The following is a 72,089-nucleotide window of genomic DNA, read 5'->3' as shown; positions in this document are numbered from 1 at the left end:
AGGATGGAATTCACGTATCGTACAGCCGTTACGGCGCCTTCCATGACCACCAGCGGCGTACGTCGGCCCCACATAATACCACCCCAAAACAGCAAGGAAACTCCACCTTCCTGCACTCGCTGTGTTTAAGACGTTCAGTTTGACCGGGTTGCCTCCAAACACGTCTCTAACGATTGTCTGGTTGAAGGCATATGCGACGCTCTTCGGTGGAGAGAACGTTATGCCAATCCTGCGTGCCCCACTCGCCATGTTGTTGGGCACATCTGTACGACGCTGCACGGTGTCGTGTTTGCAAAGATGGATCTCGTCATGGACGTCGGGTGTGAAGTTGCGCATCATGCAGCCTACTGCACACAGTTTGAGTCGTAACACGACGTCCTGTGGCTGCACGAAAAGCATTATTCAACATGGTGGCGTTGCTGTCAGGGTTCCTCTGAGCCATAATGCGTAGGTAGCGGTCATCCACTGCAGTAGTAGCCCTTGGGCGGCCTGAGCGAGGCATATCATCGACAGTTTCTGTCTCTCTGTATCTCCTCCATGTCCGAACAACATCGCTTTGGTTCACTCCGAGACGCCTGGACACTTCCCTTGTTGAGAGCCCTTCCTGGCACAAAGTAACAATGCGGTTGCGATCGAATCGCAGTATTGACTGTCTAGGCATGGTTGAACTACAGACAACACGAGCCGTGTACCACCTTCCTGGTGGAATGAGTGGAACTGTTCGGCTGGTTGTTTACATCTTTGGGTGCGTTTAGTGACATCTCCGAACAGTCAAAGGGACTGTGTCTGTGACAAAATACACACAGTCAACGTCTATCTTCAGGAGTTGTGGGAACCAGGATGATTCAACTTTTTCGATGTGTGTATAAATAAATAAAGTAGCGTCGCGGATTTTATAGATCACACCGTGTCGATTGTCTCATATACCTTACCAACCATTGCGGCAGATCACTCATATGTATAATATTGCTATAATTATGAGTAAATGTGCACGGCAGCAGTAGTAGAGAAGGAATTGAGGCACTGCTGCAGCGTCTCCCAGATGTTATTTAATCCGTAAAACAAGCAAATAGTGAAGAAAAGAGAGGAGAAATTTGGAAAGAGATTTAAAGTTTAGAGGGAAAAAATAAAATTTGCGTTTTCTGTTATAAACGGCAATGGATTTGCAAGAGCAGCTATACGAAATGGGTACTGTCTCGAAAAAAGGCTATAAGATGGAGAACATCAGAACAATGGTAATGGAATGTAGTCGAATTGAATGAGGCGATTTTGGTGGAATTAGATCAGGAAATGAGACCCATTGAGTAATAGATGAGTTTTACTATTGTAGCAGCAAAATAACTGATGACGGCCAAAGTAGTGAGGATGTAAAGTACAAAATGGCAATAGCAAGACGAACATTTATGGAAAAGCGGAACTTCTCAACATCTAAATTAAATTTCAGTTTTAGGAAGTTTCTGTATCTGCACAGACGTGACGACGCCTCGGAAACTGACCTGCCAGCAGAAGTGTCACAGCTCCAGACGATGGTGAGTGTTCGACCCAGAAGACGGGGAGATGGACCCAAGAAGAGGGAAAACTCGGTGTGCGGGTCAGTGTACAGGGGAGGACAGACTGGCATAGAAAAAGTACGTGAGGCGACCAGCTCGAACGACCAAAACAACAAGCGTACGGATCCAAGATTATGTTAGAGGAATTACAATTCTATGGTATAAATGGAACACCATATGAGTGGTTTAAGTCATATCTACAGAACATGAAGCAAAAAGTCTTTTTATATGCTTCAAGTGATTCAAAGGAGTATGCCACTTCATCTGACTGGGGTGAAATTAGATTAGGTGTTCCACAAGGTTCGATCATGGGTCCCCTCCTGTTCTTGATATATGTGTCAATAACCCCCCCCCCCCCCCCTTTATGTGAAACAAGATGCTGAACTGACATTTTTTTGCTAATGATACAAGCATAATTAATAATCCAGTAAAAGAATTTCCCATAGAAAATGATACAAATAAGGTCTTTGGTAAAGTTATTAATTGGTTTTCTGCAAATGGGCTTATTCTGAACTTTGAAAAAACACAGTTCATCCAATTTTCTGCTGCAAAAAGTATAATTCCTTCAATAAACGTAACACATCAATAGAAGTCGGTAGCCAGGGTAGAACACACTAAGTTTTTGGGTGTATACATAGATGAGAATCTTAATTGGAAAATTCATATTTTGGATCTCCTGAACCGACTAGGTTGAGCAACTTTTGCAATCAGAATAATTGCCAATTTTGAGGATGTAGAAATTAGTAAGCTAACACACTTTGCATACTTCCACTCTCAGATGTCATGCGGAATAATATTCTGGGGCAAGTCAACACTTAGGCAAAAGGTATTCACTGCTCAAAATAAAGTAGTTAGAATAATGTGTGGGGTTCATAGTCGCACATCTTGTAGACATTGTTGAAAAGGTTAGGAATTCTTACAACTGCTTCACAGTACATTTACTCAGTAATGAAATTTTTTCTCAACAACATGAACCAGTTTAAAATCAACAGCGACATTCATGATTACAATACCAGAAAAAAGAAAGACCTACGCTATCCTTTACTTAACCTATCTTTGGCACAGAGCGGGGTAAAATATGCTGCTATAAAACTTTTTGATAAATTACCAGATAAAATAAAATGTCTGACAGACAGCAGTAATAGTTTCAAAAACAAATTGAAATCATATCTCCTTGACAACTCCTTCTATACCATAGATATCAGTAAATAAATCTGGAGATATAACATATGCATTTTGTGCCATTTAGGAGAATGGGATAGATAATAGAAACATTTAGGTATAACACTATAAAGTAAAAGAAACTTGTTTCCTGTGCGCATTTCTTGTGCATTTGACACGTTCCACGCCATAACGGTTTTTCCGTGCTATTGATCAATGGAACACGTAACTAACTAACTAGCTCCCACTGTGAAAGCCAGGTCTATGTTAGTCGATCTCAGCTTAAGAACTGACTAGGCCAGGCCATTGCTGTTGGCAAGTAAATACCTGCGTCAGCGGTTCTGCCCATATGATGCTTTGCGCGCACCGTCGCTGACTGCTTTACACATTACTCCGCCATGAGTCCCACGCCAGCTAATCTGCGTCCATATATACCTCCGCTGGCAGTGATACGAAAGAAGTCTCTTCTGAACATATCTGAGTGGAGCGTAGCCTTGTGCGGAAGTGAAAAGTAGACGATAAGCAGTTCAGACAAGTACAGAATAGAAGCTATTGAAATGTCGTGCTACAGAAGCATGCTAAAGATTACAAGGCTATATGAAATAACTGTTGGGGAGGTACTGAATCGAACTGAAGGGAAAAAAAATTATGGCACAACTTTACAAAAGGAATGGCTGGGTTGGTAGTAAAATCCTGAAGCATCGTCAATTTGATAATGAAGGCAAGTGTCGGAGGATAAGAATTCTGGAGGGAGACCAAGGCTCGAATACAGTAAGCAGGTTCAGATGGATGAAGGTCGCAGTAGTTGCACAGAAATTAAGAAGTTTGCACAGGGTAGGCCATCGTGGAGAGCTGCATCAAAGCGGACTAAAGAACACAACAACAACAATATCAACGTGTAGGCATTTGGAGTGGTATTGTCACATCAGCTCAGTCATGGGTAAAGCTGGTGGCAGACTTTGGTTCGCTAATATGGTGGAAAATGCAATGAGTCTAGAAAGGAAAGTATTTGCAGAACACCGTGTGGCATATCCTACAACAGTGCTCGACTAGGAATAATAGTGGTTATTGAGCGTATAGACGGAAGGGCAGCACCGATGAGCACAGGTTTCTTTGGAACATGGGAGAGCATTAGGGAGATGCTGAAAACCCTGACGCGCAATATCCAGCGAAAGCCTACTTCCAAAGTTTCAAGCGTGGAATCTAGAAGTAGACTACAATCTCTCAAGCATCGCTCCAGCAGGGACCGTGAAGAGAAGATTAGTCTCATTGCAACACTCAGAGGCAATAATTTCTTCATGTATGCGTCCATAGCCTCCTTGTATAGTCTAAATCACAGGGGTCCAACCCGCGGCCCGAAGGCCGCATGCGATTCAAAGTAAGTATCAGTTACGCCCATTAAGTCAGCATGTCATCGCACGATCAATAAAAAAAAAAAGCCGAATATTTTTAATTTGAAACTTCCGCCTCACGATGCTATTCTCTCATTGGTCCGCCACTTTTTTTTGTTTATATTATGCGATCCAAACATATTCGTTTTCTTCCAGTGTGGCCCAGATAAACTAAAAGGGTGGACACCGCTGGTCTAAATGATGGAACCATTTTAACCACTGTAGGCTGCTAGTTTTATTCCTTTAATGCACCACACACATAAATTGCGTCACTGACCAGTTTCGGCTTTAGGCCATTAGCAAATGTATGATATTAGTGATGTGTATGTCACATTTCAAAATGTTTGTTTCGTGTTATGTGGGGACAGACACGTTCCCACACATACAAATGTCGAATGTTGCAGTTATGGTCTTGCGCATACCAATCAGCTTACAAGAACAACTTGGACATGTGATGTAGGCAGAAACCTTGTTAACAGGTAGCTTATTATCCCTTGAAAATTCGTTTAGCAGCATCTGCGTACTTTTCCGCATACAGGTACTTTTACGCACTGATGAACACGCATATGTGTGTTTATGAGTGCGGAGATGCACGCTTTATGCTGCTAAACGAACGTCCAAGGGCTAATAACCTACTCGATAGGAAGGTTTTTTCCTGCATCGCGTATTGTGAAAGTTATTCTTGTAAGCTAATTGGTATGTGCAAGATCATAACTGTAATATTCAGCACATGAATTTGATTGAATTTTCTCGTCTTGAAAGTACTGTAGGCGCGGTCTCTTTTACTTGCGTGATCTAGGCTGTTGAATGTTTTTCGACAAGTGTATTTGTGGCAATGTGTCTGACCAGACGTAACACGAAAGAAACATTTTTAAATGTAACATACACATCGCCAATATCATACATTTGCTAATGGCCTAAGGCAGAAACTGGTCAGTAATGTAATTTATTAGCACGATGCGTTAAAGGGATGAAAGTGACAGCGTACGGTGGTTAAAATGGTTCCATCGTTCAAACACACAGAGCCATTTCAGCTATCATTCTTCCCACGCGCCATAAATGAATGGAATCGTAAGAAGCCTTCAGCAGAATGTATGATGAGAAGTATCCGCTACAGCGCTCTTCTCCGTGGTTTTCAGAGTACAGATATGCAGGCGTGGCTGCAGAAGTACTTGTACGTGTGGACCGCCGCGCTGCTGCTTAGCCCGCATGCGTGGGTGGACGCAGAGGCAGCACAAATACGCAGCCGGGCCGCCCGTGGCGGTTTGCGGCCGCCCCCCGCAAGTTATCCCCCGTAATGGAAAGATAACAGGGCCGGCCGCAGCTGACTTTGGCCCGCCTCCTGCCGGGCACCGCCCCCTCCCGGGCGATCGGCGCCGGCGTGTAATCCGTTCATTACACATTCTCTCGCCGGCCGGCTTAGCGCGCCATTGGCGGCGCCGAACACGAGATAGCGGCGGCACGGCGGCGCTTGAGCACGGGCCGGGCCGGGGCGTCTGCCGCTGTATAACAGCGCCTCCGTGTTCCACACCAGACCTCGCACCGCTGCCTCTTCACTCCCGAGTTCCACCGGCTGCAGCGTAAGAAATACCGCAGCGTTAATCCTTTCCGGCTTTGCCGTGGAAACGGGAACGTTCAGAACGCTGTCGAAAATCTGGTAGCTCGATGCGAACCGAACGGCATACAGTCAAAATCTGCTCAAAGGAGATATCAGCACATTATCAGGCTAAAGACATCGTGGCAGAAAGATGAATTCCTCCTTCCAAAACCCAGGCGATCATTGTAGGCAAAACCGCCCCTTCCTTCCGCCTCCTCGATTTCTACATCACCATCTATGGCCGTCCTCTCGCCCTCACCCCCACCCCAAAGTACCTTGGCGTCACCCTCGACCGTCGCCCCTCCTGGACCCCCCATCTCTGGACAATCCAAGCCAAGGCACACTCCCAACTCCGTCTCCTCCAGCTCCTTTCGGCCCTACTTGGGGTCTGGACCCCTTCACCATCCTCCATGCCTATAAATCCCTCATTCGGCCTATCCTCTGCTACGCCCACCCTGCCTGGATCTCCGCTCCCCCTACCTTTTACAAATCCCTTCACATCCTAGAACGCCATGCTCTTCGCCTCGCCTATCTGATCCGTCACCCCTCCCCCACGCCAATCCTGTACGACCTTATTCCGTTCCCTCACCTCCTCCTTTTCCTCGAATGGATACAAATCCTCTACACCTCCCGTAAACTCGATCCTCCTCACCCGCTGGTCTCTCCCATCCTCTCCCGCCCCCGTCTGCTGCCGCGCCTGTACTTCCACGTCCCACCTTCTCTCCATCTCTCCACTCTCCACACCCTCTCCCAAGGTGGCTTCCGCCAGCTCCCCCTCCCTGATGATGCCCTCATGCCCTCCATCTACCCCTCCTACAAACTTTGATCCTCCCTCCCTCTTCCCGTGTTTGTTCCTATGGGCACACTCCCTCCCTTCTCTCCCCCTTCCCCTCCCCCACTCCTCCGCCGGGCTTCCCCCTACCCCTCCTCCTACCATCTCCTCTGCCATTGGCATCTTTACTCCCCCCTCTCCCTCCCCCTCCCCCCCTTTTCACCTCTTGGCAGGTCCCCAGACTCGCACACCCTACATGGACATTCACGTGCCAGAGATCATCGCCATCGGTTTCTCATGTGTGTGCCATCGTATTTGAGTTTAGTGTTCGCCGTCACTCTCCTATGTTCACCGTGCCGTCGAAGTCGTCAGTGTTTGCACGCCGTGCCAACGTGTTTCAGTGTATTTTTCGTAGAGTGTGAACGGCTCAGTGTTTTTTGTGTTCTGTGTCTACTGTTTTTTGCCCGTCAATACCTCTATTATGTGTCTTCTTTATGTTTTCTCATTGCCCACTCTAAGGCTGAAGAACAGCGTAGGATGCTGCTGCCAGCCTACCTGATGTACAGGTAATAAAATTACAATAAAGGGAAAAAAAAGATGAATTCCCCCACGCGGATCCTCTGCGACCTCATTGCTTTCCCCCATCTCCTCCTAACCCCAAACATATCAGCATACTCTACACCTCCCACCGCCTCGATCCCCCTCACCCCCTGGCTGCTCCTCTCCTCTCCAATCCTCACCCCCTGCCACACCTTCACTGTTGTGACCCCCTGCCCTCCATCTCTACACCCTTCATCTCCTTTCCCAAGGTGGCTTCCGTCAACTCCCCCTCCTGGATGGTGCCCTCTCTCCCTTCATTTATCCCTCCTATCAACTCTGATCCTCATCTCCCCCTCCTTTCCTCTGTCCTTTCCCCGGGCTCCCTCTTCCTCCCCCTTCCATCCTGTTTTTCCCTTCCTAGTCTCTCTCTGCCTCCCTTCTGCCCCCCCCCCCCCCGGCCTTTTGCATTCCCCTCCTCTGACTTTCCCCAATCCCTCTCGCGTCTGCCCAGTTCCCCCTCCTCTCTTATGAGTCCTCGTCCTCTGCTGGTTCCTTGCCCCCTTCCCATCCACTTTATTTTTCCTCTCCTTCCCCCCTTTACCTTCCCATCACCGGTCCAGGTTCCCCCCTGTATGCCATCAGCTCCCCCTATGAACCATGGACCTTGCCGTTGGTGGGGAGGCTTGCGTGCCTCAACGATACAGATAGCCGTACCGTAGATGCAACCACAACGGAGGGGTATCTGTTGAGAGGCCAGACAAACGTGTGGTTCCTGAAGAGGGGCAGCAGCCTTTTCAGTAGTTGCACAGTCAACAGTCTGGATGATTGACTGATCTGGCCTTGCAACACTAACCAAAACAGCCTTGCTGTGCTGGTACTGCGAATGGCTGAAAGCAAGGAGAAACTACAGCCGTAATTTTTCCCGAGGGCATGCAGCTTCACTGTAAGGAAAGCGTTTCTGAAGAAGAAAAATTCGTTAACATCGAGAATAGATTTAAATGTCAGGAAGTCTTTTCTGAACGTGTTTTGTATGGAGTGTAGCCATGTATGGATGTGAAACGTGGACGATAAATAGTTTAGACAAGAAGAGAATAGAAGCTTTGGAAATGTGGTGCTACAGAAGAATACTGATGATTAGATGGGTAGATCACATAACTAATGAGGAGGTATTGAATAGAATTGGGGAGAAGAGGAATTTGTGGCACAACCTTACAAGGAGAGGGCATCGGTTGCTAGGACATGTTCTGAGCCATCAAGGGATCACCAATTTAGTATTGGAGGGCAGCGTGGAGGGTAACAATCGTAGAGGGAGACCACGAGATGAATACACTAAGCAGATTCAGAAGGATGTAGGTTGCAGTAGGTACTGGGAGATGAAGAAGCTTGCACAGGATAGAGTAGCATGGAGAGCTGCATCAAACCAGTCTCAGGACTGAAGACCACAACAACAACAACATTTAGTGCAGTTTGGTTCAAATGGCTCTGAGCACTATGGGACATAACATCTATGGTCATCAGTCCCCTAGAACTTAGAACTACTTAAACCTAACTAACCTAAGGACATCACACAACACCCAGTCATCACCAGGCAGAGAAAATCCCTGACCCCGCCGGGAATCGAACCCGGGAACCCAGGCGTGGGAGTGCAGTGTTCAAGTGAGTGTTCAGTGTTGCGCGTCTTTCCAAAGTGTTGCGAGCAGAACTCATGCTGCCGCTGGGTGTGATTTTTATTTCTCGTGCGAACGGAAACCAGACTGTCGTCGTGTTATTTAATTGTCTGTCTATTACTTTACCTGTCTGCTTCCTGTGTATTTTATTAGCATCACCAACCCTTTGGTTTATGTTTCAAGTTCCACAATTTTCCGCCAATTTACCATTTAAGTCACTGATGTTATCGTCTGCTTTTATTATTTATTATATTTATTTAAAAAAAAAAATTCTGTAGGCTGAAGAGCGGCGCGCTAAGTTGCTGCCAGCCCGCCCCCTTCGGGGGGAATTGAAAATCAATAAAGGGAAAAAAAAATGAATACACTGACGATACAAATAATTATGAAAGCTACCCTCCGCCAGACTCAGTGTCTCCAAGTGACGCCACGGACACTTTATGCGGTAAGGATAGTATACACTGGTGTGCAAAACTTAATGACGGAAGTAACTTTCGCATTCTGTGTCATTGCAAGTAACACAGCTACATGGAGTTTAGACTGAGAGACGAACTTATACAGTAAAGTATAGAATTAACTGAAAGAAACACCCGGTTAGACGAACAGAAATGACAGTTTTGTTCAAAGACAATAGTTAACAATGGAGTCACCGCGATTCATGTCCGCTCCGAGACCACTGTCATGTTCAGAACAGAGCGAAGGCCCTGTTCGTCAGCTGTCACCTGCAACTGTGACGACGAAGTCCGACGTGCCTCTCAAGTCTCTTACTGGAAGCCTTACGACCAACCTCACTCGCACCGCCTGTGATGGTATCGGACATCCCAGCACCTTTCTTCTACATTAGCCAATTCTTCCTTGAGTTAAGCTACATCCGCAACGCACTACTACCCACACGTTTGATGGTGACGAGGGCGACATATGCTGCCATGCAAATGAACAGGACGCCGAATGTGACTGAAAGCAAACACCCCGCAACAAAGTAGCGTGCTGTGTGGCAGGCGTGCAATCTGCATGGTGCGTAGCTGTGCCAGTCCCGCCTACATCACATCCACCTCGCTGATCCACCCTTGTGTGCCACATGCCAACTGACTGACACTAATGAACATCGTTTCGAATGCGGGTCGGCAAAGGACGTTTGGTATTTGTTGCGTCAGATATTGGCTTTTCTCACACGCAATACTCCCGACACGATAACTACCCGATCACTTCTTTTCCCCGATCAGATTTATTTCCCAAGAGCAAAAACGAACTCTGTGATGTGGATTAGCGGCCACGCTGTTCACTACCTATTCGGTAATGGCGAAAAGACAGTACCCGATTTTTGGTACTACCTCAACGAACGACATTGTGCGATCGTCAAGAACCCTAAATATAGGCAATATTTTTCTAATTTTCTTTGGAGCGCATTCCATAATCCGCTTCGCAGCTGGGTTATCGATGACATGAGAAGATAACCATAGCACCTCTTCCCAGTTCCTTTTTTTATGAGATTGAACAAACAACGGAAACAGCAACGAGACGACAGTCATCGAAAAATTCGCAGTGGGCTATAGTATGCAGCATCCTTTGTCGTAACGGGACGATTTTCTATTATTCTGTTTATGTAGCCGAAGAGGAACGGCTTTCCTTTTATCCATTTGCATAAAAATAAAATAAAATAAAAAATTTAAAAAATAAATAAAATAAAAAAGCAGAAAAACAAACCTTCCAAAATCCTTTTCCCTTTTTTTTCATTTTTGGTTTTAAAAAAAGCGGTCTAAAAAAAACGCACAGCGGCCATATTCTTATCGCGCCGCAAATGTTTGGTGCTTTATTTACTTTTTGTTATTAAAAAAATAAAAAATAGCTGAATGGTCAGCGCGTTGGAATGCCACGCACGTGGGACCCGGTTCGATTCCCGGCTGGGGCGGGAGATTTCCCCCCCTCAGGGACTGGGTGTGGTGCTCTCCTAATCATCATTTCATCCACATTCTCGGCGCGCAACGTGGCGTCTTACTGACTTGCACTTGGCGGCCGAACTTCCCACCTGGGAACTGCCCGCCAACTTTTCCATTATTACCGCGATTCATAATGCCCCCTGAACATTACAAAAGGTGCGACTTGGTTCTTAATAGCGTGTGCCCACGGACGTCAGTGCATGCCCTGCACTGTGCTCCCACACTGGCTACACGGCCGGTACGGAGTTCTCGTGGCAGGACGTTCCATTGCTCTGCCTGCACGGCTGACAACAGGTGAATGGTCTTTGGTGCATGTGGACGTGCTGCGATGAATTTTCCCCAAAGGATCCCACAAGTGTTCGATCCGATTCAAGTGGGAGGAAGTGGCAGGCCAATCCATTCGGCGAACATCAGCTAGTTTCCTGACCTCCGCTTCCTGCGCTGTTAAATGCGGCAGCACACTGTCTTCCATAAAAACGAAATCAGAGCCAAACGCACCCTTTAAGGCACGCCCATGGAGTACTATGTTACACTAATGTTGCCCAGTGACCGTACCGTGTTCATAGATTTGGAGGTCTGTACGCTCTTCATCTCCCCACTCCACAAAACTTGCAACAGCAAAACGATTATGTTCGACAGTGCTAGACGATAGCGGGAAGATTTAATTCATCCAATAACATTATCGAAACATAGTTTTGGTGATCCACGTGTGATGGTGAGGGGAGGCATTATATTGCGTGGGTTTACTGACCTCCAAATCTTTGCACGCGGTAACCTCTCCGTTGAATGTTATTCATCCATTGTGTCCTTCACCATGTGAATCTTTTCAGGGGTGTATTCGGCCTTGGCTTTATTTATTTCTTTATTTATGTTGGATAATAATGCGCGACCGCATCAAACAGCGCACATGGAGTAGACCTTGGAACGAGAGCATGTTCGGCGAATGGACTGGCCTGCCCATTCCCTCGACTTAAATCCCAAGGACCACGTCTGCGATGAGTTGAGAAGACGAATTGTGGCATGTCTACATACATCCAAGATCCTACAGCAGTAGCCATCCGCGCTGGAGGAGGAATGTAACCCACAATAATTCCTCATCAAACTTGTGGCCAACATGCAAGCACGTTGCAGAGCTTGTATTGCCGTCCGTAGTCATCACGCACCCTTGGAGACCATCATGAACGGCGGTGACTTCGGTACAATTACTGTCTTTGAATAAAAGTGTCGTTTCTGTTCGTCTCATTGCTTCTGAACTACACTGCAGCAGTTCTTTCTGTGTATGGTCCAACTTTCATCTAGCAATGTTACGCGGCAGAGCCACATCATGCGAGAGGTACTTTCGTCCTAAGTTTTGCACGCTGGTGTTCACGTGCAGCAGAGACGATTGAGGAATCATTCTAAGGACGGCAGGTGCGGAATTGCTGACATAGCGTTTGACAAAGGGTCTGATGCCTGGAATCGAGCACCTCGCAAACGGCGAAGCTAGTCCACTTTCACGTACTAATGTCGTGTATAGCTATGAAGAACTGGGTGAATGACGGTGAAATCACGAGTAGGCGACAAGGTGGTGGACGTCCGCATCTCAGCACGGAGCTTGGAGATCGGAAGCTTGCCAGCTCTGTAAGATAGATCAAGCGGCGATACGTCGCAGAGCTGATGAAGAGTAAGGCTACAAGACCGGCGCAGGCAAGAGTGTTTCAGAGGACAACCTTCAGCGCACATTATTGATCGGGGGGCCCCAAAACAACCGTTCGTAATTTAGCAGAAATGCGAAACCTGTGCTTAAAAATCTTGTGCCACACATATACAGAAACCTACGACAGATGTGTTCAATCCCACGCATTATCATTTCTGTATTGCCTTCGATCTGTGGAACAACACACCATTAGGCAGCTGGTCTTAATATGTCATCAGTGTACGCTGGTCTTCATAAAGCCACGAAGTATTATGTTAGCTCATAACAATCTGTTTCAGAAAATTTTGAAAGGTGTGGATGATTACCGTGTACGTGTCATTAGCTGGTGATGACAGTACGCCGAAACGTGTATTTACCAGTTGTAAGTGGGCTGCTTCTGTGTTGGCAGCGCTGTGTAGCGCTTTGCATTGGATCTCTGACTGCGCTCTCTTTGTAAGAGACTCTGTGGCTGGTCGGACTCGTTGTTGGAAGTTAGTCGCCAGTATTGTTGGGCAGTTGGAAGTTAGTCGCCAGCAGTGATGTAAGTACTGTTGGGCAGTTGGAGGTAAACAGCCAGCAGTGATGGATGTTGGATGTGAAAGGTGGCATTGAGGGAGGTTACAGATCTGAAGTGTTAGCGTAGGCTAAGGATCTGGAAGTATCCGACTTGGAGATTGAAAATTATTCATGATTATATACCTTTGTACTGGATGTCAATGACGATTTATATTCGTGTTTGAACTGGATGTCACATTATTAAGGTAAAAAAATACATTATTTGGTTTGCAACAAAATCTTTCCTTTGCTAACCACATGCCTATTAGTAGTTAGTGGCTTTAGTAGAATCTTTTATTTAGCTGGCAGTATTGACGCTCGCTTTATTGCAGTAGTTCGCGTAATGAAGATTTTTGTGAGGTAAGTGCTCAGTGAAATGTATACGTTATTGTCAGGATAGCTCCTTATTCAGGGCCATTCTTTTGTATTAATTATTTGAAGTCAGGTTGCAATTTTTTTTCGAGCAGTCAGATTGCGTTGCGCTAGATTACTGCGGGTCAGTGTTGACATGACAAGAAAAAGTAAAGAGAAAACAGGCTCAGTAAGTTCAGTTTTACTCAGCTGTTTCAGAATCATATAACGCAGGAGTTTCATCTTCTCAGTCATTCAGCAATTTAAGTACAGACACACACACATTTAAAAAAAGAAGTTTCATAGTTTTCGTGGATAGACTGTGGTCAACACATAGTTCTTTCTTGAAATTATGCTTACTGTATAATACTGTCACTGTATGTTAACCGAATATATATAAAGACAACTGGGACTGGACAATAATGAAATATATGTTTTTGTCCGTGAAGTATTTTTCTAGACTTTTCAGGTTCATCTTATGGTGGAAGAAGTTGCATATCTGTGTTTGTAAAGCTGGATGTTGGTATGCGGCAGTCTGGGCGTATTGGCGCTAAAGTCCACGTGGCAGCCTTCATTTTCAAGGCTCATTGCCCACGGGATTAATCACTATTTATTATAAACAATGTGTGTCTCGAGAAATCCATCACCATCCATAATAAGCTCCACGAATCAGTAACAGCACGTGCTAGATGATGGCCGATTTTGTTATTCAGAGTCGTTTGATGCACTGGAAGGATCTCCACCGCCTAACCACTGTTTCATACGATAGTGCATTATTGCCGTACGCTTCCAGAAACTCACCGTGGACTGTTGCGGCGTTGTTGGCCCCTCCGAAAGGCAGAAGACTAATTACCGCATGATACTCCACTTCATCAATGGAACGCGGTATTTTGTTTTGAGTGCTCTAGTGGCATGCTACGGTACTTGTTCCAGGACTCCAGAGATGTGACCACCAACGGAGAAAAAAATTATTTCCTAAATACATTTTTTCGAAGCGTTAATAAAAACTTCATGGAAACTTCGTGACTCCCTCTCGTAACGTCGGAGTGCTTACGTGTAACTCAATGACACAGACTCACCAACATAAATTTTCCATCACCCCTTTATTTCGAAATTCATAGCACATAAAACGAAAACTGACCCTGAGGCATGCATACACATTCATCTGAAATATGTCCAGACCACAAATTAAAAAAAAAAAAACAACAATTGTGTAACGGGAAAACACAAGAAGGGTTTCAGCCACAAAGGATGCAGGCCGAACATAGGAAGAACGTAGATACAGGAACCATCGGTATAACAGTTGTAAATTGTCGTAGCTGTGTTGGGAAAGTACCAGAGCTCCAAGCGCTAATAGAAAGCACTGATGCTCAAATCGTTATAGGCACTGAAAGCTGGCTGAAGCCGGATATAAGCTCAGCCGAAATTTTTGCGAAGAACCTAACGGTATTACGAAAGGATAGGCTGAACACGGTTCGCGGTGGCGTGTTTGTCGTTGTTGGAAGTAGTTTATCTTGTAGCGAAATTGAAGTTGAGTTAGACTGGGCAGAGGTCATTCTTGGCAACCAGAATAAAATAATACTTGGCTCCTTTTACCCACCTCCCAGTTCAGATGGTACAGTTGCTGAAAGGTTCAAAGAAAACTTAAATTTGATTTCATACACGTACCCGACTCACACGATTATAGTTGGTGGTGACTTTAATTCACCATCGGTATGTTGACGAAAATACATGTTTAATTCCGGAGGTACGTGTAAAACATCATCCGAAATTGTGCTAAACGCATTCTCTGAAAATCATTCCGAGCAGTTAGTTCATAAGGCCACGCGAATAATGAACAGTTGTGAAAACACACTTGACCCCTTAGCAACAAATAATTCTGAGTCAATAACGAGCATCAAAACGGATACAGGGATTAGTGAACACAGGGTTGTCATAACGAGATTGAATATTAAAACTCCCAAATCCTCCAAAAATAAACGAAAAACAGACCTATTCAAAAAAGCAGATAAAAAATCACTTGACGCCTTCATGAGAGACATTCGCCACTCCTTCCAAATTAATGATATAAGTATACACCAGATGTGGCTTGAATTCAGAGAAATAGTATCGGTAGCAATTGAGAGATTTATACCAAATAAATTAACAAATGACGGAGCTGATCCTCCTTGGTACACAAAACGGGTCAGAACACTGTTGCAGAAACAACGAAACAAACATGCCAAATTTAAACAGACGCAAAATCCCCAAGATTGGCGATCTTTTACAGAAGCTCCAAATTTATCGCCGAGTTCAATGCGAGATGATTATAACAGTTTCCACAACGAAACTTTGTCTCGAAACCTGGCAAAAAATCCAAAGAGATTCTGGTCGTATGTGAAGTATGTTAGCGGCAAGAAACAATCAATGCCTTCTCTGCGAGATAGCAATGGAGATACTATCGAAGACAATGCTGCCAAAGCAGAGTTACTAAACACAGCCTTCCGAAATGCCTTCACAAAAGAAAACGAAGTAAATATTCCAGAATTCGAATTAAGAACAGCTGCCAACATGATTAACGTAGAAGTAAATATCCTCGTAGTAGTGAAGCAACTCAAATCACTTCTGATCCAGACTGTATACCAATTAGGTTCCTTTCAGAGTATGCTGATGCATTAGCTCCATACTTGACGATCATATACAACCGTTCGCTCGACGAAAGATCCGTACCCAAAGACTGGAAAGTTGCACAGGTCACATCAATATTCAAGAAAGGTAGTAGGGGTGATCCACTTAATTACAGGCCCATATCGTTAACGTCGATATGCGGCAGGATTCTGGAACATATATTGTGTTCGAACATCGTGAGTTACCTCGACGAAAACGGCCTTCAACATGGGTTTAGAAAACATCGTTCTTGTGAAAGGCAACTAGCTCTTTGTTCGCATGAGGTGCTGATTGCTATTGTCAAGGGATATCAGATCGATTCCGTATTTCTGGATTTCCGGAAAGCTTTTGACACTGTACCACACAAGCGGCTTGTAGTGAAATTGCGTGATTATGGAATATTGTCTCAGTTATGTGACTGGATTTATGATTTCCTGTCAGAGAGGTCACAGTTCGTAGTAATTGACGGAAAGTCGTCGAGTAACACAGAAGTGATTTCTGGCGTTCCGCAAGGTAGTGTCATAGGCCCTTTGCTGTTCCTTATCTATATAAACGATTTAGGAGACAATCTGAGGAGCCGTCTTAGGTTGTATGCAGATGACTCTGTCGTTTATCGACTAATAAAGTCATCAGAAGGTAAAGACAAACTGAAGAACGATACAGAAAAAGATATCTGAATGGTGCGGAAACTGGCAGTTGACCCAAAATAACGAAAAGTGTGAGGTCATCCACATAAGTGCTAAAAGGAATTCGTTAAACTTCAGTTACACGATAAACCAGTGAAATATAAAGGCCGCAAGTTCAACTAAATGCCTAGGAATTACAATTATGCACAACTTAAATTGGCAGGAACACATAGAAAGTGTTGTGGGGAAGGCTAACCAAAGACTGCGTTTTATTGGCAGGACACTTAGAAATTGTAACAGATCTACCAAGGAGACTGCCTACACTACGCTTGTCCGTCCTCTTTTAGAATACTGCTGCGCGGTGTGGGATCCTTACCAGACAGGACTGACGGAGTACATCGAAAAAGTTCAAAGAAGGGCAGCACGTTTTGTATTATCGCGAAATGTGGGAGGGAGTGTCACTTAAATGATACAGGATTTGGGCTGGAAATCATTAAAAGAAAGGCGTTTTTCGTTGCGGAGGAATCTTCTCACGAAATTCCAACCACCAACTTTCTCTTCCGAATGCGAAATTATTTCGTTGACACCAACCTACAAAGGGGGAAATGATCGCCACGATAAAATAAGGGAAATCAGACCTCGTACAGAAAGATGTAGGTGTTCGTTCTTTCCGCGTGCAATACGAGATTGGAATAATAGAGAATTGTGAAGATGTTAGATGAACCCTCTGCCAAGTACTTAAATGTGATTTGCAAATGGTTCAAATGGCTCCGAGCAGTATGGGACTTAACATCTGAGGTCATCAGTCCCCTAGAACATAGAACTACTTAAACCCAACTAACCTAAGGACAGCACACACATCCATGCCCGAGGCAGGACTCGAACCTGCGACCGTAGTGTGATTTGCAGAGTATCCATGTAGATGTAGATGTAGAACGGCGAAATCGTCCGTTTCCCAAGAGACGAAAGGGGAGGGGGGGGGGGGGGAGTACGGCAACACATGTTCGATTGGCTACGTCCTGGGAACAGGCGGGCACCCCATTCTGGTGATCCTGGCACTCTGAAAGAACATCACGATGAGCACGCTAGTTATTATCTGTCATGATGAAATTGTCACCTAGATATTGGCGATATGGTCACGCTCTTGGTTGTAGAATCTCGCCTTTGTACGGTAGAGTAGCGAGATTCGTCTCAAGAACCACGAGAGATGTACGGTGGCTCCAAGTAATGTGACCCCACTACACCTCTCGACCACCACCTTGTTGAACATGTGGAATAGAGTGTTGGAGGCGTTAGATATTACCGTTTGTCTCCAAAGCCGTTGTCTGCGATCATCGGTATACAAACAGATCCGAGTTTCGTCCATTAACACCACCCGACGGCAGTTCTTGGGGCTTCCATCCTGCATGGTTTGTCGCCCACCTCTAACGGAGTTCACGGTGTCGTGATGTACGACCTGATGCTCGTCATTGTCGTCGTGAATGGAGATTCACTCCACGAGTGGCCTACCGGGACCATCCGACCGCCGTGTCATCCTCCGTGGAGGATGGGGATAGGAGGGGCGTGGGGTCAGCACACCGCTCTCCCGGTCGTTATGATGGTGTTCTTGACCGAAGCCGCTATTATTCGGTCGAGTAGCTCCTCAGTTGGCATCACGAGGCTGAGTGCACCCCGAAAAATGGCAACAGCGCATGGCGGCCTGGATGGTCACCCATCCAAGTGCCGACGACGTCCGACAACGCTTAACTTCGGTGATCTCACGGGAACCGGTGTAACCACTGCGGCAAGGCCGTTGCCCCGTGAATGGAGATTCACATCATGAAATCGTCTCTTAATAATTGGATGCGATACATGACGTCCTCTAGCCTCTTCGAACGCCGAATTCATTTCTGAAGCACTCAGCCCACGGTTCCTTTGACTCAAAATTTGTAGATATTGATCATCCTGTGCACCTGTCGAACGTCGATGGCCTGTGCGGTGTAAGTCCTCAAACTACCTCTCGAACGGAGCCGATTCCATGTCCGTATCACATCACTTTGACTCTGGAGCACACATCGAGCAACTTCACTCGTTGCCAAATATTCTGCACGTAACTTGATGATATCCCTCCGTGGCATGAACGATTTTCACTTTACTGCTCCACAGACGCCTCTAATACGTTCCCAATGCTGTTTTAATGTCAACTGAAATGGTACAATCAGTTCGAGTGAAGTTCTCTACCAGTAGGTAACGCTCACGGTAACCTGTGTGTATGTTTATGAAAATCATCACAGGTGACCCGATCGCTACAGGAGGAGTCACATTAGCAACAAACCGTATGACGTATCGGCGTGATGCAACACTTTCGTTGATGTGTGTAGATAGAAATTTCGTGTTCAGTCAGTTAGCAGTAAACGCTTTCCCAATGTATAGATTCTTGTTTATGACTTTCCCGTCATACATATTGTCTGTTACTTGGAAGAGCTCAATGTACTTTCGCCAGTATACGTCTGGAGATAGAGATAAGATTGTGCCGACATATTTTCGTAGAACGTCATTGTCATGCGGTAGTCCTCCCGAAGTTTCATGAATATATCAATCAAAGTAGATAAACCAATACTCCAAAAGATTCATGTATCGTTACGAGCATATCTTGTAATGTCGTGATGGTAAACCGTCGAGGCCGGCCGCGGTGGCCGAGCGGATCTATGCGCTACAGTCTAGAACCGCGCGACCGCTACGGGCGCCGGTTCGAATCCTGCCTCGGCCATGGATGTGTGTGATGTCCTTAGGTTAGTTAGATTTAAGTAGTTCTAAGTTCTAGGGGACTGGTGACCTCATATGTTAAGTCCCATAGTGCTCTGAGCCATTTGAACCATTTTAAACAGTCGATTTAGTCGGAAATAATGATAGTGTTGGTTGCGAGGGAGGTAAGGTATTATGAGAACTTTAGAATGCATTTGTCAGTGGCTAATCCACTGAATTGTACATTCTTTTTCGTATTGTAACGATCCCTTCGTTACTTTTTCTGTTAGTCGGACAATTATCAAGAGAGGGAATGTCTTTATTAACAATCAGAAAGTGCTCAAAATTATATCTATTAATTCATTATTGCGGTCAAAATCGACACCCGTAAAAATAGATATTGTGGATGTCTACGGCATAAGAAATTGCTTTGCTGTTTTCTGCACTCAGTATTTTATATTTGCATGTCCAAATACTCCGTCACACAATCGATTTCCATGTCAAAGGTTTTAATACTAGACGCAGGTATGATAATGCATACAACAATCAATCGACAGACAACCTGCACAACTCATTACGCTGATGCTATGTAAGTAATAACGAATAAAATGTAATTTCAGATTTAAGTCCCGAATCTACGTGATTTGGTTTGGGCGGTAGTACGGGGGTATACTGATAAGTAATGCCTGCTGGTCTTCTACGTGAAAACTATTAAAGCTTTTGAAATAAAACAAACATTATTAACATTCAACATTTTCAATCTTCATGTCTACACATTTATCTCTCCACCTAGTCGCCCTACTGACGAACACATTTCTCCCAACGAGAGACTAATTGATTGATACCGTCACTATAGAATGTTTGACTTTGTTGACGGAGCCACAACCTCTCCTCTGGTCGCACCGGTTCATCACTGTCAAAGTGACGTCCTCGAAGGTGTTCTTAAGAGTTGTGGAAACGGTAGACAATCGGATGGAACCAAGTTGGGACTGTATGGAGGATGATCGATGGCAGAGAACCCAAGGCGTCGGATTGTTGCAGATGTCGCAGCGCACCCGTATGGTCTGGCGTTATCATGCTGAAGAAGAGCAAGCTCCATATGTGTTCAAACTCTTCGAATGCGAAACTCGATTACAGCACGCTCTTTCTCAAGCACCCGCATAGTTACGTTACAGACAAATACGTATGTAACAACAACGACTCTGTAATATTGTACATATAAGTAATTCTTCCCATCTGATTTTTCGATAAACTTGTGTAATTGATGTTCTGATTTCAATTTTTTTTGTTTCATGACATTGTGTTAAGAAAACTGTAAATAAGTTTCGATCTGAATATTAATGTTGATGTCAAATGTCAAGTAATATTGTAATAGAATTGAAATGTAACAAATGTTGAGACTGTTGTAAGATGTTTAAAATTGTAACTGTGCGTCTGGTCCATACCTAGGCAATGTGTTAGGATATGTAGAATGCAAAACCTCGGGTCAATACCCGGTCTGTCAGGGAGCGGTATAAGGTGGATGGCAAGGGAGCGCGGGAAAATACGCGCGGGCACTGCACGGCACAACGGGCTCAGCAGTAGTAGTTGGAGTTTGAGCAACACCTTCTGGAGGAGGAGGCTCTCCCGGAAGACATAGCTTCACTGAGCCTCGGGTATGCCGTTCCAACGCCCACACAGCAAGGCAAAACTCCATAGGCACTAAATGGAAAAGTTTTGCGATGCTAAGAAGAATTGAAGTGCCGATACGTCAAGAGCCATACCTGTGGTTGTATGTGTGCTATGTGCCTCGCCATCTTGCCGCCCGCCAACCGCCGCATCGATACTAGCAGGTTGAAACTTTTAGTACTGCATTCGTGTGAATCAGAGAGTGAACTGTGCAGTAATAACCTAAATTTTACCAGAACTTTCCCATCATTTCATTATCCTCACAACCAACCTAGACAGGGTCCTTTCCAAATGCCCTGCAATCCGAGTGGCCCGAAATGAAAATTAAAATTTGTGTTAATAATAATTATTTGCAGAACTAGTTATGTTACAGTGGTGTTTAAAGAAATGTTTTGTTAATGAACCAGTAAATGAATAACGAAGGTCTAGTGAAGTTGAAAGATAACTTTAGTATTGATATAGTAATGAAGTTTATTATTTCGAGACAGATTTACAGGCATTTAAATGAGCAGTAAATAAGATGAAAAGAGTAGTAACTTATATACTGGAAATCTTGAACGCATAATAAACTCAGTAATCAATTTTTTAAATACAGCGATCATAACAGTTTCAGGGTCCCCCTCATTCATTTGAATTCTGAAGTGTTTTAAATTGGTTTCACCAGCAAAAGTTAAAGTCAATATAAAAGTCAAAATTTATCAGTGTTTTATCTTTATCAAAATTGACATTTAGTGTGTGGCACGAAAGTGCAATTTCTAGGGTAACCTATGCCCGATTTTAATCAGATTAATATACAATATAAAGTTTGGTAGTATACATTATAGTGTGGTGTTATGTATTCATCCATATCAGTACAGAACGTGAAACTATCAGTTCAATAGATTTTCTGGTTCTAAAATTCGACTATATTATACAGTATTACAACTTGTTGTTTTGCATGAATATATACCAACTTGTATAGGGAAGAAACTCATTTAATGTCTAATTAGGCTGGCGACCGTATAATTATCTAATTTGTAGCATCTTCTGAGTTGCTTTTGATCCATCCTGACGTGTAATTGCATTTCGAACTTACTTGACGGATCATTATTATTACAGAGTGGATGTAAATCTGATTTGCCACCATTCAGGTACACGCGGTCGATAACTATACGAAAATCCTTTCTCATAAGGTGAATCCGCTCACTTACCACAGCACAGGCTTTAACGAGTACTGTCTCAGGATTACACGTGGACACGAAGAATAAAGTTTTCACATAAAAATTCAGAGGAATTACTTTTCAGCGCCCCCTCGTATTCTAGCTGCTGTCGAATCTATTAAATTGTGTCTCTCTAAACGATAGGCTAAAAGGCTCAACTTACCTTTTTAGATTTTGAACATTATATTAATGATGTACAAGTATATAAATTTATAGGAATCTGTTGCTTCTTTGTTTGACTACAGAGTCCGCCTGAAAAATGTATACACTCTTTCAGGAACGAAAAGTATTACTTATGTGTTTATTTGACATTCAATAATTGATCACACATGTTGTACAACCTTCAGTTTAACACATGGTTACTTTCCGTGTTCAAAATGTTCACTGTTGGCTGCTATACACATAACAGAACAACGAGTGGTCGCCTTAACTACGTCAGTCAATGTTACAGTGGAGATCGCTGCATATGTCATTGTAATCTCCTAGCGAAGTTCCTGTAGCGTCCGTGGCTTACGTCGATAGAGGTTATGTTTCACAATTCTCTACACGTAAAAGTCCATAGGTGTTAGATCTGGCGACCGTGGAGGGAACTCAATCGGTCCTCTTCGTCCAATCCAATAACGCGGTAAAATGTCATCCAGGAAAAGCTCGCACGGCTAGGTGGTAGTGTGGTGGCGGCCTGTCCTGTTACTAGAAGACCTCGTCATCAGCTCAATAAAGCGCACGTATGCCTGGAAAAATGTATGTGCGTAACATTTCCAGGTACACTTCTCCAGTGAAAGTAGCATCAAAGAAAAAGTGATAGTCCACACCACACATGAATCCCTGGTATATTGACTACTTTATCCACGTAAACATGCGGATTTTTCGGTGCCCAGTACACACTGTTATGCCGATTCACGGTTCTATTAAGTTTGTGCCTCGCCACTCCACACTACCTCCTACAAAAATTGTTCGTCATGAGTAACGATTTGCTGATACCATTCGCAAAATTGCACTCGGCCATCAGGATAGCCGTCGTTAATCGCGTGCAGTAACCGTGGAATGTAAACTTTCCACTTCGCAGTTGTCAGAATTCTTCGCTCACTTGTACTACTAACCCCCACTTCACGCGCACATTGCGAAGCAGACTTCTGTGGAGAATTAGCGAACGTTTCCGACACGAGAGCCGATGAAGCGGGACTTGTAGCTATACGCTGTCTTCCTGATCTTCCTTTGTGAATATCACAAATCGTTCCAAGCAATTCAAACTTGTCAATGACGCGTTTAATTGTTAGGCGGATTGGCGGTTATGTTTCAAACTCCCGCCTCCACTGACGTTGCACTTCAACGGCGTTATCACACTTGAAAAACCACTTCGCAATAAATTTTCATTGCTCGTATGTCAAGAGTGCTCCAGCCATCTTGTTTTTCCAATACCGAGATGAAAGTACTAACATCGCTTGAGCCAAAGCCAATACTACAACACACTCGTAACCCAAATCGAACGGCAATATCGATATCTCGATATATCCTGACGAAGAGTGCATACGTTTTTCTGGCGGACTCTGTATTGTAGTTGTTCGTGGTTAGTTAGTTACGTGTTCCATTGATTAATAGCGCGGAAAACCGTTATGATGTGGAACGTGTCAAATGCACAAGAAATACGCACAGTGAACATGTTTCTTTTTTCTTTTTCTTTTTGTTTACATTATAGTGTTATACCTAAATATTTATATTATCTATCCCATTCCCTTAAATGGCAGAAAATGCATATATTATATCTACAGATTTATTTACTCATATTCAAGAATTCATCTATGGTATGGGAGGAGTTGTCAAGGAGGTATCATTTCAATTTGTTTTTGATACTATTACTGCTGTCTGTCAGACATTTTATTTCATCTGGTAATTTATCAAAAAGTTTTATAGCAGCATATTTTACCCCTTTCTGTGCCAAAGCTAGGATAGTGTAGGTGTTTCTTTTTTCTGGTATTGTAATCATGAATGTCACTGTTGATTTTAATCTGGTCCATGTTGTTGAGAAAAAATTTCATTACTGAGTAAATTTTCTGTGAAGCAGTTGTAAAAATTCCTAACCTTTTAAACAGATGCCTACAAGATGTGCGACTATGAACCTCACACATTATTCTAAGTACTTTCTTTTGAGCAGTGAATACCTTTTACCTAAGTGTTGAGTTGCCCTAGAATATTATTCCATATGATATCAGAGAGTGGAAGTATGCAAAGTGTTAGCTTACCAATTTCTACATCCTCAAAATTGGCAATTATTCTGACTGCAAAAGTTGCTGAACCTAGTCGCTTTAGGAGATCCAAAATATGACTTTTCCAATTAAGATTCTCATCTATACGTACACCCAAAAACCTAGTATGCTGTAAGGTGTATGCTTCGCCGGCGATGGGCGAAGCATGACAGAATCTCTGACCAGAGAGTAGTTTATTGTTAGTTGTTGCTTGTCGCGAGTCTGCGCTAGTCTGCGCGAGTCGGATACAGTAGAAGGGAGTCGTCAGTTGTAGTCAGTCTGCAGTGGTAGTCGGTCGGATACAGTAGCGAGTGGACAGTAGTAGTCTGCGGGAGTCGGCATGCGTCGGCTGTGTGCTCTGCTCGCGACTCTGGCCAGGACTCTGGACGATGAGTATTATTGTAGAAGGTAAAGAAGCAGCATTGCGCATATCTAATAATGTATGTTAACTGTAATTAATTTGTTCAAAAAATGCCCCAATAATAATTTTTTTTATAAAGTAACTCTTTTAAAGAAAAATATTCATTTGAATTTAAAGAATATTTCCTATGCATTCCCTCCAAGAATAATATATATATATATATATATATATATATATATATATATATATATATATATATATATACGCCAGCATTGCACGAAGCTGTGTCGAAGAATCTATAATTAAGAGCAGATATAGATGCAGCTTTTATTGAGGTAAGAATTTTTGCTTTTTTATTCAGAATACAGGGCCGAAGGTCAGCGCTGTTGTCCTTATAAAATTTACCAGATATTATTATTTCTGTTAGGAGTTTACATTTCGTTCATGGTCATTATTTAAATAATATTATTGTAGGTTTACGATCAATCTTCATTCCTTAATTTTGTGGGGAGGTTACGCTTGGCTCCATTTTGCATTTTTATTTAACAATATTTCGTGCGGAGAGGTTACACTTGGCACTATTCCAAGTTTTCATTTTTTTATAATTTTTGCGGGGAGGCTACACTTGGCGACATCCGGCCAGGATCGTATTTCTTTGTGAATCTTCTGTGAGGTAGTCATATATCTGCTCTTAATTACTTAAACGTTGTTTGTATCTGGCGCAACACATTTACTAATTTGTCGCTCTTTCTTTCACAGATCATCGGCAATTTTTTGCTCTTTGTTGTATTTGTGTTTGTTGCATTTTTGCATTGTGTTTGTTTCATTTGTGAATAATTTTGATTTTTTTTTTCTGATTTGTGAAAAATGCCGCGAAAAGCTGTTAACAGTACATCGCGATGTATATGAGTGAAATAGCCGACTCAAATAATTTGACCGATAGTACTTGCGACACTCAGTGTCTTAATGACAGTCGTCTATTTACAAACAGAGTGTGCGGATTACTAATAATGATTTTGATCATAATGATGAACAAATAAATTCAATTGTGTCCTCTGTTAATTTAATGACAATTGATGACGCGGGATGTTCTGTTCCAATGAGCGCTGCCCAGCTTGACACACCTGGTTTGCAGGATTTACGTGACGAACAGACAAATTTTTCTAATGAAAATGAACAGGGTAATCAGAGTACGACAGATTTATTTAATTCCGGTGTAGTGACTAACAGTGCACATCTGATTAGCAAACATTTTCAAGAATCACAGAATAACCAAATGGTTACAGAAAACGTGACAATTGCAGATACGCCATCAAACAGCACAGAGAATAGAGTAGGTAATTTTGGCTTGGATCAAATTATGGCAATATTGCTACAATATAGTGAAAATTTCAAACAACTTAATGAAACTAATGAAAATGTCAAACAAATTAATGAAAGACAAGACAACAATCACAAACAACTTAGTGAAAGTCTCAAACAACAAGTTAATGAAATTAATGAAAAACAAGACAACAACTTCAAGCAACTTAATGAAAATAATGAAAATCTCGAACAACAGCTTAATGAAAAACTAGACAACAATTTCAAACAGTTGAATGAAAAATTAGACAACAATTCCAGACAGCTTAGTGAACAGATTACAGCCGTTGCCGCGCAATGTCATGATACTAAAGAACAATTACGGGAGGAAATTGAGGCTTGCGCTAGGAAAAGTAGTGAAGAAATTAGATCTGTTGCCCAAGAATTAAGGGATATGCAAACAGCTGCAACAGAATCACTTAAAGACGAAATTAGCGCAGTCGGTAAACAATGCTCTGAAAAAGCTACACTGTTACGCGACGAGTTTAAATTAATGACAGTAGAACTTTCGCGCACACTGGATGCAAAAATAGACACGAAATTCGACCAACAGAACAGTCAAATTGACGAACGTTTTAATCATCACCTACAAAACAGTGAAACGCGTTTCCGTAAATTTATACAGGATCAGAATAAAGTAAAGCGACAAGTTATGAAAACAATTACCGCACAGAGGCAGGAAGATAAACGTAAATTGTTTACGAAAGCAAAAACATACGTAGACAACAATATTGCTACTGTATCAGACGACATTAATACAATCAAACAGTTGAACACCGAATTGCGTGATGAAATTTCCGATCTTAAATCAAAAACAGATACACTCACAGTAGACTTTCAGACAGTGTCCGACAGACTTGAACAATTAGAACTAATTCAGGATCCCGATGTCATCAAAGCTGACGTTAAAAAATTGAACGAAACCACACGTAAAATACAAAAAGAAATTAATGCTTGTGACACTAAAAACGATGATCAGGTAAAAATACTGACTGAAAAATATGATGAATTGGCCAGTCGTATTGACGTTATTGAAAGTAATAAAGACAGCAAATCAGACGATACTTCACCGATTTCGTTTAATCAAACACCTGAATTCCAAAATTTGCAGCAGACAATCAATGAGATAGATTCGTCCAATAATACATTACGTAGAAAATTGTCAACTTGACAGAGATAAAAAATATTTCAGTTAATAGCACGTCACAGCATACGGCACATTCCGAACATTTCTCACACTTACACAGTCAGTATAATTTGGGTAATTTACAGAGAGTACGTGACTTAGATTCCGAACAGTCACAGACAAACAGATTCTCATACAATCGTGAACCTGTTCACACATTCAGTGACGATAACGTTGATTATAAGCAATCTGTATCTGTAAAAAAATCTAAGGTATTTGAATATGACAGAGCACAGGTACACGCATTGAACTCGATACGTCGATTTATTTTTGTACTTTCGCCGCCATTACCTGTAATGCAGAAACTACAATTAGCACGGATACAGCAATTTATTTTTGAATTTTCACCGGCATTGCCTGTAACGCAAAAGCTAAAATGTATTTGCAGCGCGTAATTGACCTCAGGGGATTCATTACGCTTTAATGAATATGTGCCGTAGCGTGCATAGGGCCCCGAGCTGTAGTAGTGCTGTTTCATCTTTAGTTTTCTGCACTGCTGCCTTCTCTTCTACTATCCTTTATATCTATCAAAACAGCTCTTCAACTATCGCCCTATCTAGGATTAAGAATGTGTAAAGAAAACCCGATAAGACAAATTTTACCGAAAGTGACAGTTCTCTTTAGACACTCCCGAAATGACAACTATCGCCGTAATTTTAATAACAGATATAATTGTAATCATCAGTATGTGTAAAATTATCAGCAACAGCAAACGCATTTTGATAACAATAGATGTTTTTCACCGCAATAGCAACAACACCAGCCGGTTAGCATACCTAACCAACAATGCAGTCTACATGGTCAACCAAGCTTTAATGTTTCGCCGCGTACACAAATAGCGTCAGCTCCAACAAATAGTAACGCACAGCAACAAGGAAATAAGTACGTACAGAAAACACACTACTTCAATTCCTATCGCAATGCGCCGTATAGAAATGACTACCATGACAGACGTAAAAATAATGAGCACAATTTGCAGTGTACATTTAATAACAGTCGGTCTTATCAGCAGCAAGAACATCAGCAACAACATATTATCACGAATGAACCAGACAGTAGGTATCATCCCGAACGTAATACGTCAGGAAGAAATAACAGGACAGCACAAATAGTCGAAATGCCACAACTTCCTCCCGTAAATAGCAGCACGTACGATAGAATTGACTAGATAGAGTACAGGTTGCATCTTCTAGTAACGCAAGCAATACTTTTGACACAGAGAATTTTGTACACGAAAATGTTATTACTTTTGACGACATCTGAGACGTACTTTTACATGAAAAACCAATAGTCTGAATTAGTCAATCTGAAACATGCTTTGTTGAATGCATCACTTTTATCGCACCCAGATCTTACTAGAAATTTTTCCATTGCCACCGACAGTTCTAACACCGCTTTAGGCGTACATATTGTTCAGGAAATTGAAGAAGATGGTTGTACAGTAATTAAAAACATCGCTTTTGCAAGTCGCATTCTGTCACCTGCTGAACGAAATTATTCTGTTACAGAACTTGAAACATTATGTGTTGTATGGGCTTTTACCAGATTTAGGCATTTTCTTTATGGAAGACACACTACCGTTTATACAGACCATAGAGCGATACAATTTTTACTTTCGGCTAAATTTACACACGACAGATTAAGCAGATGGAACCTTTATCTACAGGAATTTAATTTTACAATTGTTCACATTTCTGGTACACAAAATATTGTAGCAGACGCAGCAACAATCAGCAAGATATCGCAACCAACTTCTGCAAAGTAAATTTCAGCGTCATGTACATTCAACAAGTTGCATTTGAAAACTTTATTTCGTCGTCATTACAAGACATAGCACAAGAGCAGAGTAAAGGCAACGTATGGAAAGAAATTAAACACCTTTGGCCGCTCTCATTCTGACAGCAGTAATTGGTTATTATGCATTCCTGACGAACTTGTTAACAAATTAATCTGGTATACTCATTTAAGTTACGCACTTTACGGAGCTAGAAAATGTTTTCTTATACTGAGACAGAACTGTTATTTTGCCAACATGGAGAAACGTATTCGACGAGTTTTCGCGTCGTGTAAAATATGCCAGAAAGCTAAATCAGATACGACTTCACATATTCCTCCATTACATCCCATTGTACCTGTTAAATTAAGACACATGGCCGCTGTAGACATTTTTGGTCCGATTCCCAGAACTAATAGAGGTTTTTGCTACATCTTTGTCGCTGTTGAACTCACTTCAAAATTTGTTACCTTCACTCCTGAAACACGTATGTTGTGTGGCGACGATAGCGAGGCATTACAGAATCTCTGACCAGAGAGCTATTTGTCGTTCCTAGTCTGCGCTTGACCGCGCGAGAGTTGCGAGCAGTAGTCTGTCGGTAGCAGTAGGCCAGTGCAGTCTGTGGGTTGTCTGTCGGCAGTGCAGTTGTCTGTTGCACTCTGTCGGTAGCAGCAGTCGAGTTCAGTTGCGAATGGCAGTCTGTTAGCACTAGTAGTCGAGTACGGTCGCGAGTGGGACGCAGTCCGCGGGCGTCGACATGGGTCTCTGGTCAAGATGCTGAATGAGGTATATTGTTAATTAAGGTAACCAAGCTGCATTGCGCACATCAGATAATGTAATGTATTTTTATTGTAATCAATTTTCAACAAGTGCCCCAATAATAATTTTGTTTTCAATGCATTCTGACAAAAGAACCATTTAATTGAACGAACGAATTCCTTCCATTTCCTCTAAAGAAAAGTTTCAGTTAAATTAAAAAAAAAAATAACAATACTTGCAATGCATTTCCTCCAAGACGTGGCCAACAATAAGAGCAGAAATTTGACATACAGTTTCAATGAGGTAAGAAATTAATTCTGATTTTTTTTGCACAGGGCCAAAGACTGACATTTCGGTCTAACTGAGTTTTCATTGTCACATAAGTTTCATTAGCATTGAATTATCTTTCATTATTTTTGTGAGAGCTTACACCTGGGTCAGATTGCGAATTTCACATTTAATTGTCTTTGTCGGTACATTTCATTACTGGGAGGTTACGCTAGGCTCCCAGTCATTTAATATTTCGGACGTACAGTTATCGGTGGGGAGGTTACACTTGGCGACACCCAGTCCAGGATCGTATTTCGTTGAGAATCTTTTGAAAAACAGTCAGATATCTGCTCTTATTTGCTTAGATATAATTAGGATTTGGCGCAACGCTTTTACTAATCTTGTGACTTTCTTTCTACAGGTCAACGGCAATTCGTTGCTCTGTTGTATTTGTGTTTGTTGCCTTTTGCATTTTTGCTTATTTGTTTTGTGAATAATTGTGACTATTGTAAAAATGCCGCGAAAGACTGTGAATAGTGTATCGCGAGGTATTATGAACGAAATTACCGACTTAAACAACTTTACTGATAGTACTTGTGACACGCAGTGTAATGATGACAATCCTGCGTTCACTGACAATCAGTGCATTCCATGCACTAATGATGAATTTTACCTTAATGATGAACAAGCGAACTCAATTGTCTCCTCTGTGAATTTGACGACAATTGATGACGCAGAGCGCTCTATTGTAATGAGCGCTACCCAGCTTAACATAACCGGTTTGGAAAATTCAAGTAACGTACAGACAAATTTTTCGAATGAAAATGATCGGTGTACTGAAAGTACGATGGATTTATTTAATTCCGAAATAATGACTGACAGTGTACGTTCGACTGACAAATCTTTTTGTAAATTACAGAATGACCAAATGGTCACACAGAACGTGACAATTACGTGTACTCCATCACAGAACACTGAGAATGCAACAGCTACTTTTGATTTGGATCAATTTATGGCAGTAATGCTACAGTTTAAGAACGAAGTTAGTGAGAAATTAGATAAAAATAATGAAAAACAAGACAGTCTTAAAGAAGATCTCAAACAACAACTTAGTGAGCAGAACAAACACTTTAGTGAAAAATTAGACAACAATGACGAAAATATTAAACAACTTAGTGAACAGGTCAAACAACAGAACGAAAAACAAGACAAGCTAAATGAAAAATTAGACAACAATTCTAGGCAGCTTAGTGAACAAATTAGTGCCGTTGCTGCGCAGTGTCATGACACTAAGGAACAGTTACACGAGGAAATTGAGGCTTGTTCAAAGAAAAATAGCGAAGAAATTAGATCTGTTGCTCAAGAATTAAGGGAAATGCAAACAGCCGCAACAGAGACACTTAGAGCGGAAATTAGTACAGTCGCTAAACAATGCTCTGAAAAAGCTACATAATTACGCGACGAGTTTAAAACAATGACAGCAGAACTTTCGCGCACAATGGACGTAAAGATAGACGCGAAATTCGAACAACAAAACACTCAAATTGATGAGCGCTATAATCACCACATACAAAACAGTGATACGCGTTTCCGCAAATTTATTCAGGATCAAAATAAAGTAAAACGCCAGGTAATGGAAACAATCACTGCTCAGAGACAAGAAGACAAACGTAAAATGTTCGCGAAAGCGAAGACATATGCAGACAACAATATTGCTACAGTGTCCGACGAAATTAATTCCATCAAACAGTCGAACACAGAATTACGTGACGAAATTTCCGATCTTAAATCGAAAACAGACACATACACAACCGATTTTCAAACAGTGACCGACAGACTCGAACAATTAGAACTAACACATGAGTCAGATGTCGTCAAAGTTGACATTAAAAAACTGAATGAAACTACGCGTAAATTGCAAAAACAGATTAATGCATCTGACACTAAGTCTCATGAGCAGGTAAAAATACTGACTGAAAAATATGATGAATTGGCCAGTCGTATTGATGTTATCGAAAATACTAATGACAATAAGTCAGACGATACTTCACCGGTTTCATTTAACCAAACACCTGAATTTCAAAATTAACAGCAGACAATTAATGAGATCGATTCGTCTAATAATACGTTGCGTAGGAAGTTGTCAAGTTTACAACAAGAAGTAACAGAAATGAAAAGTATTTCAGTTAATAACACATCACAGCAGACGCCACTTTGCGAATATTTGTCAGACTCGCGCAACGCGTATAATTTGAGTAATCTACAGAGAGTACGGGACCTAGATGCCGAACAACCACAGTTCAACAGATTCTCTTACAATCCTGAACCTGTTCCATCACACAGAGATGATAATTTCGATTGCAAACATTTTCTGTCAGTGAGAAAGTTTAAAGTATTTAAAAACGATAGAACGCAGATTCACCCACTGGATTGGATTCAACAATTTAGCTTTGCTCTTCCACCGACTTGGCCCGTTACGCATAAACTTGAATTTATTTGCAGTTTTTTGGAAAGCGAACCGGCAACTCGTATGAGACCGATCGCGAGACAATGTTACTCAGTAGAAGAGTTCCAGAATGCTTTTCTGTCAGCGTATTGGTCGAAGACGACACAGCGCGGAATTAAAGACCAACTAATTAGTTTGCCAAATTATGAGAACGCAAATTTTCCCAGTGTAACGCAATTTTTTGAGCATATGGTCCAACAAAACCAGTACTTAAGTGAACCATATAGTGAATCCGCACTCATACAATTATGCATTTCCAAATTACCACGGTCATTACGAGTGTCACTTTTAACGGGTCAGCAAAAGGAAAACATTTCAGCATTCAGAGATCTTTTACAGCTTTTAGAAGTACAGCAATCTGATTATTCTATCGTAAACAAAAACTTTTCGTATAATAACCAAGGTCAACAAACACACAGCAATTATGATCAGACACGTAATTTTAATAGAAAAGGTAACAGACGCTTTAGGAATGACAACCAACAAAACTTTAATAACAGCCAAAATTCTAATTATCAATATCGTCAAAACTTTCAGCAACAGGAACCACACTTTAGTAACAATAGAGGTGTTTCACGACAACAACGTCAAAACCAGCCGGTTAGCATACCTAACCAACAATGGAATGCACAAGGTCAACCAGGCTTTAATGTTCCGCCGCGTGCACGTATAGTCCCAGATCCAACAAATAGTAACGCATGGCAGCAAAGAAACAACTACGTACAGAGAACACAGTATTTCAATTCCTATCGCAATACACCGTATAGGAATGACTATTACGACAGACGTAAAAATAATGAGAACAATTTTCAGCGTACATCTAACAACAGTCGGACATACCAACAGCAAAATTATACACAAGAACCTATTCTCATGAATGAACCCGACAGTACGTATCATCCAGAGCGTAATACGTCTGGAAGAAGTAATAGAACTGTTCAAATAGTAGAAATGCCACAACATCCTCCTGATAATAATAACACGTCAGATAGAATCTGACTAGATACTGTACACGTCGCATCTTCCAGTAACACAAGCACTACTTTTGACACGCAAAATGTTGTTCACGAAAATGTAATTACTTTTGACGATATAAGAGATACTCTTTTGCAGGAAAGACCATTTGTTCAGAAAACTATTTCACATCCTGTTATCGAAATTAAAATTGGTTCATCGAAATTTTCAGCAGTAATTGATTCTGGATCACCTATGTCTGTTATAAATGAGGAGACTTTTAACGAGTGTAACAAAGAGAATACCTATCCGACATTACTACTAGGCAAAACAAAAGTGAAAGGAGCAGTATCGAGTAAAGGAGTAGACGTTAAATTACAGACGCATTTATCATTTTGTATTGCAGGTCGTACTTTTCACTCTAATTTTTGGATTGTTCCTTTATTGACAACAGACGTAATTTTAGGTACTAATTTTCTCGTACAACACGATGCAGTGGTTGATTTTCAGAATTCTTATTTAATGTTAAAGGATGAAAATGTACAACTTGCTTTAGAATTTCAGCACTCACTATCTGCGGAAGAGCAAACAATTAACCGCACAGAGGTCATTTCCGCAACACGTAATATAGACTGTAATTCTGCATTGTTCACAGACACGTACGTTCATAACTATAATACACCAGACGAGGATGACTACGACGTAATACAGATGATTTCCGATAAAGTTAAACAAAGGAGTGCAACTACAGACGACGAACGAACGCAATTACACAAAATTCTTTTAGAACAAGCTCCAGTTTTTGACAATGTTCCTGGTACTATGTCCGGATTTATGTATGAATTTCAAGTCAAACAGCACGATACATTTAAAGCAAAGCATTATCCCATTCCATATATCCACCGAGAACAAGTTAAAAAAGAATTGCAGGATATGCTCGACCAAGGAATTATAGAGCCAGCAGTTAGTCCATACATAAATCCGATACATATTGTTAAGAAAAAAGATGGCTCACTTCGCCTTGTACTAGATTCACGTCACATTAATGACATAATTATTAATGAAACAGATCGACCACAGACATTAGAGGAACTTCTACAGAAATTTCACGGTACAGCTATTTATTCTACATTAGATTTGAAATCGGGATTTTGGCAAATTCAACTTCATCCGAATTGCAGAAAGTACACAGCTTTTCTCTGTTTTGGCGACTGTTATCAATTTTGCAAATTACCATTCGGCTTAACTATTTCTTCAGCAGCTTTTATTCGCGGTTTGAACACAATACCTCCGACAGAACTTAAAGACAGAATTACGACGTACGTAGACGACATTCTTATCGCAGAAGCTAACTGGTCTGAACACAATCTGATTCTAGAACGAGTGTTAAAAACTTTTCATACACAAGGACTCACAGTTAACCTCAGTAAATCGCACTTTGGCAAAACTTATATAAAATTTCTTGGACACGTAATTTCAGCAGAAGGCATTGCGCCTGACCCGGAAAAACTTCAAGCTCTACGTGACATTACTATTCCTACAACGAAGAAGCAATTACGCAGTTTTTTGGGCTTAATTAACTTTTTTCGTAAATTTATTCATCACGCCGCTTTAGACACGCCTAGATTATGCCAATTAACAGGTAAAAACAGTATTTGGTCGTGGGATAAGCAAGCACATTGTGAATTCATGAACCTGAAACATGCTCTGTTGAATGCTCCACTTTTATCGCACCCAGATCTTACCAGAAATTTTTCCATTGCCACCGACAGTTCCAATACCGATTTAGGCGTACATATTTTTCAGGAAATTGAAGAAGATGGCTCTACAGTAATTAAAAACAGCGCATTTGCAAGTCGCATTCTGTCACCTGCTGAACGAAATTATTCCGTTACAGAATTGGAAACATTATGTGTTGTATGGGCTTTCACGAGATTTCGGCACTTTCTTTATGGGAGACACACTACAGTTTACACAGACCACAGAGCTATACAATTTTCACTTTCGGCTAAATTCACACACGGTAGATTAAGTAGATGGAAACTTTATTTACAGGAATTTAATTTTACAATTGTTCACATTCCCGGCACACAAAATGTTATAGCAGACGCACTATCCCGTTCTCTCAGCAACAATCAGCAAGACATCGCAACCAACTTCTGCAAAGCAAATTTCAGTGTCATGTACATCCAACAAGTAGCATTTGAAAATTTTATTTCGTCCTCATTACAGGACATAGCACAAGAGCAAAATAAAGACAACGTGTGGAAAGAAATTAAACACCTTTGGCAAGATAGGAATAATGTTACGATTAGAAACCATTACACTGTACGCAATGACATTCTGTTTCGCCGCTCTCATCCTGACAGCAACAACTGGTTATTATGCATTCCTGACGAACTGGTTAACAAATTAATCTGGTACACACATTTAAGTTACGCACATTACGGAGCAAGAAAATGTTTTCTTATACTGAGACAGAACTGTTATTTTACCAACATGGAAAAACGTATACGACGAGTTTTGGCGTCTTGTAAAATTTGCCAGAAAGCTAAGTCAGACACCACTTCACATATTCCTCCTTTATATCCCATTATACCTGTTAAATTAAGACATATGGCCGCAGTAGACATTTTTGGTCCAATTCCGAGAACTAATAGAGGTTATTGCTACATCTTTGTCGCTGTTGAACTCACTTCAAAATTTGTTACTTTCACTCTGTTACGTAAAGCTACAGCTAAAACTGTTTCGAAAGCATTTGTAAAACATTTTCTATTTCATGTAGGGCATGTGTTGAAAGTAATTTCCGATAATGGATCACAATTTCGTTCTGCTACATGGACACGTATGTTACGAGCTAGAAACATTTCTCCGATTTATATATCCAAGTACCAGGCTTCTTCGAACCCCTGTGAAAGATTAATGAAAGAAATTGGTAAACTGTGTAGAATATACTGCCACAAAAGACATATTGATTGGGACACACACATATTCTCATTCCAAGATGTAATTAGTTCCATTCCAAATGAATCCACTATGCTATCTCCGTCTGTTATACTGAAAAATGTTGAACCACCTAACAAAATCACAGCATTAGTAAACTTCCCTACCTGTCGTCGCCTACGACACCATGAAATAATTAACATTGCACTGAACAACATCAAACCCGCCGCAGAGCGCCGGAGAAGACAACAAAAACAGGTTTGTACGCGTCGAGACTTTCACGTTGGACAGAAGATATTAGTACGTACACACTATTTATCCAGCAGAATAAAAGGTAAGTGCAGTAAATTTGAACTTCTATACGCAGGTCCATATCGGATTCGCAGCATCCCTCACCCCAATGTTGTACACGTCGAAACCTTGAGAACCAGAAAATCGAAAGGCAATCACCATATCTCAAACATTAAACCGTTTATTGATTGAAACCACTTTATGATATAACATGCTATGATGCCATTTACTAATCTTTATGACCACTTATGCAATTGTATTCACATGACTAATTACTGATGATTATCGTTTTTTTTCTTGGCAAGTGCCCAGCAAGGTGAAGTTACCAGCTCGCTTTTCTTGTCGTTATATATCAGACTGTGCACATTTTTTTCCAGAGACACTTACGTATTTTATGACTAATTATGCAATGTTATCTAATGACATGTTAATTTCATTACATTTTTTCTCCATTAAAGGCTTTAATTATCGCCTCTATTAACTACACTACATACAAGCTGAACACAACGAACATCACATTTTTTCTTTCTTATATATATACGATTATTTCATGTTTTGTTCTTATGCATTATGAAATGGTGAAGACATAGCAAACACCAGTCGACTTTGACATTTTTTGCCGTATGACATCTGAAGATCGTGACTGTTTTACATTTTTTGCTGTGTACATTTTTGCATTTGAACACTGTCAATGTCTTTGACATATTACGTTTTCTGTCATGTTATGCTGTATGCTTAATTGTGCCACCATTAACCAGTCATTATTTAGTGGGTATATGATTTAAATGCAAGGCATTAATCTTTGTTCATCAATTTCAGAAAGACATGATGCGTAAAGGAAATAAATTAAACAGAAATGGGAATTTCAACTACGGAATAGACAAAAGAAGATACAAACACCTTATGAGGAAGAGTAAATGGATCAGAATTAACAAGCATGAACAAGAATATACTATACACATCGTAGAATAGCAGTCTTAACTAATTTTTTCTTTCAGAATACAAGACGATTGATGCAGGCTGTCAGACAGAACTACACATCTTAGCTTTAAGTGCTGAAATATGCTAGAGATAAGGAATAGTTGTGTAATGAATAATGAAGTGATTTTTTTTGCAGATGATAATGAATGCTGATGAATAATGATGAAGAATATGCTACTATGAATAATGAAGTTTTTCTTTACAGGTGATGATGATAATGGAGTTTTGATGATATGGCTAATGAAGTTTTCTTTGCAGATGAGGATAATAATGAACTTATGTATTTATGCTATGTAGTTATTTAAGTATATGTTGCAGTTCGCTTTGACATCAGGTGTTATATTGCAAAGGATAATGACTGAAGGTTTTGGAAAGGACAGCTATGGAACACATTTTTTATACACATTTCACTACCTGTTAATTCGAAGTTCACTACTTTTCAGCACAAAATGCATTTCTTCTTTCAGCTTAATAGTCCATTTTTTATATATTTTTTGCAGGAGATATTATTTATGAGATTAATGTGCTATAAGCAGTTGTTTATTAAATCTATGTCATTATATATACTCTACTTGTTTCATAACCTTGTTACCGCTGACTTATGACGAATGACGTTACACATTTTCATTTGTACCAATAACCCAGAAGCAAATTCTTCTCTCTTGCTTTCCCCTGTAATTACCTACCGCAATGCATTGCTAACAACAAAAAATGTATTACCAGTCTCAAATAATGATACCAGTTTAAGAGAGTTCTGAGTAATGCTGATCAGCTATGAATAATATGTCACTTGGAAAAATTATGCTATTCATTATGCTCTGTAACTGTAATTAGGAGAAGGCTAATGATTATTACTGTATTGAAATGACAAATTATTAATTATGCTTTGTAACTGGAAAAGAATGCGATTGTTTAATAATGCTTTGTAATTAGGAAAAAGCTAATGATTCTTACTATATTGAAATGACAAATGATTAATGATGCTTTGTAACTGGAAAAGAATGTGATTGTTTAATAATGCTTTGTAATTAGGAAAAAGCTAATGATTCTTACTATATTGAAATGACAAATGATTAATTATGCTTTGTAACTGGAAAAGAATGTGATTGTTTAATAATGCTTTGTAATTAGGAAAAAGCTAATGATTCTTACTGTATTGAAATGACAAATGATTAATTATGCTTTGTAACTGGAAAAGAATGTGATTGTTTAATAATGCTTTGTAATTAGGAGAAGGCTAATGATTATTACTATATTGAAATGACAAATGATTAATTAATTATGCTATGCTTTGTAACTGGAAAAGAATGAGATTGTTTAATAATGCTTTGTAATTAGGAGAAGGCTAATGATTATTACTATATTGAAATGACAAATGATTAATTAATTATACTATGCTTTGTAACTGGAAAAGAATGAGATTGTTTCATAATGCTTTGTAAATAGGAGATGGCTAATGAATATTATTATATTGACATGACAAATGATTAATTAATTATGCTATTGTTTAATAATGCTTTGTAATTAGGAAAAAGCTAATGATTCTTACTATATTGAAATGACAAATAATTAATTATGCTTTGTAACTGGAAAAGAATGTGATTGTTTAATAATGCTTTGTAATTAGGAAAAAGCTAATGATTATTACTATATTGGAATGACAAATTATTAATTAACTATGCTATACTTTGTAATTGGAAAAGAATGCTATTGTTTAATAATGCTTTGTAATTAGGAGAAGGCTAATGATTATTACTATATTGGAATGACAAATGATTAATTACTTATGCTATTAATTATGCTGGAAAAGAATGCGATTATTTAATAATGCTTTGTAACTAGGAAAAGAAGGCTACTGATTCTATGTAAAACAATTAATGAACATTTTTCTGTAATACTACATACATGGTACAGAAATGTTCAATAACTGGGCTATGAATGCCGCAAACTACTAATGTAATTGCTAATTAAGACTGGTATGTGACTTAATGTCCTTCAACTACTGACCTAACTACCCTGAACTACTGCAATATCCATTTGTCCTGTCTATCCTCATGACCATGGAGCACTATATTTGGTTTTGCACTAATTCTACGTGATGTGCCTTGTAAGAGCGTGGTGTTGTCACGACATGCTGTCCACCACCGTGAGCGATGGAGACGTTATTATGATCCCACTGTTTGGTGTACCTCATGTACTGCCAAAATGAAAACATGGAATATTACTACGACAGTTCAGTGTCTTGGCTACGCTGATAAATTCTGATGGGAAAAGAACTTCAATTTGTGTCACTTGATGTTGTACTTCTGTGGAAAGATGTGGACTTTCAGAACAGCTGTGTGCAATCTAAAGTGCTACAACCATGATGCAATCCTTCCCTTTCCTATCCTAATAGTGAAAATCATTTTTTGTTAACATCATTTATGTTCATGGGCTATACATTTTTTTCGATTTGCTGAACTCCAGTGCGAGTACACTTATGTCACTTGTCGACATGATTTTTTTGCCATTATGTTTATTTGTTGTGAAAATGCTAAAGACATTTTTTCGATTTGTTCTGAAGTACAGTATATGTGCACTCTTGTCTTTTATATTGTATATATATTTTTATTTTGCTGATATGTTCTGAACTACAGTACATGTGCACTTATGTCATATGTTAATATGCTTTCTACTGAACTTCAGTGCCTGTGCACTTTTCTCATTTTTCAATATGATTTGTACTCATTCTGTATACATTTTGTGATTTCCTGATATGTTCAATACTTCCGTGCATATGCACTTATGTCATTTGTTACTTATTGTATATACATTTCCTCATTTGCTGATATGTTCTGAACTGCAGTGCATGTGCACTCATGTCACTTGTCAACATGATTTTTTGCCATTCTGTTTATTTGTTCTGAAAATGCTAAAGAGTTATTCAGTGCGTGTGCACTTTTGTTATCTATCAAATAATTTGTATATACATTTTTCTGATTTGCTAATATGTTTTGGACTCACATTTTGTCATTGTCTAATATGTTTTGTACTCGGTGCATGTGCACCACATTTAATTCATGTACTATATCTGTATACATGCTGTAACTGTAAAGTTAATTAGTTAAAAAAAAAAATTTCTTGCGATGGCAAGTCCAAATGACTCACCATCGCTGCCAAATTTTTGCCCCCCCAGTGGAGGGTTATGAAACACGTATGTTGTGTGGCGGCGATGGCGAGGCATTACAGAATCTCTGACCAGAGAGCTATTTGTCGTTCCTAGTCTGCGCTTGACCGCGCGAGAGTTGCGAGCAGTAGTCTGTCGGTAGCAGTAGGCCAGTGCAGTCTGTGGGTAGTCTGTCGGCAGTGCAGTTGTCTGTTGCACTCGGTCGGTAGCAGCAGTCGAGTTCAGTTGCGAATGGCAGTCTGTTAGCAGTATAGTAGTCGAGTACGGTCGCGAGCGCGACGCAGTCCGCGGGCGTCGACATGGGTCTCTGGTCAAGATGCTGAATGAGGTATATTGTTAATTAAGGTAACCAAGCTGCATTGCGCACATCAGATAATGTAATGTATTTTTATTGTAATCAATTTTCAACAAGTGCCCCAATAATAATTTTGTTTTCAATGCATTCTGACAAAAGAACCATTTAATTGAACGAACGAATTCCTTCCATTTCCTCTAAAGAAAAGTTTCAGTTAAATTTCAAAAAAAATAATAACAATACTTGCAATGCATTTCCTCCAAGCCGTGGCCAACAATAAGAGCAGAAATCTGACATGCAGTTTCAATGAGGTAAAAAATTAATTCTGATTTTTTTTGCACAGGGCCAAAGACTGACATTTCGGTCTAACTGGGTTTTCATTGTCACATAAGTTTCATTAGCATTGAATTATCTTTCATTATTTTTGTGAGAGCTTACACCTGGGTCAGATTGCGAATTTCACATTTAGTTGTCTTTGTCGGTACATTTCATTACTGGGAGGTTACGCTAGGCTCCCAGTCATTTAATATTTCAGACGTACAGTTTTCGGTGGGGAGGCTACACTCCTTACGCAAAGCTACTGCTAAAAATGTTTCGAAAGCATTTGTAAAACATTTTCTATTTCATGTAGGGCATGTGTTGAAAGTAATTTCCGACAATCGACCACAGTTTCGATCTGCTGTATGGACACGTATGTTACGAGCTAGAAACGTTTCTCCGGTCTATATATCCAGGTACCATGCTTCTTCGAACCCTTTGTGAACGATTAATGAAAGAAATTGGTAAACTGTGTAGAATTTACTGCCATAAAAGACATATTGATTGGGACACACACATACTCTCATTTCAAGATGTAATTAATTCCATACCAAATGAATCTACTATGCCATCTCCGTCTGTTATACTGAAAAATGTTGAACCACCTAACAAAATTAAAGAATTAGTAACATTTCCTACATCTCGTCGACTACGACACCATGAAATAATTGACATTGCGCTGAACAACATCAAACGTGCCGCAGAGCGCCGGAGAAGACAGCAAAAACAGGTTTGTACACGCCGTGACTTTCACATTGGACAGAAGATATTAGTACGTACACACTATTTATCCAACAAAGGAAAGAGTAGATGCAGTAAATTTGAGCTTCTACAAGCAGGTCCATATCGGATTCGCAGCATTCCTCACTTTAATGCAGTACACGTCGAAACTTTGAGAACCAGAAAAACCAAAGGGAACCACCACGTGTCGAATGTCAAACCTTTATTGAATGAAGATACTTTATGATTTATCACACTGTAATGCCATTTCCTAATTTTTTATGACCGCTTATGCAATTATATTCACATGAACACCTACTGATGATTGTCGTATTTTTTCTTGGCAAGTGCCCGGCAAGGTAAGGTTAGCAGGTCGCTTTTCTTGTCGTTACACATCAGACCGTGCATATTTTTCCAGATGAACTTATACATTTCATGACCACTTATGCAATTGTATTTATGTGACTACTTACTGGTTATTATCGTAATTTTTTCTTGGGAAGTGTCCGGCAAGGTAAGGTTAGCAGGTCGCTTTTCTTGTCGTTACACATCAGACCGTACACATTTTTCCAGATAAACTTACGATCTTATGAATAATTATGCAATTTTATCTAGTGACATATCAATTTTGTTAAATTCTCTTTCCATTAAAGTCTTTATTTCTCGCCTCTATTAACTACACAACATACAAGCTGAACACAAAGAAGGTCATATTTCTTGTCATCATATATCAGACCGTGCATATTTTCCATTTTTCATGTATGTATGATTGTTTTCCTGTTTTGTTTGTATGCACTATGAAATATTTAAGATGTAACAAACACCAGTTGACTTTGATATTTTGGCTTATGATAGCTAAACATCGTGACTACTTTACTTTTTTTTTTTTTTTTTCGCTGCTACAGTGTGGTACTCTGTGTACATTTTTGCATCTGAACACAGTCGATGTTTTTGACATATTACGTTTCCTGTTATGCTATGCTGTATGCTCAATTATGTTACTATAAACCAGTTTTTATCTAATGGGTATATGAATTATATGCAAGACATTAATCTTTGTTCATCATTTTTAGAAAGAAATAACCTGTAAACGAAATAAATTAAACAGAAATGGGAATTTCACCTTCGGAATGAACGAAGGAAGATGCAATACTTTGTGACGATGAGTAAATGGATCAGAATTAACAAGCATTAACAAGAATATACTATACACATCGTATGATAGCAGTCTTGACTAATTTTTTCTTTCAGAATACGAGGCGATTGATGCAGGCTGTCAGACAGAACTACACATCTTAGTTTTAGTGATGAAATATGCTAGAAATAAGGAATAGTTGTATAATGAATAATGAAGTGACTTTTTTGCGGATGATAATGAATGGTGATGAATAATGATGAAGAATGTGCTACTATGGATAATGAAGTTTTTCTTTACAGGTGATGATTATAATGGAGTTATGGTGATATGGATAATGAAGTTTTTCTTTTGCAGATGAAAATAATGATGAAGTTTATATATTTGCTGTTAGTTAAGTGATGCTATGTAGTTATTTAAGTATTTGTTGCAGTTCGTTTTGGCAGTATGTCTCATATCGCATGGTATGATGACTGAAGGTTTTGGAAAAGACAGCTAGAGAACATATATATTTTTATACACATTTCACTACCTGTTAATTCGAAGTTCACTACTTTTCAGCATAATATGCGTTTCTTCTTTCCGCTTCATAATCCATTTTTGTATATTTTGCAGGAGAAATTATTCATGAAATTAATGTGGTATAAATAGTTGTTTATTAAATCTATGTCGTTTATGAATGTGACCACATATACCCTACTTGTTTCATAACCTTGCTACAGTTGACTCATGACGAATGACATTACACATCTTCATTTGCAGCAATAACTCATAACCAAACAAAGGAATTACCAGTCCCAAGTAATGCTACTAGTTTAAGAGAGTTCTGAGTAATACTGATCAGCTCTGAATAGTATGTCACTTCAATAATGACTTCTGAAGAATACAAAAAAAATGCTTTGTAACTGGCCAATGAATGCCACTGATTATTGTAATAAGATGACCTATGATGCCAATGATTACTATAATTAGATTAATTAAGTGTAAATGGTATGCCAATAATTCACTCATTTTGAATAATGACTTCTGAAGAATACAAAAAAATGCTTTGTAACTGGCCAATGAATGCCATTGATTATTGTAATATGATCTATGATGCCAATGATTACTATAATTAATTATCTATAAATGGCATGCCAATAATTAACTCATTTTGAATGATGACTTCTGAAAAATACAAAAAAAAAAATGCTTTGTAGCTGGCCAATGAATGCCACTGATTACTGTAATAAGATGACTTATGATGCCAATTATTACTATAATTAAGTGAATTATGTTAATACTATTCCATTCATTAGCTTCTGTTTTGAATGATGACTTCTGATGGTTTATAACTGGGCAATGAGTGCCAATAATTACTATATTCAGATAATTTATGAACATTATTCTGTAATACTACATACATGGTACAGAAATGTTCAGTAACTGGGCGATGAGTGCCACCAATTACTCAAATCAGTTGTTAGACTAGTGTAATTCTCAATGAAGACTAGTATGTGACTTAATGTCCTTCACCTTCTGACCTAATTACCAGAAATTACTGCAATATCCATTTGTCCTGTCGATCCTCATGATCATGGAGCACTATATTTGGTTTTTGCACTAATTCTACGTTGGTGTACTTTACAACAACATGGTGTTGACATGACATGCTGTCCACCACCTTGAGCGATGGAGATGTTATTATGGTCCCACTGTTTGGTGTACCTAGTGTACTACCAAAATGATAGCATGGAATATTATTACGACATTTCAGTGTCTTGGCTACACTGATTAATACTTCCAGGAAAAGAGCTTCAGATTGTCTCACTTGGTGTTGTGCATCTGTAGAAAGATATGGACTTTCAGTGCAGCTGCGTGCAACCTAAAGTGCTACAACCATGACGCAATCCTTCCCATTCCTTTCCTAATTCTTGTAAAATGATAAAGACATATACAGTGTGTGTGCACTTCCTTTCATTTGTTAACAAGATCAGTTGTCCTAAAAATACTAAAGACTTCTATAGTGCATGTGCACTTCATCTCACTCCTTGATATGTTTATTTGTTGTAAAAAAATGCTAGAGAGTTTTACAGTGCGTGTGCACTCTATGCCATTTGTTAATATGATTTGTACTCATTACGTATACATTTGTGATTTCCTGATATGTACTGTACTACAGTGAGTGTGCACTTTCGTCATTTTTTAAACATGATTTGTATTTATTGCATATACATTTTTGTGATTTGCTGATATGTTCTGAACTGCAGTGCGTGTGCACTTTTGTCATTTGTCAATATGATTTGCACTCATTATGTTTATTTGTTGTAAAAATGCTAAAGAGTTTTACAGTGCATGTGCATTTTTGCCATTTGTTAATATATTTTGTACTCATTGTGTATACATTTTGTCATTGCCTGATATGTCCTGTACTCAATGCGTGTGCACTATATTTTATTTCATGTTCTGCACTTATATATCTGTAACTATTCTGTGATTGTATACTTAGTTAATTATGAAAAATTTGTTGCTCATGGCAAGTCCAATTGACTCACCATCGCTGCCAAATTTTTGCCCCCCCCAGTGGAGGGTTATGTAAGGTGTATGCTTCACTGGCGATGGGCGAAGCATGACAGAATCTCTGACCAGAGAGTAGTTTATTGTTAGTTGTTGCTTGTCGTGAGTCTGCGCTAGTCTGCGCGAGTTGGATACAGTAGAAGGGAGTCGTCAGTTGTAGTCAGTCTGCAATGGTAGTCGGTCGGATACAGTAGCGAGTGGGCAGTAGTAGTCTGCGGGAGTCAGCATGCGTCGGCTGTGTGCTCTGCTCGCGACTCTGGTCAGGACTCTGGACGATGAGTATTGTTGTAGAAGGTAAAGAACCAGCATTGCGCATATCTCATAATGTATGTTAACTGTAATTAATTTGTTCAAAAATGCCCCAATAATATTTTTGTTTTTTTATAAAGTAACTCTTTTAAAGAAAAACATTCATTTCAATTTAAATAATATTTCCTATGCATTCCCTCCAAGAATAAAAATATATATATATATATATATATATATATACGCCAGCATTGCACGAAGCTGTGTCGAAGAATCTATAATTAAGAGCAGATATAGATGCAGTTTTTATTGAGGTAAGAATTTTTGCTTTTTTATTCAGAATACAGGGCCGAAGGTCAGCGCTGCTGTCCTTATAAAATTTACCAGATATTATTATTTCTGTTAGGAGTTTACATTTCGTTCATGGTCATTATTTAAATAATATTATTGTAGGTTTACGATCAATCTTCATTCCTTAATTTTGTGGGGAGGTTACGCTTGGCTCCATTTTGCATTTTTATTTAACAATATTTCATGCGGAGAGGTTACACTAGGCACTATTCCAAATTTTCACTTTTTTATAATTTTTGCGGGGAGGCTACAATGCTCTACCCAGAAAACCAATTCATAACTTTTCCAAAGACCTTATTTGTATCATGTTATGTGTGTAAGACAAAGTTTGCCGCTACAGGGACATTTGAAAACAGTTCTACAATACAGCATGCATTAATATCCACTGTCGCTGGCAATATTTCCTCATTCTCAAAATATAATCGAAACATCGATACAATACTAAAACCATAACCAATCGCTTCAAAAACTTGAACGGTTTAACATAAATACAGAAGCAAATTCGATGCAAGGATACACAAGCATTGAGCACCCTGTCACGTCTCATCAAATATACTCTACCTAGTACAGTTGAATTTAAATGTACATTAAAGAGCTTCATTTGCTAACTTTCTTTCCATTGAAGAGTATCTTAAAAGGGATTCTTAAAACCAAGGCCTTGTTTCCGAAGTTTCTACATAACATGATTCATTTAATAATAATAACTATATAAAAAATTCTCCCTCTCTGCCACACTCCGCTACATGTGTTGCCCCCTCCCAAGTTTCCTTCACCATTCTCTAAAACCAGTGAATAACAAATAAGGGTTGTGTAAAGCAAAATGAAACAGCACGTGACGATTATCGTGTTTTTACTGTCATTATGTCTTAATAAAAAACTGTTAATGAATAAATAAGATGTCCTTATGCTCTTTATAGAACTTTCTGATTTAATACACAGTTCATCCCTACCTATTGACGAGTATGTTAATCATTCGTTTTCTGTACTACGTTCCGTTACTTGTGAATTACGAACTTCCTAAGGTAAGCCCATTTAATTCTTCGCGGAATCTGTAAATATGTACACATCCTGAATTTTGTTTTCTTTTATTGCAGGACTGGTCATTTGCTAGCGCCTATATCTTGATGGAGAAGAAATGGAGCTGTCTGCTCATTTCTTCAAGAAGTTGTGGCAATCAACTGAATGCAATCTGTCTGACAAGAAGGTCCAGAATTACATACAACAATATCGTATGCAGTGTGTTAGAGGTATGAGTCCAGATATTTTTATCAGTGACAGAAGAGAGTGCACTGAAAAATATAACATCGGTATTTACTTTGTTTGGAGACAAATAATTATGACTATTAGGAGTAGAATGTTTGCAGGTTGGTTAGTAGATCCCACTACATGTGGCAAGAGTAAGCCATTAATGCTTGTTTTCCCGTGGGCAGCAGGTCATGTGTTGAAATGTGGACATGTGGATCTAAACGGTTAGTCTATAGTGACAAGTGTAGTCCAATTAGTTGCGCAGTTATGATTGTGCATAAAACATCAGGTAGTAAATTATATGATGTCTTTTCAGGAAGACTGCCCACAGAGAACAAACAACTAACACACTGAAGCTAGTACTTACTAAGCTACCAATGATCACAATATCTGCAGTTATAACCCTAACACCATGTATAATCTACACATATGTAAATACAGTAAAATTCGTCTCCTGACAGCGAATTGAACCGAGAATTGCCTGTGGCAATAATACTGACACGACACTGCTTTTCGAAGTGGTGGGCATACCTATAGTTTTCAAAATTCTCCATGATGGCACCGCACTTGAACACATCCATAGCGTAAGTGGGCTGTTTAGGTTTTTATGTTGGTAGCGCCACGTAGTGCTGTGTGAAATCTGTGGCTGGTTGGCATTGTTGAAATAATCGCTATTGTAATGTTGAGCAGTTGGATGTGAACAGCGCGTAGCGTTGTGCAGTTGGAGGTGAGCCGCCAGCAGTGGTGGATGTGGGGAGAGAGAGAGATGCCGTAGCTTTGAGAGGTTGCTATAAGTGGACGATCTGGACGTGTGTCCGCCAGAAAAAGGAAATTTGCAATGATGGATGTCATGAATTGATAGATATATATATGATGACTTTAAAACATTATTAAGGTAAATACATTGTTTGTTCTCTATCAAAATCTTTCATTTGCTAACAATGCCTATCAGTAGTTAGTGCCTTCGGTAATTAGAATCTTTTATTTAACTGGCAGTATTGGCGCTAGCTGTATTGAAGTAGTTCGAGTAACGAAGATTTTTGAGGTAAGTGATTCATGAAAGGTATAGGTTATTGTTAGACATGGCCATTCTTTTGTAGAGATTATTGAAAGTCAGATTACGTTGTGCTAAAAATATTGTGTGTCAGTTTAGTGATGATCAGAATAAGTGGAGAGAGAAATGTCTGAGTACGTTCGTTTTACTCAGCTGTTTCTGTATCAAATAACGTAGAAGTTTACCAGCACAGTAATTCATAATTTTTCTAAGGGCACGTTTCAATAGTTACAACTGTAATGGAACGTGATACTTTAATGATTCTTGCACTGTCCGCATGATACTCCTGTTGTGGACTCTGGTACGTTGGTAACCTGTATGGAGCCTCTCACTTCGAGGAAGACAAGCTCACCGGGCGATATATTAGTCACCCCATCCCTAAAACAGCCAACCGGTCGGTTTACGGCGCTGTGGACGGATTAGAACTGGTTCCAAGCGATCAGGTGAGCCTCCACGTCGAACCTGAGTCATGCCACTGGAGTGGTGTGTGTGGAATCAGCACAGTGAAGTGGATCGACGTGGGAACGTCACAGAAAGGAGCCATCGCGGCTGAACGCCCCCACGACCCCACGGTGACGTTGTCCGATTTGTAAGTATAAATGGTCTGTCCAACACGTCTATAGTAATGGCGTACCAGCCGCAGCCATGTACAACAGTCTAAGAACAAAGCGACATAGTACTCCTCGACAGAGTGACTGTCACGGCTTGCCAGAAAGAAAAAAAAATCTAGTTTTTAAGTGTAACTGCAAAAGTAGGACTAAAAATTAATATGTTCATTGATATTAAGGGGAGGTTTACTACATTTGGCCCGAAAAAAGCATGTTCTTTCAGAATTTTCTTCTCGGGATGTGGTACAGATATCAATTTCAAACTTGGTCAAAATGTTTATTGATATTTCCTCTACAAACTGGATTTTTTTAGACCGGAAATTTCGAAGGGCAAAGGCGGAAGTGCCGTCGGAACGAAACACAATTTCGATGTAGACCTCCACGCGCGGTATGTTACAGGTCAGCCGGCTCGTCTGAAATCAAAATTTAGTTGACGTTAGCGAAGTATATAAGATTCTTTCGGAGTTGTACCTCGCTTAAGTTATTTGGACCATAGGAAACAAAATGGTGGCCATTTGAAAAAAAAGGGGTTTTTTCATCGTTTTCTCGAATTCGTCGGCCAAGTAAAAATATTTATAGTTGATGGATCGGAATAAAAGTGGTACAACGCCTAGACAATTTAGTTAGCTTCGCGCGGAAACAAAGAATCATGCCAATCGGTTCAGTATATTTGAAGTTACCATACCGCGCGATAAAAAAAGTCCTTTAGAGAAAAAAGCGTTTGAAGTTTTGACTACACATAAATGCAGCATTATGCAACTTACGTTCAACCTGCTGTTCCGGGTCCCTAAACTAGTCCTTCCTCTCCCTCATAGAGGGCGTTGTGCTCGATCTGGGCCATCCTGCGCTGCTCCAGAGCCGCTCGTACAAAGCGGTTTTCGGCTGCTTGAATCCGGTGATAGTCTGAATGCTTGGCGAACTGCGTCGAATAGCGTCCCAGGGTGACGTCCATCGTTGCCATGGTCTTCAGAATTGCTGAATGCCCTTCGCTGAAGCTGCTCACTGCCAGGAAAATCGCAATCTCCACAGTCTTCGCACCAGAATGCAAATGCTTGGGGGCTAACTTCCAAACACATGCGTTCAAACTTTCATTTGAATTTTCTATGTTTCCTCCCAAGCACCGGTACAATAACTCGTCCTCCGAAACAAAAAACTGGTGCGTGAAAAAGGCCGATTTCAGGCAGGCGCATTTTTTTGTTCAACCGCGAATAACAAACATTTCCGTTCCGTATTCGGAAAAACCGTTTCATTAGTGGATTCTAAACGCTTTTATGGATCCAAAAATGCAATTTTTAAAATTATCGATTTTTTTAACCAAAGGATAGTAAACATCCCCTTAATACCGTTCATGTATATGTTCCCTCTAAACTGACGCGTACCACTTCATTTCCATAAAAGAATCGTTCAAATATTCTATGGCAGTCGTTTCCAACCATTCTTAGGCCCTTATCCCTCCTCAGTACAAGTAGACTTTAGCTATTAACCCCCACCCCTCCCCCCTTGCTGTTTGTTGCTACCCCGTCCTCCACATTCTCATCAAATCTGGCACCTAACTAGAATGAAAGATTTTTCTTGAAACGCTTTTATTTTTAAAGTGATGAGCGATGAAAATAAATTTAGTTAGCGCGCGCACGGAATCAACCAAGTTAAAAAGGGTGCTCTATACTTAGTGTTCGTAAATCACATGATTGCTGCACTCCTTACTTCTGAACTGACAGAAACTGGAAGACTTCAGGCTGTTACTGCTTTGTGTCTGACCAAAGCCACTGATAGTAATAATAACAAACTGTGTGCAGCACTGTAGAAGCCCTTATGTAGTTACAGTAGTAGTAGTAGTAGTAGCTTCATTCATCCGTAGATTTCTTTTTACATATATTTACAGATTTCTAGTTAGACACAATCATTAGGTTTACTCCTGGCACACAATACTTTTTTTGCAAATAACTTATTTAATAATATAATGCCACACTGTTCACTCATATTTCACTATCAGTCACTGCACACACTATACGCACATTGTTTCATAACACTTCACTCACTCACTACACAAACACACACACACACACACACACACACACACACACACACGCACACACTCACACACACTGCTGTGTCGTGCCCTCAATTAACTGATTTATCTGTTTCTAAGCATATTAACAGAATCTTCCGTCGGTTCTTGGTAGAACAACATTATAATAATAAATGAAAAGCACCAGTTTGCTTTTGTTCTACAATATATATATATATATATTGTAGAACAAAAGCAAACTGTTTCTAAGCAAGTAATGAAACAATTTGTAGACTACTACAAGTACATTCTACTACTTGGAGAAGACATTTTCTTGAGATACTTAGTATTTGTTGTGTATATCACCAGCGATGTACTGGACAAAGCACAGCATATGTGGGTAGTGGGTGGACTATGTGAGAAACCTGTAACCTCCATCACATTAATGCTCCTAATTGAGTCTCCTTGGGAAGGGCTTAGAAGGTGACGCGAGGCATCTCCTGGTCACTCTTGTCCCGACTGTACTGGCTGTTGATCACCTCGCTTGGATTCTGCAGCTGTGCTGGGTGGTGCAGATTTGGCATTATTCCTGAGTTATGGCTCGTTATTTTTTATTTTTGACTCTGGTTCTGGATTGTGTTTCTATCTTGTTTTCGGTCCATCAATAAACCTCATGAAATCTTTAGAGACTCAGCGACGAGATAAAATGAGATAAACAGTTGATCCAGATGTGATGAAGAGGAGGTGCACGACAGCTAGAGTTAAGCTCTACCAAAACTATAGTTCGGTAGTTTTGGTACATTATATAAATGACATAGTGTAATTAGGCTGTTTAGGTTTTTATGTTGGTAACGCGACGTAGCTCTCTGTATGAAAATCGCTGACCGCTGTGTGCAGTCTGTGGCTGGTTGGACTCATTGTTGGAATATTTGCTAGCGTAAGCGATTGGCAGTTGGATGTGAACAGCGCGTAGCGTTGGGCAGTTGGAGGTGAGTCACGTTGGTGTGTGTGGGGATATATATATTATGACTTTTGAACACTATTAAGTTAAAAACATTGTTTGTTCTCTATCAAAATCTTTCATTTGCTAACTATGCCTATCAGTTGTTAACGGCTTCAGTAGTTAGAATCTTTTATTTGCAGTAGTTCGAGTAACGAAGATTTTTGTGAGGTAAGTGATTCGTGAAGGGCATAGGTTACTGTTAGCCAGAGCCATTCTTTTGTAGGAATTATTGACAGTCAGATTGCGTTGCGCTAAAAATATTATGTGTCAGTTTAGTGATGATCAGAATAAGTAAAGAGAGAAATGTCTGAGTACGTTCAGTTCTGCTCAGCTGTTTGAAAACCAAATAACGTCAGAGTTTTTCCAGCACAGTCATTCTTAATTTTCGAAGGGGACGTTTCAATAGTAAATGGTAGAATTACCGGTAGTATTGGTAGCACTGGTAGGGAACGAAACATAAATGAATGTGTAAGAGAGAAACTGGCAGACGGAGACTTCTCTTTGTCTTTTTGTTTGGTTGGTTGTTTGGCTCGCACATTATTAGGAGCGCACATCATTCAGTGTTAGGCCATCGTGTATTTTACGACTATATTGTTACAGAATACAAGTTGCATTTTATAACTAGCAAAAATTAGTTGATCGCAATTACTTTTGATAAAAATTGAATTTATATGCACAAACATAAAATATATATATAGAATTGCTGTTGTTGTTTTGTACTCAATAGGATGTTCATCATTATGCTCAAAGGCAAGATTTTCCTGTTACTATTGATAAACGCAAAAGTTAACACCCGTCTGTTTCACAGGAACTTGAATTAAATATCCACAATTTCACTTTTGCTATAAATACTGTTTGTTTTGAAGTACAGAACTATGTAGTACAAATATGTTCCACAGATTATGTGGCCCTTTATGAATCCTCACTCAGTTTCTAGACTATTCACCACTTCCGTTTCCTAGGGGAATCTAGTAAGACATTGATCTCATATGCAAACAGAGCGGTTGAAAAACAGGGTAGTGCCTGATAGGTATACAACACATATAACGTACAGGTAACGCGATTACGATCGTAACCGATCAATGCCACTAGCTAAACTACCGTAGTCTACGCTTACTTGCGATAGTGTACAGTAATCTACCATAGTTTTAAAAGCAATCCATTAAAATTCCAGCACCAGGAGAGATATCAAATAACGAAATTTCTCTTATTGTATGTATTAGGTTCTGCTACATATGCTATTAGGGTTATTGCAAATTTTGGTGATAAACATATCAGTAAATTAGCCTACTATGCCTATTTTCATTCACTGCTTTCATATGGCATCATATTTTGAGGCAATTCATCGTTAAGGGAGAAAGTAGTCATTGCACAATAGCGGTAATCAGAATAATAGCTGGAGCCCACCCAAGCTCACCTTGCAGACATTTATTGAAGGAGCTCGGGATGTTCACAATACCTTCGCAGTACATATATTAACTTATGAAATTTGTGATTAATAACCCGTCCCAACTCAAAAATAACAGCGAAGTGCATTACTACAACACTAGAAGAAGGGATGATATTCACTATTCTTGATTAAATCTCACTTTGGCACAGAAAGGGGTGAATTATGCTGCCACCAAAATCTTTGGTCACTTGCCAAATAGTATTAAAGGTCTGACAGACAGCCAACTAACATTTAAAAGCAAATTAAAAGAATTTCTGAATGACGACTCCTTCTACTCAATAGATGAATTCTTAGATATGAAGTAGTAACCGTGAAAAAAAGAAATTAATTAATTATTTTGTGTAAAGAAAACTTGTTAAAGTGACAAGTTCCACATCATTACGAAATGTCGTATTCATGATCTATGGAACAAGGATTTACGTATGTATGTATGAACGATGCGGATGAAGAATACGTGGTTAAATACGTAGTAAATTTAGGGATGTACACGGAGCTGCCACTTCTGCCAGGAGCAACGGCACTAACGTGGGTATCGAGGTTGGGAGGTAGGGAGATGAATACAGGTATGTCATTGAGTGCTGCTTCAGTGCCATGCCCGAGTTCACCCATCGTAGTGACTGGCGATGCCGGTCTCTAGGTAATCCATCAGCAAATGTTTTCAGTGTGTGAGAAATCTGGATAACTTGCTGGTCGAGCCAGCAACTGAACACCCGCTTTATCGAGGTAGGCGAAGGCAGCACAGGGAACAGACGATCTTGCAAATGGCTCTGAGCACTATGGGACTTAACATCTATGGTCATCAGTCCCCTAGAACTTAGAACTACTTAAACCTAACTAACCTAAGGACATCACACAACACCCAGTCATCACGAGGCAGAGAAAATCCCTGACCCCGCCGGGAATCGAACCCGGGAACCCGGGCGCGGGAAGCGAGAACGCTACCGCACGACCACGAGCTGCGGACAAGGCGATCCTGCGTTATCCTACTGAAGATGGGGTCCAGCCACTACTGGCTTTAACACGTTAGGATTGTAACCACTGCTATCGAAATCACCGATTATGCAAATCAGAGGTGATCGTGTTGTGTGTTGAACAGCACTCCATACCACCGCGCCAGCTGCTGTTCCTTATGACTATGACGAATGCAATCTCGGATCGATCGATCACCTCGGAGCCTCTACGCAAATAACCATACACAGACCTGTAATTCGCCTGAAATGAATTTATGTCACTTCCGTGTGCAGTATTTGTCATTGGATGCGCCGCGCCGGCCACTGTGGCCGAGCGGTTCTAGGCGCTTCAGTCCGGAACTGCGCTGCTGCTACGGTCGCAGGTTCGAATCCTGCATCGGGCATGGATGTGTATTCTGTCCTTAGGTTAATTAGGTTTAAGTAGTTCTAAGTTCTAGGGGACTGATGACCTCAGATGTTAAGTCCCATAGTTCTCAGAGCCATTTGAACCATTTCTTGGATGCGCCGCTGTCGCGTCAAGGCAAGCTACAACAATGTTCGGCATGCCGACAGTCGGCAGTTTCCTGATTCAGAGTATGTGTCGTGGCTGTATGACCCTGAGAAGCTGAGGAAACGACTTGGCTCTACTCTTGCGCGCTAATCATATGTGCCACGGGCGTCCTGCATGGCCGTCATATGGTCCTCAATCATCAAGTTCGTACACTGACGATATGCCCAATGTCTCTACTTTTTACCAGTTATTTTCCGTTCATTCAGGATCACGGAATGCATTGCTTCCACAGTTTCCGGAACTGTGACTTGAGTTGGCCTTCCATTACGCTCTACATCTTTAGTGCTAAAATGCTCGTTTTAAATGCTGCAACCCTATTCTCAATAATGGTGTAGTAAGAGTAGCTACCACCTAATGTACCAAACATAACATCGTCAGATTTGTTTGGTAGTGTTCCCTTTACAAAAAAAAGACACTTAATCATTGCAGAACCCTCTTTCACTGTCTACATCTACATCTACATGGATAGTCTGATAATCACACTTAAGTGCATTGCAGAGGGTTTATCAAACTACCTTCACAATAATTTTCTACTATTCCACTCCTGAACAGCGCGTGGAAAAAAATGAAAACCTAAATCTTTCCGTGTGAGCTTTAATTTCCCTTATTTTATTATGATGATCATTTCTCCCTATACAGGTCGGCGTCAACAAATATTTTTGCATTGGGAGCAGAAGGTTGGTCACTGAAATTTCGTAAGAAGATTCCGCCTTTGTTTTAATGGTGTCCATCCCAAATCCTGTATCATGTCCGTGACACTCTCTCCGCTATTTCGCCATAATACAAAACGAGCTGCTCTTCTTTGAACTTTCATGATGTACTCCGTTAATCTTATCTGGTAAGGATCCCAGACGGCGCAGCAGTATTCTAAAAGAGGACGGACAAGCGTAGTGTAGGCAGTCTCCTTAGTAGATCTGTTACATTTTCTAAGTGCCCTCCCAATAAAACGCAGTCTTTGGTCTTCCCCACAACATTTTCTATGTGTTCTTTCCAGTTTAAATTGTTCGTAATTGCAATTCCTAGGTATTTAATTGAATTTACGGCCTTTAGATTAAGATAAAAGAAATTATTCAGATAGTGAAGGGAGACGAAAATTTAATAGTCCTGGGTGACTGGAATTCGATAGTAGGAAAAGGAAGAGAAGGAAACGTAGTAGGTGAATATGGAATGGGGGTAAGAAATGAAAGACGAAGCCGCCTGGTGGAATTTTGCACAGAGCACAACTTAATCATAGCTAACACTTGGTTCAAGAATCATAAAAGAAGGTTGTGTACATGGAAGAAGCCTGGAGATACTGACAGGTTTCAGATAGATTACATAATGGTAAGACAGAGATTTAGGAACCAGGTTTTAAACTGCAAGACATTTCCAGGGGCAGATGTGGACTCTGACCACAATCTGTTGGTTATGAACTCTAGATTAAAACTGAAGAAACTGGTGGGAATTTACGTAGATGGGACCTGGATGAACTGACTATACCCAAGGTTGTACAGAGTTTCAGGGAGAGCATAAGGGAACAATTGACAAGAATGGAGGAAAGAAATACAGAAGAAGAAGAATGGGTAGCTCTGAGGGATGAAGTAGTGAAGGCAGCAGAGGATCAAGTAGGTAAAAAGACGAGGGCTAGTAGAAATCCTTGGGTAAGAGAAGAAATATTGAATTTAATTGATGAAAGGAGAAAACATAAAAATGCAGTAAATGAAGCAGGCAAAAAGGAATACAAACGTCTCAAAAATGAGATCGCCAGGAAGTGCAAAATGGTTAAGCAGGCATGGCTGGAGGACAAATGTAAGGATGTAAAGGCTTATCTCACTAGGGGTAGGATAGATACTGCCTACAGGAAAATTAAAGAGACCGTTGGAGAAAAGAGAACCACTTGCATGAATATCAAGAGCTCAGATGGAAACCCAGTTCTAAGCAAAGAAGGGAAAGCAGAAAGGTGGAAAGAGTATATAGAGGGTCTATACAGAGGCGATGTTCTTGAGGACAATATTATGGAAATGGAAGAGGATGTAGAAGAAGATGAAGTGGGAGATACGATACTGCCTGAAGAGTTTGACAGAGCACTGAAAGAACTGAGTTGAAACAAGACCCCGGGAGTAGACAACATTCCATTAGAACTACTGATGGCCTTGGGAGAGCCGGTCATGACAAAACTCTACCATCTGGTGAGCAAGATGTATGAGACAGGCGAAATACCTTCAGACCTCAAGAAGAATATAATAATTCCAATCCCAAAGAAAGCAGGTGTTGACAGATGTGAAAATTACCGAACTATCAGTTTAATAAGTCACAGCTGCAAAATACTAACGCGAATTCTTTACAGATAAATGGAAAAACTGGTGGAGGCCAACCTCAGGGAAGATCAGTTTGGATTCCATAGAAATATGGGAACACGTGAGGCGATACGGACCCTACGACTTATTTTAGAAGCTAGATTAAGAAAAGGCAAACCTACGTTTCTAACATTTGTAGACTCAGAGAAAGCTTTTGACAATGTTGACTGGAGTACTCTCTTTCAAATTCTGAAGGTGGCAAGGGTAAAATACAGGGAGCGAAAGGCTATTTACAATTTGTACAGAAACCAGATGGCAGTTAGAAGAGTCGAGGGGCATGAAAGGGAAGCAGTGGTTGGGAAGGGAGTGAGACAGGGTTGTAGCCTCTCCCCGATGTTATTCAATCTGTATATTGAGCTAGCAGTAAAGGAAACAAAAGAAAAATTCGGAGTAGGTATTAAAATTCATGGAGAAGAAGTAAAAACTTTGAGGTTTGCCGATGACATTGTAATTCTATCAGAGACAGCAAAGGACTTGGAAGAGCAGTTGAACGGAATGGACAGTGTCTTGAAAGGAGGATATAAGATGAACATCAACAAAAGCAAAACGAGGATAGTGGAATGTAGTCGAATTAAGTCGGGTGATGCTGAGGGAATTAGATTAGGAAATGAGACACTTAAAGTAGTAAAGGAGTTTTGTTATTTGGGGATCAAAATAACTGACGATGGTCGAAGTAGAGAGGATATAAAATGTAGGCTGACAATGGCAAGGAAATCGTTTCTGAAGAAGAAAAATTTGATAACATCGTGTTTAGATTTAAATGTCAGGAAGTCGTTTCTGAAAGTATTTGTGTGGAGTGTTGCAATGTATGGAAGTGCAACGTGGACGATAAATAGTTTGGACAAGAAGAGAATAGAAGCTTTCGAAATGTGGTGCTACAGAAGGATGCTGAGGATTAGATGGGTAGATCACATAACTAATGAGGAGGTACTGAATAGAATTGGGGAGAAGAGGTGTTTGTGGCACAACTTGACCAGAAGAAGGGATCGGTTGGTAGGACGTGTTCTGAGGCATCAAGGGATCACAAATTTAGCATTGGAGGGCAGCGTGGAGGGTAAAAATCGTAGAGGGAGAGCAAGAGATGAATACACTAAGCAGATTCAGAAGGACGTAGGCTGCAGTAGGTACTGGGAGATGAGGAGGCTTGCACAGGATAGAGTAGCATGGAGAGCTGCATCAAACCAGTCTCAGGACTGAAGACCACAACAACAACAACATACCTATGGTTCCTTTAACTACGTTCCTCCTGTGTTCGGCCTTCACCCTTTAAGGCTGAAGGCTTTTTGTATACCCTCGAGACCCTCTAAACTATAAAAGAGCCCAGTCCACGGCACACAGTTCCTGCTACCCGTGTAGCCGCCTCCTGCGTGTAGTGGACTTCTGACCTATTCAACGGAACCTTAAACCTAACCACCCTATGGCGCAAGTCGAGGAATCTGCAGCACACACGATCGCAGAAACGTCTGAGCTTCTGAAAAATGGCTCTGAGCACTATGGGACATAACATCTGAGGTCATCAGTCCCCTAGAACTTAGAACTACGTAAACCTAACTAACCTAAGGACATCACACACATCTATGCCCGAGGCAGGATTCGAATCTGCGACCGTAGCGGTCACGCGGTTCTAGACTGAAGCGCCTAGAACTGCTCGGCCACACCGGCCGGCTGAGCCTCTGATTCAGACCCTGCACTCGGCTCTGTACCAGACGTCCTCAATCGGTCCCGTTGACTATGCTGCAAATGGTGAGCTCTGCTTTCATATCGAAACAAGACTGGCAGCTTAGAACTTCCGTCAGCCGCTTGAGAGAATCTGTTCTGATCCAAAGTGACACACATCATTGGTACCGAATTGAGCCACCACTTGCATCTGGCTGCACCCTGTGCATGGCATCCGGAAGGACCGTTTCGACGTCTGGAATGACTCCACCCGGTATGCACACAGCAGCCATGTCCCTAATGGAGCCCTTGACGCGCCTTTCCTGTGAATTTTCTATTTTCCTGCGCCGTCTTCAGTAAGAACCTGCACAGAAACATAAAAACCAGGGTTCTTGCTATGGAATTACAATCACATATAATATAAAGATCAAGGTTTAATGTCATAATATCAGAATTAATGTACATGAACATCAGTTTTAAATAGAAAATCCCAAGGCCTTATCACCATCCCCTCCTAAAGGCATTACTCCTGCCTAATTTGTGTGGAAACGCTAATCATTTACACATCCAAGCGTATGTGTAGCGCAGTTGCTACTGATCTGATGTTTGTTGCGTTTCTGCCTTCGCGTTGCTGCAGTTTCAATGTTGGCAGTGCAGCGTGCTCGAGAGCCGCCAGGTAACGGAGCCCTTCTCTTCCGGATGAGCTGTTCTGTGTTCCATTCATGCCCTGGAAGGCACCGTGACTAAGCCAGAGGGCCACTTACGCCACGGAAAGACAATGAAACCGTCGCGTTGGTCGTTTTCTTTCTTTCCTGGAGTAGCGAGCCATTACCTCCGCGGTCCAGTCCAAGCGTGACGGCTCGTCCACGCCGAAGGACGATGGAGCTCCCTCTGGCCTCACTTGAATGAAACGTAAATATAACTTCTTGGCTTAACCCAACACGGATCTGTTTGTCAGAGAAAATTACTGCAAACAGCGTCGTGTCTCGCTTACCGCTACGGCACGTGGCTTATCGCTTCCTTTGTCGATTACTTTTTGCTTTTCAATTCAGAAGAGAGAGGATACAATGCTTTTCCTGGGTCGAGAAATCCTATAAATCTGTCTCAGTTCTCCCTAAGTCTTGTTTCAATTATCAAGCGCCAAGTCAGAAGTTACTCTCGACGTTCCCTCGTTACCTAAAGTCAGATTTCTCGTGTTTCTGCGTACAAGTATTCTCAGCAAGTACAGTGCATGAGGGGGAGGAAATGTTTACTGACAGAAAGAAGAAATGTCTATCGAACTGGAAGACATACGGGACAGAGTATCTAAGTCTGAAAGAGCTTTGGGTAAGTTGAGATTCAACGAGGCACAAAGGGTAAATAATACTCCTTGTGAGTTCCTAAAATCATCCTGAAAATTAGCAACAAAATGGATATCCAGGTTAGTACATAAGACACTATGTGATCAAAAGTAGCCGTACACCTGCCTGAAAATGACTTACAAGTTCGTGGCGCCCTCCATCGGTAATGTTGGAATTCAATATGGTGTTCGCCCACTCTTAGCCGTGATGACAGCTTAGACTCCCGCAGGCATACGTTCAATCAGGTGCTGGAAGGTTTCTGGGGGAATGGCAGCCCATTCTTCACGGAGTGCTGCACTGAGGAGAGGTATCGATGTCGGTCGGTGAGGCCTGGCACGAAGTCGGCCTTCCAGAACATCCCAAAAGTGTTCTACAGGATTCAGGTCAGGACTCTGTGCAGGCCAGTCCAATACAGGGATGTTACTATCGTGTAACCACTCCGCCACAGGCCGTGCAACATGAACAGGTGCTTGATCGTGTTGAAAGACGCAATCGTCATCCCGTAATTGCTCTTCAACAGTGGGAACCGAGAAGGTGCTTAAAACATCAATGTAGGCCTATGCTGTGATAGTGCCACGCAATACAACAGGGGGTGCAAGCCCCCTCCATGATAAACACGACCACACCGTAACACCACCGCCTCCGAATTTTACTGTTGGCACTACACAGGCAGGCAGATGACGTTCACAGCGCATTCGCCATACCCACACCCTGCCATCGGATCGCCACATTGTGTACCGTGATTCGTGACTCCACACAACGTTTTCCCGTTCCTCAGTCGTCCATTGTTTACGCTCCTTACATCAAGAGAGGCGTATAACCGCCTAACTGTCGTAGTACTTGCAGTGTTTCCTGATGCAGTTTGGAATTCCTGTGTGATGGTGTGGATACATGTCTGCCTATTACGCATTACAACCCTGTTCACCTGTCGGCGGTCTCTGTCAGTCAACGGATGAGGTCGGCCTGTACGTTTTTGTGCTGTACGCGTCCTTAACGTTTCCGCTTCACTATCAAATCGGAAACAGTGGACCTAGGGATGTTAATGAGTGTGGAAATCTCGCGTACAGACGTATGACACAAGTGTCACCAAATCACCTGAAAGTGTTCGAAGTCCGTGAAGTCCGCGGAGCGCCCCATTCTGCTCTCTAATGACTACTGAGGTCGCTGATATGGAGTACCTGGCAGTGGGTGGCAGCACAATGCACCTAATGTGAAAAACGTGTGTTTCTGGGGGTGTTCGGGTACTTTTTATCACATAGCGTATATGACACTATTGGCGTACCGCCGGACTTGCGGAATGGTATCATTCATCCAGTCTAGTAGACGGAAAGAGCAGATAAATATGAGAACTACCGCACAATTAGGTTAACAGCTCATGCATGCTATATACTAACGAGAATAAATGTACAGAAGGATGGAAAAGACTTTGATTATTAGTTTGGGTTTAGGAAAGATACAGGCACAAGAGAGGCGATTCTGACGTTGCGTTGGATAATGGAAGCAAGACTTAAGAAAAGTCAAGATTCCTCCTTAAAAATGTAGGTATAAGTTATAGAGAAAGACGTGTAATATGCAAGTGCAGTATCTAAGAGCGAATAATGAAGAATGAAAGACCAAGAGAGAAGTTGACCAGGATAGAATTTTTTTACTCATTTTTTTTGGCTTAAAATGTTCGTTAGAGAGTATATTTATAAGATTCATTCATATAATGTGTACCATACACGTTAAAATATGTTAAAACCATGATTTACTGCTTGGGGGTCTTGCTCATCCGAGCGCTCCAATGGAACCGACTTAGAATAATAGTAACGACGAAATAGGGATCCTGGTAGTTTCGGATAGTGTCTCTTCATCTCACAAGGGAACCTCCCCATCACAACCCCCTCAGATTTAGTTATAACTTGGAACAGTGGATAGGCCTTGAAAAACTGAACACAGATCACTCAAGAAAACAGGAAGAAGTTGTGTGTGACTACGAAAAAATAAGCAAAATATACAAACTGAGTAGTCCTTGCGTCATAGGCAACAACATGGACGTCGGAAGTTTCACAGTCCGCCTTTCGCCGCGGAGCAGCTCGGACTTGTTTACGTCTCGGCTGCGAACGGTCGCGGAAGAAGCGGTATTTACACCGTCGTCACTAGCGTGTGTTACTGTTTGAATCGAACGCAATGGCACACAATTTCCGAAAAACCACGATACAGTTCACGTTCTGTAAGGAGTATGCAAGACCGAAGGCTTTCGAAATCGAACGTTTCTTGAGGGACGAAGTGCAACTTAATTACACGGAGATTATTGGAATTCATTTATCAATCGTGAGCAGCACTCTTTACGTAAAGATGATTGACGACGCAGCATGTGATAGGATCATTGAAGCCGCCAAACGAGGATTCCAGTTCCGACACTCCGATGGTCATATTCGCGAAGTTTTAGTCGCTCATTCGGGCCTGGGCGTGCGTACGATTCGTATCTTCGAGCTGCCTTTCGAGGTACCCGAATCATTGGTCACTGAAACACTCCAGCCATATGGCAGAGTTATTAGTCATACGGCCGAACGTTGGGCAAGTTTTAGCACGTATCCAGTGCTCAATGGTGTCCGACAGGTGCGAATTGCCCTTACGAAACATTTGCCATCGTACATAAACATCGGCGGCTGTCGAGCTATTGTCATCTATGATGGACAGCCCCGGACATGCTCCGGGTGTGGTGGTGAAGGACATCTTCGATCAGCGTGTATGCAGAGGAGACTCGTGCAACCCCCAGCGGAGACCTCCAGAATCCGACTACACCAACGTCACTGCCGATGACTCACGTGACGGCACTTCGCGGGGAGGTGACGCCGAGGTCGAAGCGCACATCGAACCGACGCCGCAGTTGACTGAGGCGCCTTCGGACGCCACTGAAGAAGGAATGGCTCCCACCAACCTCCAATCTCAGACACTACGGGCGGTGCAGAAAGAGGATGACAGCATCACAATAGGCATGGAAGCTGAAGTGGAACGGCCCCAGGGCGCTGTGGCGGCGGCGAGACAGCAGGAGATACAAGATTCGCCAACACCAGAGGCCGAGGCTAGGGCTCGCAAACAACGCTCGCCAAAGCGCCGCAAGAAGCGCCGACTAAACTCTGCGGAGACGCTCCCTTCTCTTCTTGGGAGCCCAGACGAGTCTTACTCTATGGACCTGCCTGACATGGAACCACAAGCTTCGGATGTCGCAGATCATATGAATTCGGACACTGGCCGGCCGAAGTGGCCGTGCGGTTAAAGGCGCTGCAGTCTGGAACCGCAAGACGGCTACGGTCGCAGGTTCGAATCCTGCCTCGGGCATGGATGTTTGTGATGTCCTTAGGTTAGTTAGGTTTAAGTAGTTCTAAGTTCTAGGGGACTGATGACCTCAGCAGTTGAGTCCCATAGTGCTCAGAGCCATTTGAATTCGGACAGTGAAATGATGTCATATCGTTCAGACGACGCATCCGCTCAGGGGCCTGCTACCCCTTCGCCGGTGGAGTCTACAGCTGCGAAAGAACAACATATGTCACACATCAATGCCGCACAGGAAAATTTGGAGCACACCAATAGTATCAGCTGGTATGAGCAGGACGACGACATCACCGATGCGGACCATTCTATTGGTGGGGTCTTGCATCCGTCCGCATCTCAAGAAACCTAATGCCGCAGGGACACGTTCCTCGGGCGACCCTCGGCGGATGTGCAAAGGGACTATCGACACGGTGAAACTTTGTCATTTTAACATCATGTGGAGATGACAGCTACTCGACCCCAGGAATACAGAATAGGAACAGTGAATGTAAATACCATTAGATCGCCCGTGAAACAGCAGTTGTTTAGGGACATGATATACGCGTCGGATGTGGATATACTGACGGTGCAGGAAATTTACATTCCTGAGTTCCAGGAAGTACACGGATACATCTCCTACACCTCGCCGCACTCGAACAACGACAGTGGAACGGCGATATTGGTCCGGGACGGGATTCCGGTCCGAGACCTGGCTTATCTACCTTCGGTACGAGGACTGGCGATAACTGTTAATGGAATTCGCATTCTCAATGTTTATGCCCCTTCCGGCACAGGCAACAGACGGGCGCGTGCGAGATATTATTCGGAAGAGATTGTGCCCTTATTTACCGGCAGATTCGATCATTTCATTATAGGTGGTGACTTCAATTGTGTTTTAGCCCAAAAAGACCAGACACCACATTACAATACCTGTCGTGAATTGCATGTGCTATGCCGGGATCTGGAGTTAAGCGACACCTGGGACATGATTCATAGGAACCGTGAGGGATACACTTTTTATACCAGTCACTCGGCGAGCAGACTCGATCGCATATATGTTTCGGTTGGCCTACAGGATAAGGTGGTCGACGCGGAACGATGGCCTGCGGCATTTACTGATCATCTGGCTTACGTTTGTACCATGTCACTCCCTAGGCAAAGTGTGTGGAGAAGCCGCGGGACATGGAAGCTCAATTCGTCCCTTTTGGCGGACCCCGAATGTCGTCAGAGAGTCGAGGAGGTATGGGCCACATGTCAACGCCGTCTACCAACGTATACCTCCGTGCTTCAATGGTGGCTCGAGTGCACTAAGCCGGCAATAAGAAGAGCTCTAATACAGTATGGTCGGGATAAGACGAGATGGCAGAGAGACACTCTTGATTATTATTACACCATGCTCCGTGAGCTGTCCTTCCAGGTGCCGTCTGCAGAACATCATGCGGAAGTTGGTCCAATGTTTCTTGTTAATGAGCTCTGAAAAGAACTGTTTCTGCTATTTAGTTGATATGTCATTGCCAGGAGATCTTATGGATAGTCTGGCTAATAACACCAGACCAAATTGCTTCCCACATCATTACCACCTCAAGAGTACCTCCTGACAAGAAACATACAAGACATATCAGACGACAGCTTCGTGTCCTTAAAAAGAAGGCATCTCCCTCATCTGAGTATACCCATCCCTCCACAGTTTCAGACATTGACTCTGGACTGAAGGACCTCAAACCTCTTAAGGCACCTGGATTCGATGGTATCCACCCAGAATTCCTGATCCATATGGGAGGAAAAGCTAAGAAATGGCTGGCAGAATTCTTCACTGACATCCTGCTGACTGGTCAACTTCCATCTGAGTTTAAAAAGGTGAAGATAATATCTGTTCTGAAACCTGGCAAACCCAGCAACAAGGTAGAAAACTATCGCCCCATTTCCCTAATCAGCTGCTGCAACAAGCTTTTTGAAAGGCTAATATATAACAGATTAAGTAGCGCTATCTTAGAGAACGTTCCAGTTGATCAGGCAGGCTTCAGACCAGGGCGCAGCTGCTGCGACCAAGTATTGTCTCTCACATCCTTCATAGAGTCAGGATACCAAATGAAGTAGAAAACATCTGTGGCATTTGTTGATCTAACTGCCGCCTTCGACACTGTGTCGAGGGAAGGCCTTATCTACAAATTTCTCCGCATCATACCCTGCAGAACAATGGCTCGACTGATTAACAGCATGCTAAGTGATCGGAAGTTCCAGGTAATCACTGGAAGCAACATAAGTAAGGAGAGGAAGCTGAACAACGGATTGCCTCAAGGATCAGTTCTCTCACCCTTACTGTTCAACCTATATCTATCTGATCTACCTGACACTTCGTCCAGAAAATACTGCTATGCCGATGACCTGGCTCTAGCCGTCAAACACCAGGAAATGAAGACAACAGAAGAGATTTTAGCCAATGACCTGTCTGTATTAGACAATTATTTCAAAATCTGGAGACTCCAACCCAATGTGAGTAAAACAGAAGTGTGTTGCTTCCATCTAAATAACCAGTTGGCGAACGTAAAACTGGAGGTAAGTTTCAGAGACAGAATTCTTCGTCACAACTCTAACCCAAAATATCTTGGTGTCATTCTGGATCGTACACTATGCTTCAAACAACACCTTCTTAACTTAGCTCAAAAGCTGAGGACTCGAAACAACATCCTCCATAAGCTATGCGGAACTACCTGGGGATCTTCAGCAACCACCCTGCGAACTTCAGCTCTGGGCTTGGTATACTCAAGTGCTGAGTATTGTGCACCTGTTTGGATGAATAGTCATCATACAAGGCTTGTTGATACCCAGCTGAATACGACAATGCGCATAATATCTGGCACAATCAGATCTACTCCAGTTTATTGGCTTCCACTGTTAACCGGTATAATGCCTCCTGATCTACGCAGATGTACTGCCCTTATGAGAACATTCCACAAGATCTCCAGGAATTCTAACCTACCCGTGCGTAGCGACCTGCCACTTTTAAATCGTAAGAGACTGAAATCACGCCATCCGACTCTGTGCGATACTGCTGACATGGTTGCTAAGGATTTCAAACCTCTTGAAGAATGGAAAGGTCGGTGGGAAGCAGTGACAGATGTGCACCTGCATAACATCTTCTCAGGTGCTAAACTTCCAAGTGGATTCGACTTACCACGCAAGACCTGGACTACTCTCAACACAATCCGTACCGGCCGTGGGCGATGCAGGGATGCTCTCTTTAAGTGGAAGAAGCTGCCTGATCCAGCCTGTGACTGCGGGCCTCCATACCAGACTGTTCACCAGACTGTCAGTGAATGCAGGATTCGAGCCTATCACGGCGCCAAAGAGTGGACTTCCTGCTAGCAACTCCAGATGCAGTGCGCTGGATTGAAGGACTGGATATTCAGTTGTAAAAACAAACTTAAGTTTCTTGTGTGTCAATATGTACATATGTATATGTAATTTCATGATATGTCTGTATTAGCCATACGCTAAATAAATAATAATAAGATGCGGAAGTTCATCGTGTCAAGGCACAAAACCTATCGATCACGCGACGACGACTGGGTGGCATCCCAATACGGGCGAGATGTCTTGACACCATCACTGGGGAACGTACCTCGATGCACCATGTGTCGCGGGAACATGAACGTTACCGCCGGGCATTGGCAACAGTGCTCCACGGTTTAGATGGCCGTCAACTGACAACACAACAGGACATTGCAAACGAATTTTTAGAGCATTTCCGCCACCTCTATGCCGGTACACCGTCGGACCGTCAGGTGGGGGAAGAGATACTGCAACATCTGCAAACGACACTGACAGAGACGGATAAGGCAGCGCTTATGGAGCCACTCACAGAAGACGATATAAAGGTGGCACTCACAAAAGGAGCGGCCCATAAATCACCAGGGCCAGATGGGATTACACTAGAGTTTTATCGAGAATTCGTGGACATGATGATGCCACAGTTGGTGTCGATGTACAATGAGGCGATGAGACCGAACATGCACCTACCGTCGGATTTTGTGACGGGCTTTCTTCTTCCCATCCCGAAGAGGAGAGGAGTCGTAGTGTTACTCAATATCGGCCTCTCACTATGCTAAACACCGATTATAAAATTTTTGCACGGCTACTAGCGTCTCGTCTCAAGCTGGCGATATCCAGGACAATATCCCCTGATCAGGCTTGCCTAGGGGTGCGAAGCAACATCTCCTCGGCGTTAAGTGAATACCGTGACGTTATCGCCCTTGCGGAAACGTGTAAAATGCGAGCAGCGATGATATCTGTGGACTTCGATCGTGCGTTCGACAGGATAAACCATGACTTCTTGGCGTCAGTCATGAGCCGAATGGAGATTCCAACTGTATTCATCTCCATCATTATGAGGCTAATACGAGGGGCTACATCGAAGGTGATTGTAAACGGTCGGGAAGCGGGCTCGGTTCCTATTAACAGCTCCGTCCGACAAGGGTGCCCACTCTCCATGATGCTGTTTGCGATAGCGCTTGAGCCGCTGATGTGTGTTATGAGGCGCTCACTTACTGGGATAGCGCTTACTGAGAACTCTTTCATTTGTCGCGCATATGCGGACGACGTGACCCTTCTTGTCAGATCAGGTCATGAAGTGCGTCAGGCTGTTGAATATCAAGACTCTTACGGGACGGCAGCAGGCAGTGTCATTAACATGACGAAATCCAAAATTATGCACATTGGACGGGGTCTGGAAGACATACCGGGACCGTTTCAGACGGTGGAATCGCTGAGATGTCTGGGGATCACATTTACCCGTTCACTACGGCGGTCAGCGGCGGCGAGTTCTCGGCGGCTTCTGCAGAATGTTCGTCTGACGATACGGAACAACTCACTGAGAGCCTTTGACACGATCCAGCGTGTGGCATACACTAACGTTCACATAGCGTCACGACTGCCCCATTTAGCGCAGATCCTACCAATACCGAAGGGTACTGCAGACCGCCTCATGGCTGCCTTTGGTTACTATGTTAGTACTGGGATGTTATTTAAGATCACATATGACACGTTAACGCTACAATTCCGGAACGGTGGCCTCAACCTCACAAACGTGCGAAACAAAGCTCTGGCGCTTTACATGCGAGCGATGATACGAAATTGGCAACAACGAAAGCACACCATAACGTCAGCTCTGATAGAAGTACTTGTTCCGCCTTCGTACGAACCCCCTATTGCGGTGGGCAATATTTCGCCTTCTCTTGCACACATTGCCTCATTTCTTGTTGATTACAGTTATGTTCGTCTGAAAGTACCTTCGACGAGAATACCCACGACTCGGGAGATCTATAGGTGCTTGATGGATCACCATGGCCGCAACATAATGGAATTCAAATACCCGTCGAGAACGTGGAACCACATTTGGTGTGCAGTGCATACTCCATTACTGTCAACAGCAGCGAGATCGATGTGGTACATTCTTATAAACCGTAAACTTGTGACCAGGAGTCGATTACATACAATTCATATGGTCGATTCTCCTCTTTCCACAAACTGTGGCCTGTTAGCAACGGAAGAACATGGTTTAGTGTGTGGCGCAGCGAGGGACGTCTGGATGCTAACGCGTCGAATATTGGCCTTCCTTCGGCGCACTAACTACACAGAAATCACATCGGATGTACTTTTTCTACCGGACAAGACCTTTTTTCCTAAACAAAAGACGTATGCGGTCAACTGGATCGCTGGACATGCGACGAAATATTTGTATTCGTACGATATTAAGTCCGTGATGGATTATTGGATGTATTTACAAGAACAACACGAGCTCATACGGAGTCATACGAAATACAGGACTTACTTTTCCAATTTTTTAGGAAGTGTTTTTCACAATCCGCCCGACAGCTGGGGTGTCCCAGAACTGAGAAGACTGCTGCAGCAGAACGACTAGAGACAGTACTGCGCGGTTCAGTTCTATTGGGATACAGCACACTGAGAAGGAAACTGGCCCCTACATGGTCGACGCAGGAGAAATACATAAATATATGCCGCCCACAAAGGCGGAAATGGTCAAGACTATATGGCTGTCTGCCAGATTTCTGATGCGACACCGCGTGCTGCAGGGATTGTGATGCAGATGATAACTTCATTTTCACTCCCGCCCGTGACTAGGATTGTCATTTACTTTATTCATGTTACACAAAAAAAGGCGCCCTTTACGTTGATTTTCTGATTTCCAAATTGTTTTTGCTTTGTTTTTGCTGTCTCGATCCTTTTCTTATCCTTAAGATAGTACAATTGTACGAATAAAGATTCTTCGTTTACCCTGCCTTCCTGCTCCCAAAAAAAAGATAAAAAAATCCGCTTGGAATACGAATTTTTATTTTTTATTTTCACTTTCATTTAACTTGTATAAAAAAAAAGGAGCGCCGTGGTCCCGTGGTTAGCGTGAGCAGCTGCGAAACCAGTGGTCCTTGGTTCAAGTCCTTCCTCGAGTGAAAAATTTACTTTCTTTATTTTCGCAAAGTTATGATCTGTCCGTTCGTTCATTGACGTCTCTGTTCACTGTAATAAGTTTAGTGTCTGTGTTTTGCGACCGCACCGCCAAACCGTGCGATTAGTAGACGAAAGGACGTGCCTCTCCAATGGGAACCGAAAACATTTGATCGCAAGGTCATAGGTCAACCGATCCCTCCACAGGAAAACACGTCTGATATATTCTATACGATACTGGTGACGGCATGTGCGTCACATGACAGTAATATGTTGTCGACCCACCTAACTTGTACACTTGGCGAATGGGTAAAAAGATTCTTCTACCTTGTCCGATTTAGGTTTTCTTGTGCATGTGATTATCACTCCCAAAAAAGTGATCGCATCGGATGGACAGATATAGTTGTCTGAAAACAAAAAATTTAAATTTCACTGCTGCTCGCGCTAACCACAGGACCACGGCGCTCCTACCCTCACACTTTACTTGATATTGCTTATCTCACATGGACTACTCAGTTTCTGTATTTTGCTTATTTTTTTCACAGTTCTACATAACTTCTTCCTGTTTTCTCGATTGATCTGTGTTCAGTTTTTCAAGGCCTATCCACTGTGCCAACTTATAACTAAATCTGAGGGGGGGGTGCGATGGGGAGGTTCCCTTGTCAGAGTAGCACTCGCAACGTCCGTCCTCAATTATTTGTTGTATGTATTCCAATCTCTACCTTCTTCTACAGGTTTTGCCCTCTACGGCTCCGTCTAGTACCGTGGAAGTCATTTAACAATGTCTCAACAGATATCCTATCATCCTGTTCCTTTTCCTTGTCCGTGTTTCCCACGTATTGCTTTCCTCTCCGATTCTGTGCAGGACCTCCTCATTCCATACAGCCCATGTTTCATGGGTATTACTATCAACTAAAATGCTATTCTCTACAAGACTTCTCTTCGTAACACGATTCTCGTTTCTGATTAAGAGTCTCAAAGCATGTCCTTGTCTCCTGTCTGCTAAACTTGTCATTTCGATTGTTTTTTTTATAGGAAGTAAAACGTGAGTGCTTGAAAATGAGAAACAAACGTATTTATACGCATAGAAAAGGTTCGAAAAGTAATCCCAGTCGTGCAAAAAACGCTTCGATTGGTAGGTGGAAACTAGTTACTAGAATAATTTAATGAAAATGAGTGTTCTGACATCGGCGAAAACGAGGACAGCCGATTACATGTTTGTTCAATTTGATAGATTCACTGATGACATTGCTACCCTCATTGAACTTGAGATAAAGTTACAGGACCTGTTGAATTGAATGAACGTACTAATGACTAGAGAACACGGATTGAAAATTTAAAAAAAAATTAAGTATCGGAAAGTGTCAGAAATAACATTAGCAGTAATCTGAACAACAGAACTGGAGACCACGAATCAATCGAAGAGATAGAATGCCGCTATCTTGGAAGCAAAATAACGCCGGACGAGCGTAGAAGAAGTTTACAGGTCTTAATTTGAGGAACAAGTTTCCGAGACTGTACGTTGGAGCACAGCGTAGTATGGATGTGAAGCATGGACTCGGGAAAAACCGAAAAAGAAGAGATTTTCAACGACCGAGATGTTTTGCCGTAGAATGATGTTGAAAATTAAGTGAAT

Source organism: Schistocerca serialis, chromosome 4 (assembly GCF_023864345.2).
Source record: "Schistocerca serialis cubense isolate TAMUIC-IGC-003099 chromosome 4, iqSchSeri2.2, whole genome shotgun sequence".
NCBI classification, from domain to species: domain Eukaryota; kingdom Metazoa; phylum Arthropoda; class Insecta; order Orthoptera; family Acrididae; genus Schistocerca; species Schistocerca serialis.
The sequence above is the reverse complement of the archived record's forward strand: the minus strand, read 5'-3'. Positions refer to the sequence as shown.